This window comes from Pan paniscus, chromosome 11, assembly GCF_029289425.2.
Source record: "Pan paniscus chromosome 11, NHGRI_mPanPan1-v2.0_pri, whole genome shotgun sequence".
NCBI lineage: Eukaryota > Metazoa > Chordata > Mammalia > Primates > Hominidae > Pan > Pan paniscus.
The window spans coordinates 2,624,210-2,691,489 of NC_073260.2; the positions used below are offsets into that span (position 1 = coordinate 2,624,210).

The following is a 67,280-nucleotide window of genomic DNA, read 5'->3' on the forward strand; positions in this document are numbered from 1 at the left end:
TGATATGAAGGAATTCTCCTGGGTGGCTGCTCCTACGCTGCGTTGGGTCTGAGCATCTGCTTGATGTCTATTTTTGTCCTCCATTCTCTCCCTGAGACCCACCCACATTGACATGGTTCATTTTCATTGCTGCGTGATCTCCCATCTCCATTCTCTTCCTGAGACCCACCCACACTGACATGAGTCTTTTTCATTGCTGCACGATCTCCCGCCGTCTGAGGGGAGCATGGGAAATGTCTTCATCTTCCTGTGGACGAGAGTTCAGCCAGGCTGGGGCCCTGAGGACTGTGCTGCTGGGAACGCTCTTGGGCCTTTCTTTTGTACACAGGTGCACATTTCTCCTGGTCAGTAGCTTTCAGTTTTTACAATTTCATCCCAGGTAAGAAATGTAATTTTCCTCATAACCCACAAAACACACCCTTTCATATGCAGGGATACCAAAAACAATTTCACATCATTCTTAGCAGTGGCTGAGGGTTCCTGTTGCTCTCCATTCTTCCCAATCCTTGCATTGATTGGGCTGTGGGATTTTTGCCATCTGGTGGGTGACACGTGATCCTCATCCTGTTAGCTGAGACCCTCTTCATGTTTTTATTGCCCTTTCCTTCACATTTCCTTTTCTGTGAAGGGCTGGTTCAACTCTTTTTTTTTTTTTTTTTTTGAGATGGAGTCTGACTCTGTCACCTAGGCTGGAGTGCAGTGGCACAATCTTGGCTCACTGCAACCTCTACCTCCTGGGTTCAAGCAATTTTTCTTCCTCAGCCTCCTGAGTAGCTGGGACTACAGGCATGCACCACCACGCCCAGCTAATTTTTTGTATTTTTAGTAGAGAGAGGGTTTCACCATATTGGCCAGGCTGGCCTCGAACTCTTAACCTCATGATCCACCCGCCTCGGCCTCCCAAAGTGCTGGGATTACAGGTGTGAGTCACTGTGCCCAGCCAGGGCTGGTTCAACTCTTTTGCCCAGTTTCCGTTTAGTTGTCTGAATTTTTGCCTTTTTATTTTTTCATTTTTTTTTTTTTGAGACGGAGTCTTGCTCTGTCGCCCAGGCTGGAGTGCAGTGGCACGATCTCGGCTCACTGCAAGCTCCGTCTCCCGGGTTCACGCCATTCTCCTGCCTCAGCCTCCAGAGTAGCTGGGACTACAGGCGCCTGCTACCACGCCCGGCTAATTATTATTATTATTATTATTTTGTATTTTTAGTAGAGACGGGGTTTCACCATGTTAGCCAGGATGGTCTTGATCTCCTGACATCGTGATCCGCCCACCTCGGCCACCCAAAGTGCTGGGATTACAGGCGTGAGCCACAGCACCCGGCACCTTTTTCTTTTATTATTATTATTTGAGACGGAGTCTCATTCTGTCATCCAGGCTGGAGAGCAATGGCACAATCTTCGCTCACTGTGGCCTCTGCCTTCCGGGTTCAAGCGATTCTCCTGCCTCAGCCTCCAGAGTAGCTGGGATTACAGGCGTGAGCCACCATGCCCAGCCAATTTTTGTATTTTTAGTAGAGGTGGAGTTTCACCATGTTGGCCAGGCTGGTCTGGAACTCCTGACCTCAGGTGACCTGCCTGCCTCAGCTTCCCAAACTGCTGGGATTACAGATGTGAGCCACTGCACCTGGCCTGCCTTTTTCTTTTTCAAGAGGACTCTTTATAGATTATGCCCATTCATTCTGATGACTATCTGTGTGGCAAAGATGGGTTTGAATCCACCAGGATGAACCTGCAGGATCCCCTTTCTGGGGTGGGAGAGGAGACAGAGAGGGGTAGAGGGGCACGGAGAATCAGAGCCGAGAGGAGGCTGAGTCAGGCGGGGACTGCAGGCTGCTGTGAGGACGTGGCTCCTCCTCTGAGCCAGGTGGGATTAGCAGGGGATTTTACCCAGAGGAGGCATGGGGTCTCCCTTATGTATTTCTGCCATGGTTGGCTCAGTTGAACTCACCTTTTGAACAAGACTTGGCCTTGGCCACCCAGAGGCCCCTGGCCAAGAGCTTGACTCCTGGCACGGCCACTGACACATCCATGTTTGGTGCACACATGGCTGGGCAGCCCCGAGACCGGCTCCACCTGGGCCTCTCATTGGTGGCATTGCTCGCATTTGTCCCCTCCCAAGTCTGGCCTATTTATGAGCCTCATCACACCTCGGCATGAAGAAGGAGGTTTGGCAAATAACCCATAAAGCATCTTTTAAAAGGTTAATGGTCACTGTTGTGGGGAGAAAGGGCCACTGAGCTTGGATGCTCTCTTTGCTGATGTGGTTTTCTCAATTAAGTGAAAATAAAGAGCCATGCCTCTTTGCACGTACCTGGTCTGATTACCAAGCAGCCAAGGAGGCCTCGGGGTGTCTTGGAAGCTGGAACCATCAGCCCTGTGTGAACTACAGGCGCTTCTATATAAGCTGCTCCCAGGTGAGGGGAGCGGGTCAGGTGATCCCAAGCTCTGCTTCCTGCTCGACATGAGTCAGCTGTGTGTGCAGAGTTGGTTGTGGAGGAATCCCACGGTCTGGCCAGTCACCTGCAGGAGGTCAGGGTTGATGCTGTTCTCATATTCATCATCCACAGTGCCTGGCACTTGCTCCAGGCCATGGCAGGCGTACAGGTGTCCAACTGATCTTAGATAATGAGGGACCTGCTCCGCAGCCCTGAGGGTAGGAGGGAAGTCAGCTTGAGAGCTTTCCTGGGTCATGCCTCACCTAACTTACATGGCGTTTCCAGGAGAGAGGGCTACTGGCGGTGTCTGTGTATCAGTCAGGATGAGTAACAGCAGCTGCTACAACAACAGCTCCCAACGCTCAGAGGGATGCACACGAGGATTCTTTCCTGCTCTTGTCACAGTCTCATGACACTAAAGATATGTGTCAGTCCACCTGCATTGCTATAAAGGAATACCTGAGGCTGGGTTAATTAGGGGTGGGGCAGTTCCCCTGAAAGGACTGTTAGGAGACAAGTACCTGTGACTGTGACGTGCATCTTGCAAAGTCCTAAAGGGAAATGGGTCAAATTAGCTTTCTCCAGCAGACAGGGAGGGGCACCCACGGCAAAATCCCTTCACCTGGGAGCAGGTGTGGTCCTTGAGTCCTATGTGGCCTGTTTCTTCCTCCATCTTGACCTGCAGGCCTGATGTGATCTGACCTCTGCCTGCCTCTCTGACTCCATCTCCCCTCCCACTCCTGTTCTTTCTACCAATTAGTTTACAGCCTCGGTGAATGTGACAAGGACCCTGAATCACGGTGGCTTAACTAAGACAGAGGTTCATTCCTTTCACATGAAAGTCCAAGGCAGTCGGGAGATTCTTCTCTATGCAGTTTTTAGGGTCTTAGCCTCCTTCCATCTTGCTGTTCTGACTTCCTTAGGGTGTAGCTTCCCCCTGAGAGTCCATCCTGTCTCCTGCCAGCCAGCAGGGAGAGGAGAAGGGGACAACAGGGCACAAAACTTCCTTCCTCTAAAGGCAGCCGCTGTGCACAGGCCTCGCCTCCCCATTGGCCACAGCCTGGTCACATGGCCACTGCTTGCTGCAAGGGATGCTGGGAAGTGTAGTCTTCATCCTGGATGCCAGTGCCCACATGGGTCCCTCCTGAGGCCGAGGGGAGAGAGGACATGGGAGAGAGTTTCTGGTCTCCCCCGCCCTGGGGTCAGGGTTGACTCCCCGGGTGATGGTTGTTCTTGTGTGTTGACTGCATCTACACATCAGTTCCACTATATTGTGTGTCTGTTCTGGTGAGGTCTGGATGCCTCCAGGCCTGAGCAGGAGAAACCAGCAACAGGATTTGTTTTGTTTTGCTGAATCTAGGATCACATTGTTGCAGGAAGTAGCTGGCAGCTAATGATGGCTGTTGCTGGGGGATCTGCTGGCCTGTAAACCAGGGTGTTCACGTGGCTGCTTGGGCTTCCTTTCAACATGGCTGCCTCTGAGCAGTTGTACTTCTCATGTGCCAGTGGACTTCGAAGACACAGGAAGTAGCAGTCTCCAGGCCAGTTTAGCAGTTTCCAGCAGTTTCCAGGCCACTCCCCGAACTGGCACAGCATCCCTTCCACTGTATTCAATTGGCCAAAGTATAACAGTAAAACAGTAGAACTAACATAACTCACTCCGTTTGTGTTCAAGGGGCCTTTACCCATCCTGCACGTAGGCTAGGATAATTTCGGAGCACTGAGATAATATGGAAAAACAGTAATCATGTAGTTTTAAAAACTAACTCTGAGGTTGACAGTATATAAACAACTAACAATATTTTATTAAATATGTGTAAAAGCATTGCAACCTGACTAAGGACAAAGAAGTTCCCAACCTCCTCAGACTTGCTGGTGCCCAGATGTCTGTGCTCATAGGTCACTTCTTTTTTTTTTTTGACAAGGTCTATCACCCAGGCTGGAGTGCAGTGGTGCCATCTCGGCTCACTGCAACCTCCACCTCCTGGGCTCAAGTCATCCTCCAACCTCAGCCTTCTGAGTAGCTGGGACTACAGGTGCACACCAAAATGCTAGGCAAATTTTTGTATTTTTTGTAGAGACAGGGTTTTACCATGTTGCCCAGGCTGGTCTCGAACTTGTGAGCTCAAGTGGTCCACCTGCCCTGGCCTCCCAAAGTGCTGGGATTACAGGTTTGAGCCACCCCACCCAGATGTAGGTCACCTCTTTTTGAGACGGAGTCTTGCTCTGTCACCCAGGCTGGAGTGCAATGGCACCATCTCAGCTCACTGCAACCTCTGCCTGTGTTCAAGTGATACTCCTGCCTCAGCCTCCAGAGTAGCTGGGAATACAGGCATGCGCCACTATGCCCGGCTAATTTTGTATTTTTAGTAGAGACGGTGTTTCTCCATGTTGGTCAGGCTGGTCTCGAACTCCCGACCTCAGATGATCTGCTCGCCTCAGCCTATCGAAGTGGGAGTGTTGGGATTACAGGCGTGAGCCACCGCACCCGACTGTAGATCACTTCTTAATCCTAACCACCTTATCTTTCTCTGCCCTTAACATAAAAAGAGCCTGAAATTTGTACCCACCTGAGATGGCACATTAGGACTCTAGCCCACCATCTTCTTGGTTTGCTGGCTGTCTGAATAAATTGCTTTCTTCCCACCAACTCCCGTCTCTTGAGTTTTGGCTTTTGAGCAGCTGAATGTGTGTTCAGTTACAAAAGCAGTCACAAGGTGCCCCTTCCGCCAGGATTTAAGGGGTGGAGAATTAAACTGTCACTTTGAAGAAGAGAGTTCAGGACTGCCCCTTCCACCCAAGACAGCAAACGGGCCAGTCCTTGAGCAGGTAGATGGGGAGGGGAGGTGGCAGAGCAGCCTGAGAGCTACAGCAGAGTGCTGGTGGGGAGGACCATGGGAGGGACCACAGACTCAAGATCTGTGTTGAGAAGGATTTCCAGGAGGCTGGGAATGGGCCTGTCTTCCCTGAAATTAGTATTTAGAGAGAATCTGGAAGAAAACCATGCTCTCAGAGTTAGGCTTTGGTGTGGAAATCAAACCTTTGCCTGCTACACTGTTTTCTTTTTTTTTTTTGACACAGAGTCTCGCTCTGTCACCCAGGCTGGAGAGTGCAGTTGGCACTATCTTGGCTCACTGCAACCTCCGCCGCCCGGGTTCAAGTGATTCTCGTGCCTCAGCCTCCCCAGTAGCTGGGATTACAGGCACCCACTACTATGTCCAGCTAATTTTTTTATATGTTTTTAGTAGAGACGAGGTTTCACCATGTTGGTCAGGCTGGTCTCGAACTCCTCATCCCAAAGTGCTGGGATTACAGGCGTGAGCCACCTTGCCTGGCTAATTTTTTTGTATCTTTTTAGTAGAGACGAGGTTTCTCCATGTTGGTCAGGCTGGTCTCGACCTCCTGACCTCAGGTGACCTGCCCACCTTGGCCTCCCAAAGTGCTGGGATTACAGGCGTCAGCCACTGCGCCCTTCCTGTTACATTGTTTTCTGGATGATGGGAGACGGGAATATGCAAATGGACAATGAGCAGACCCTACCAGGACAGAGCTCTGATTCCAGCAGCCAGCGGGAAGCCCACAGCAAGCCCGGAGCAATGGCCCCCGTGGCCAGGATGTGGGTAGTAACTGGCAGCTGTCTTTCATTTTGACCCAGCTTCCGACAGGGCCCACCTGGAGTCAGGCAAACATGCTCCCGGAAAGTCCTGTCGGACGCCCTGCACCTTCCCATTCTCTCATTCTTGGGGTCCTGATCCAGACGCTAGGAGAGGAGTTCTTGGACCTTGTGCAAGAAAGAAGTTGGGGCAAGTCCACAAAGTGAAAGCAAGTTTATTAAGAAAGTAAAGAAATAAGCTGAGCACGGTGACTCACACCTGTCATCTCAGCACTTTGGGAGGCCGAGGCAGGCGGATCACTTAAGGTCAGGAGTTCGAGACCAGCCTGGGCAACATGGTGAAACCCCGTCTCTACTAAAAATACAAAAATTAGCCAGGCGTGGTGGCACGCGCCTGTAATCCCAGCTACTCGGGAGGCTGAGGCAGGAGAATCCCTTGAACCCGGGAGGCGGAGGTTGCAGTGAGCCGAGATCGCACCACTGCACTCCAGCCTGGGTGACAGAGTGAGACTCTGTCTCCAGAAAAATTTAAAAAATAAATAAAGATAAAAAAGTTTATAGATGATGATTCAGGGAGAATTCATGACTTCGTAATGATTTTATTTTGAGGATTATCACCAGAATAAAACGTTGACGATCTCTTTTTCCAATCCTGGCTCAGCGCTGACACACTTTCAGGAGGGACGCTGAGGGGTAGCTCCAACCCAAAGAAACGATGTACCCAGAGGCAGGCGGGGTGCGGGCAGGCGGGGTGCGGGGAGCCCGGGGCTCAGAGAGCAGAGCAGAGCAGACTCCCCCTGGTGGAAGAATGGAGGGACGCCACCAGCACGCGGAGGGGAGCCATGCAGATGAGGCTGCGTGAGTGATGAGGCTGCCCAGGGAAGGGGAGGGGGCTCGGGGCCCCCTGGTGTTGTCCTGCAGGGCAGACCCCCTCAGCAGGGCAAAGAGAGAGAGGAAGGTTTTTCCTCCTCCTCTGAGGGCAGAGGTCTTGGGTTAGGAAGTGCTATTAGAGGCAGGCTGCAGTGGCAGGGGCCTGGGCCACTCGGGGTGGGGGCGAGGCCTGGCGTGGGGGAGACAGATGAGTGGCAGCCCTGGCTAACTGAAGCCATTGGGAATTTATTGGAAGAATATCTGAGCTCAGAGGATTAGCGGAGGCTGGAGAACAAGCAGGTGGGGACTGGAGCAGCTCTCAGGGCAGGAGCCAGGAGCCCAGCAAGAGCTCAAGGGGAAGGGGTGGCGGGGGGGGGGCAGTGCATGGCGGGGGTGGCGGGGTGGCGGGGGGGCCAGTGCATGGGGAGGTGGCGGGGGGCAGTGCATGAAGGGGTGGTGGGGTGGCGGGGGGGGCAGTGCATGGGGGGGTGGCGGGGTGGCGGGAGGGCCAGTGCTTGGGGGGGTGGCGGGGTGGCGGGGGGGCAGTGCATGGGGGGCGGGGGGGCGGGGGGGCAGTGCATGGGGGGGTGGCGGGGTGGCGGGGGGGTCAGTGCATGGGGGGGTGGCGGAGTGGCGGGAGGGCCAGTGCATGGGGGGGTGGCAGAGTGGCGGGAGGGCCAGTGCATGGGGGGGTGGCGGGGTGGCGGGGGGGGGCAGTGCATGGGGGTTGGGGTGGGAGGGGACTGAGCTCTGAGAAAGGACCCCAGTTCACTATGTCAAAAACGAAAAAAAGGCAAGGCGCAGTGGCTCACGGCTGTAATCCCAGCACTTTGGGAGGCCAAGGCGGGCAGATCACCTGAGGTCAGGAGTTTGAGACCAGCCTGACCAACATGGTGAAATCCTGTCTGTACTAAACATGCAAAAAAAATTAGACGGGCATGGTGGCTACTGTTATCCCAGCTACATGGGAGGCTGAGGCAGGAGAATTGCTTGAACCCAGGAGGTGGAGATTGCAGTGAGCTGAGATTGCACCACTGCACTCCAGCCTGAGTGACAGAGTGAGACCCCGTCTTAAAAAACAAAACAAGGCCAGGCACGGTGGCTCACGCCTGTAATCCCAGCACTCTGGGAGGCCGAGGCAGGTGCATCACAAGGTCAGGAGATCGAGACCATCCTGGCTAACACGGTGAAACCCTGTGTCTACTAAAAATACAAAGAATTATCCGAGCGTGGTGGTGGACGCCTGTGGTCCCAGCTACTCCGGAGGCTGAGGTGGGAGAATGGCGTGAACCCAGGAGGTGGAGCTTGCAGTGAGCTGAGATTGCACCACAGCACTCCAGCCTGGGCGACAGAGCGAGACTCCATCTCAAAAAAAGAAAAAAAAGAAAAAGAGAAAAGAAAACGAAGAAAAACCACAAATAAATAAAAGTTGAGGTATGATGTATGCACAGCTGCATTCGCCCCTTTGAGGGCACAGTTGTGTGAGCTTAGACAAATGCAAATGTTCATGGAACCACTGCAAGTGCGACAGAGCAGCTCTGGTGCCCACAAAGCTTCCTCAAGGTCCCTTGCGGTCAATCACTGCCCGTACCTCAGCCCTCAGAGCCACTGGGAAGCCCCCTGCCCTGTGGGCTCACCTGTCCTAGAACGTCGTATAAAAGGAGTCGCAGATCGCAGCCTTTTCCACCTGGCTTCTGTCCCTCTGCAGGGCGCACCTGGGATTCAGCCACCTTCGTTCCTTTTACCCCTGAGTGTCCATCACGTGCTGCTCATGCAGAAGTGCTCAAGTTTGCTGTAAACATAGTTTTCATTTCTCCCGGGTGGAGACCTCCATAAGTAGGTAGGTTGGTGGAATGTTTCACTGCATGAGAGTCTGCCAGAAAGTTTTGCAGTGTGGTCCCGTCTTGTTCTTCCCACAGAGGGTGATAGCTGTGCTGACTCCCGGCCCTCACAGGCTCTAGGGATTGAGCCTGTTTCTGTGGAACGCCTTCCATGGTCTGCGAGGTGCACAGAAGGGTCTCAAAAAGCTTCCAGGTTGCATCTTCCCATGGACTGATGCTGAGCGTGTTCTCATCTCCCATTCGGATGTTTTCTTTGGTGGAGTATCTTTTCAGATCTCTTGCCTTTTTATTTTTATTTGTTTATATATATTTTTTGAGATGGAATTTTGCTCTTTCACCTAGGTTGGCATGCAACGGTGTGATCTTGGCTCACTGCAACCTCCCCCCACCCACCTCACTTCGGGTTCAAGCGATTCTCCTGCCTCAGCCTCCCGAGTAGCTGGGACTACAGGCGCCCGCCACCATGCCCAGCTAATTTTTGTATTTTGAGAAGAGATAGGGTTTCACCATGTTGGCCAGGCTGGTCTCGAACTCCTGACCTCAGGTGATCCACCCGCCTCGGCCTCCCAAAATGCGAGGATCACAGGCGTGAGATGCCACACCTGGCCTCTTTTTATTTTTAATGGAGTGGCTTGTTTTCTTATTACTCAGTCTTGGGAGTTCCTCATGGGTGCTGGATTTCAGTCTCGTCTCAGGTGTATGCGTTTTGTAGATGGCTTCTGTAGGGACCAGCCCCACAGGGTTGGTGAGTTTCTCCCTGTGTGCTGAGATGAGAGAGCATAGAAATAAGGACACAAGAAAAAGACATAAAAGAAAAGACAGCTGGGCCTGGGGACCACTACCACCAAGACGTGGAGACTGGTAGTGGCCCCGAATGTCTGGCTGTGCTGATATTTATTGGATACAAAGCAAAAGGGACAGGGTAAAGAGTGTGAGTCATCTCCAATGATAGGTAAGGTGACGTGAGTCACGTGTCCACCGGATGGGGAGCCCTTCCCTGCCTGGCAGCCAAGGTGGAGAAAGAGAGAGAGAGACAACTTACATCATTATTTCTGCATATCAGAGACTTTTAGTATTTTCACTAATTGACTACTGCTATCCAGAAGGCAGAGCCAGGTGTACAGGATGGAACATGAAGGCGGACTACGAGCGTGACCACTGAAGCACAGCATCACAGGGAGACGGTTAGGCCTCTGGATAACTGTGGGCAGGGCTGACTGATGTCAGGCCCTCCACAGGAGGTGGAGGAGTAGAGTCCTCTCTAAGCTCCCCCGGGGAAAGGGAGACTCCCTTTCTGGGTCTGCTAAGTAGCAGGTGTTTTTCCTTGACACTGATGCTACCGCTAGATCACGGTCCGCTTGGCAACAGGCATCTTCCCAGACGCTGGCGTCACCGCTAGACCAAGGAGCCCTCTGGTGGCCCTGTCCTGGCATAACAGAAGGCTCGCACTCTTGTCTTCTGGTCACTTCTCACTATGTCCCCTCAGCTCCTATCTCTGTATGGCCTGGTTTTTCCTAGGTTATAATCGTACAGCAAGGATTATTATAATATTGGAATAAAGAGTAATTGCTACAAGCTAATGATTAATAATATTCATATATAATCATGTCTATGATCTAGATCTAGTATAACTCTTATTATTTTATATATTTTATTAAACTGGAACAGCTCGTGCCCTCGGTCTCTTGCTTCGGCATCTGGGTGGCTTGCTGCCCACAGTTTTCCTGCTGTATCTAACTGCTGGCTTAGGTGAACTTGTCAGGGGCGTGGCTGGGAACTGGAACCTCCTGAAGACCAGTGGAGGCCACAAGCAGAAGCCCTCGGCTCCTTCCCTTCCCCGATGCTGGGGGCCAAGGGTCTTTCTCTGACCCTGTCCCCCCATCACGTTACCAGTGGAGGGTGTCCAGGTTCTTGGCATTTTGAACAAAGAATTGGACAAAACACACAAACAAAGCAAGGAAAGAATGAAGCAACAAAAGCAGAAATTTATTGAAAATGAAAGCACTCCTTACAGGGTGGGAGCGGGCTGAGCAAGCAGCTCAAGGGCCCCGGTTACAGAATTTTCTGGTGTTTCAATATCCTCTAGCGGTTTACCATTGGTTACTTGGTGTATGCCCTACGTAAACGAAGAGGATGAAGTCAAAGTCATTTTCTCGGCTGAGCATACTGTCACGCCTGTAATCCCAGTACTTTGGGAGGCTGGGGTGGGTGGATCACCTGAGGTCGGGAGTTCAAGACCAGCCTGATGAACACGGAGAAACCCCGTCTCTATTAAAAATACAAAATTAGCTGGGTGTGGTGGCGGGTGCCTGTAATCCCAGATAGTCAGGAGGCTGAGGCAGGAAAATCGCTTAAACCCGGGAGGCAGAGGCTGCAGAGAGCCAAGGAGTGCACCACTGCACTCCAGCCTGGGCAACAAGAGCAAAACTCCATCTCAAAAAACAAACAAACAAACAAACAAAACGAAGTCACGTACTCGGTATGAGCCTTACGTAAACGGAGAGGATGGAGTGAAGGTACAAAGCCACTCACATTCCCGTCATCGTTGGTGTTTCCAGTTGATTTGGTTCTAGGACGCCCTTGGGCTCCCTGCGTCCAGGCCCTCTTCTCCTGCCTCACTCTCACTCCAGAGGACTGGCGGTGCTGGCCTCCCTGGCAGGACTCCCGCCCCTGACCAGAGGGGTCTGGGCGTGCTCCGAGGCCACCTGCTGCTCCTTGCCCAGTGTCCCTGGGTGCTCTGTGGGGACACAGAGAGGTCACTTGGGAGGTTCCTGCCTCTGCCAGACCGCGGCGCCTTCCTGGCGTCATTGCCCCCTGCACGCTTATACAACCAGTGATAAGGCGGTATCCAATGCCGTAATCCTCCCCAGGGCCAGCCCAGCCCTGTCCGGTCCCGTCCGGTCCCTGGCCTGCTTGCTGGGAGCCCAGCTGGGGGCTGCATCGGGGGTGGTGGGGGTCTGGAGTGAGGGGTGCCCAGGCCTCTCTCACAGTGTGGGGGCACAAGCTCTGCCCTGGACACTCTGCCAGTGTGACCCTACCCCCCATGTTGGGGGTGAGAGAAGGGGGCTTTCTGGGTGGCCAGATCCCAGGAGAGGGGGCCTAGCCAGACCAACCCCAGCGCAGCTGTCTGCAGCTGCACCCCAAAGGCCCTGGCCCAGCCCAGCCAGACAGAGTGTGGACAGAGGGGCTTGGGTGCGAGTCCAGGCAAGGCAGGACAAGTCTCTGCTGTGGCTTGGCAGTGGCCCCGTGATTGGTGACATGTCTGGCAGGCCTAGGGGACAAATCCTCAGCCCGGGTGCATCAGGCCAGAGCCTGGCTGTCTGGAGCCCTCCAGGAAATGACCCCCCAGGCTGGGGGACATCCGAGTGATTGTGCCAAACAATGGACAAGGGGGCCGGAGTCTCAGAGCCGAAGTACCTTCCGCTTCCATCTGCTCCGCCCAGGAGCAGGTGCACCCAGGTGGTGGCCTGGGCTATAAAGCTGGCCCCCTGGGGCTTGGGGACTCAGCACCAGGGGCTGGAGGGCAGGGGAGGGGATGATGTCGTTCCTGCTCGGCGCAATCCTGGCCCTGCTCTGGGCGCCCACGGCTCAGGCTGAGGTTCTGCTGCAGCCTGACTTCAATGCTGAAAAGGTACCAGGGGCCTCTGCTGTCCTGTGGTGGGTGGGAGCTGGGCCCCTGCCGGAGACAACATGATAATTGTGACAACTGCCTTTCCTGGGGCGCCTGCTCTGTGCCCGGCCAGGCACGTGCTATAGACCCACTCTGCACTTAATCCTAAACCGACCTGTGAATGGATCATTACTGCACCCACTTCACAGCTGGGAACTGAGGCTCACAGCTGCACTGTGACCTGCCCGAGATGAGTTCCTGTCCACCTGGGCTCAGCTCACACCCAAGAGATGGCCACTCCGAGACCCCTTGCTGTGTGACTTCTGAGTTGTCCCCTGGGTCCCTGGGCAAGGAGGGCCCTGCTGCTGGCTGTCCTGGCCTGCGGGTGACTAAGCCTCCGGCAGTTCTCAGGCCTCTGGTACGTGGTCTCCATGGCATCTGACTGCAGGGTCTTCCTGGGCAAGAAGGACCACCTGTCCATGTCCACCAGGGCCATCAGGCCCACAGAGGAGGGCGGCCTCCACGTCCACATGGAGTTCCCGGGGTGAGTTACTTGGGCTGGGCTGCCTGGGCTGGGCTGGGGAGCCGAGGTAGCTGGGTGCCATGAGTGAGCCGGCTGTGCACCCCCAGGGCGGACGGCTGTAACCAGGTGGATGCCGAGTACCTGAAGGTGGGCTCCGAGGGACACTTCAGAGTCCCGGGTAGGTCCTGCCTCATCTGCCTTCAGGGGTGCTGGATGCCGCTTCTCTGGGGGTGACGTGGGGCTGACTTTCCACCCGGGCCCAAGCTGTCCATCCCAGTCTCCAGCCCCCTGCCCGCCCTCCCCGCCCCTCCTCTGTCCTCGGGGAACAGGCTCACAGCCCAGCAGCAGGGGCAGGCATGGGTGGGGTCGGTGCCCGGGCCCATCCACTTCTCCAGCCTGATCGGCCGCCTGCCTCTCCGCAGCCTTGGGCTACCTGGACGTGCGCATCGTGGACACAGACTACAGCTCCTTCGCCGTCCTTTACATCTACAAGGAGCTGGAGGGGGCCCTCAGCACCATGGTGCAGCTCTACAGTGAGTGCCTGCCCCACCTCCCCGCACGGGCCCCTCCCCAACTTCCCACAGGCCCCGCCCCCCCGTTCTGCCTACCCCCGCCCTGCCCGCCTGCCGCCCCGCACCTCCTCACAGGCCCCGCCCTCACCCCACCGCCCCCCGCCTTTTAGGCCGAGTTTAGGCTCCGCCTCCTCATCCCCGGGCCCGCCCCTTCTGGTGCTGCCCCATGCCCTCTCCTGCTGTGACCTTCTCACACACTCCTGGCCTGGCCAGGACCGGGTGGGGTGGGAGCTGGGCCCGCGGTGCTTTGGATGTGGAGGAGGTTGGCTTGGGGGAGGGTCCTGCGGCGCATGCTCCTCTCTGGCCTCCTGAGCGTGGTGCCCCGTCCTTCCCTGCCTGGCCTCGCTGCCTGAGTTCTGGGGCTGGGGCTGAGGTTCTTTTTTTTTTTTTTTTTTTAATGTGGAGTCTCACTCTGTCGCCCAGGCTGGAGTGCAGTGGCGCGATCTCGGCTCACTGCAACCTCCGACTCCCCAGTTCAAGCAATTCTCCTGCCTCAGCCCCCTGATAAGCTGGGACTACGGGCGCCCATCACCACGCCCGTATTTGTATTTGTAAAAATATAAATAATTTTTTGTATTTTTAGTAGAGACGGGGTTTCACCGCGTTAGCCAGGATGGTCTCGATCTCCTGATCTCGTGATCCGCCCGCCTCGGCCTCCCAAAGTGCTGGGATTCCAGGCGTGAGCCACCGCGCCGGCTGGGGCTCAGGTTCTTTAACTCCTGGGGACTCCCCGGTTGGAGCCGACGGAGTGAGGCTGGAGGCTTCCGGGCTGCAGGGAAAGATGCTCAAGGGGTAGTGGGGCCCAGGAGGACAGCCAGACCACCCCAATCTCCCAGACATCTTGGTGTGAATTGGGGAAGGGGGCCCCAAGTTTCCTTCAGCCAGGCAGGAGCTTTATGCCGCGCACAACCTGCCCAACCCAGGGTGGTGGCCTTGCTGTCAGCCCTCAGGCAGGTGGAGTGACGCCAGGAGACCCCGTGCTGCACTCCCGTGAGCTGCTGAGTTCACAGTGACCTCTGCTCTGCCCAGGCAGGACCCAGGATGTGAGTCCCCAGGCTCTGAAGGCCTTCCAGGACTTCTACCCGACCCTGGGGCTCCCCGAGGACATGATGGTCATGCTGCCCCAGTCAGGTACCCTGGCAAGCCCCGCCCACCCCATGCCCCCCAGCCTCGCCCTCCCTTCCCATGAGCCCACCCTTCCTTCCCCTCACAGCACAGGCAGTGTGCGGGCAGCAGGTGGTCTTCTCTTCCAGGGGTGGGCTGGCAGCCCCTGCAGCCCCTACCCCACCTCCCCCAGAACAGACTACGGGAGAGGCTTTGGGCAGCGCTGGGAGGGAGGCTCTGGGCTCCACTCTCTGGGGATGGTGGAGCTGTCCAGTGGCCCTTGGCACCCAGGGGTTGGGGGCTGCGGGAAGCGAGGGCAGTCCTGGCCGTCAGCATCTCACGGATGTCTTCCTCCCCACAGATGCATGCAACCCTGAGAGCAAGGAGGCGCCCTGACACCTCCGGAGCCCCGCCCCCGCCCTTCCCAGGTGGGTTCTCCAGGCCCTGCAGGGGCTGCCCTGGTTGCCTCTCCCCTCCCTATCGCAGCTTGACATCTGGTTGTGTCTGCCCCATGCCTGCCCCGCTGTTCTGCCTGGCGACCCCATGCTTCAGGCCTCAGCTTAGACATCACCTCTCCCAGGAAGCCTCCCTTGATTTCCTAAGGTACCCATCACAGAGTACCACAAATGGGGCGACTTAAAACAGCAGAAGTTTGGCCGGGTGCAGTGGCTCATGCCTATCATCCCAGCACTTTGGGAGGCCGAGGCAGGTGGATCACCTGAGGTTGGGAGTTCGAGACCAGCCTGACCAACATGGAGAAACCCTGTCTCTACTAAAAATACAAAACTTAGCTGGGCGTGGTGGTGCATACCTGTAATCTCAGCTACTTGTGAGGCTGAGGCAGGAGAATTGCCTGAACCCAGGAGGCGGAGGTTGCGGTGAGCCGAGATTGCACCATTACAGTCCAGCCTGGGTGACAAGAGAGAAACTCCATCTCAAAACAAACAAACAAAACCAGCAGACGTTTATCTCTCCCAGTTCTGGAGGCCAGAAGTCCAAAATCAAGATGTCCACAGGGCTGGTTCCTCTGGAAGCTCTGAAGGAGACTCCCTCCCACACCGCCCCCCCCAGCTCCCACGGCTGCCACTGTCCTGGGCATTTCTTGGCCTGTGGAAGCATCAGCCCTGTCTCCGCCTCCGTCCTCCCACAGCCACCTTCCTTCTGTGCGTCTGTGTCCAAACTTCCCCCTAGTGTCTGTGCTGCCGAAGCGAGCGCCCCACGGCTCTCTTAGGAGGATGCCTGTCCTTGGATTCAGGGCCCGCTGTAAATGCAGGATGATCTAATCTCCAGATTCTAAACTAATGGTATCTGCAAAGACCGTTTCCAAATAAGGCCACGTTCGGAGGTTCCAGGTGGGCCTGAAGTTTTGGGGACACGATTCAATCCACAGCTCTGTGTCCCCGCTGTATCCACACAGCCCCCGGCTCCCTCCCCAGGGCAGGGTCCTGCCTTGGAATTGTGGGAGCCTTGTCTTCTCCCCCAGGGCCCAGGAGGGCAGACCACAGCCTTCGCGCACAGGGCCCCTCACAGGAGCCACGTGCGGGCGGGGTCTTGCGGAGATCCCCCCCCAAACCAGACGCTGGGAGACCGCTGGGTCCCTCGCCGGGGCTCACCGCCAGAATTTGGGCACAGCCACACGTCACGTGTCTGACGTGACAGTCACCGGCGTCTGGAGGGACACTGGCCCTTCCTGGCATGGCGGGAGGAGGTGGGCGGCTCTGAGGCAGGGCTGTTTCTCCTGCGTTTCCGCCGTGCTGCCGCTGCGTTTCCTGCATCTCTGCTCCTCTCCAGGAGCTTCGCCTCCACTCCCAGGGTCCTCTTCCTGGAGACTCGCCGTCCTGCCTGGGGACACTGGGGCTGTTCAGCTTTGCACAAGTCTGCACCTACGTCTCCCTGCACACCCCCGCTGGGTTGGGAAACATGGGGGGCAACACCAAATCGCCCTTGTCCAGAAGGTTCTGTGGGCAGAACATGCAGCCCCATCCCCCCATGATCTTGAAGAAGCAGCTTTCGGGGTAGAGTGCCCCGCCTGGGCCACCACGGGTGACCGTGGAGGCTGTGGGTTCTGTGGTGGCTTCACGGACATTCCGGGGCTTTTCTTGCCACGCAGCCCCCTTCACCGAGGACCAGGCAGAGGCTGTGGCTCACTGCCACTCAGCCAGGGACTGGGGCATGGCGCTGGGTCCTCCCGCGCCAGGGAAGGTGGGGAAGTGCTGGAGCCAGGGATGGCCTCTGGGGCAGCCTCTCGCCTGGGGCCTGTGGGGCAGCAGTGGTAGCTGGTGTGTGTTTCCAGGTTTGCAGGAGTTTTGGGAGCAGAATGAGCTCTCCCTGGCCTGTCAGTGGTGGCTTTGGAAGAGTGATGCCCAGCTTGTGGGGAGCAGGAAGGGCGTTTGTCGCGGGAGTGGGTGATGGAGTAGGCGTGCATTTTCTACGCAGGTGGAGCCAAAGCAGCAGGCGCCTTCGCCCCTGGAGTCGAGACCCACAGCCCTCAGGGACCACCTGGAGTCTCTCCATCCTCCACCCCCGCCTGTGGGATGCCTTGTGGTTCGTCTCTTTCTATTCAATAAACAGATGCTGCAGCCTCATGGCCCTCACCTCTTTGGACGTGCCCTGGGGGAGGGCAAAGCGGGCCCCTGCCTGACCCCAGCACTGCTGGGGAGACTGAGGCAGGGAGGCAAGTGTGAGAAGGCCCTGGCCGAGGGAGCAGGACGCAGGGGTGAGAGGGCAGGAGGCAGGGGTGAGAGGCCCTGGGAAGGGGCAGGGGGCAGGGGTGAGGGGCCCTGGGAAGGGGCAGGGGGCAGGGGTGAGGGGCCCTGGGAAGGGGCAGGGGGCAGGGGTGAAGGGCCCTGGGTGAGGGGGCAGGGGACAGGGGTGAGGGGCCCTGGGTGAAGAGGCAGGGGACAGGTGTGAGGGGCCCTGGGGAGGGGCAGGAGGCAGCAGCCACTCTTGGCCTGTGTGGGGGCTGCACCGACAGGAAGAATGGAGCATCCTGGCCCAGTCCCTATGGGTCTGCAGTGCTGTGGGGAACTGGGCACCCTGTGAAGACGGCCCGGCCACTGGGGCTGTGCTGGGCACACAGGCCCTGGTGCGGGGGGCGGGGAGCTGGGGGAGCTGCAGGAGGCAAAAACCACTTGGGTTTTGCCCCTCACCACTGATATGATCGTGGGCACCTGGTTTACACCCCTGGAAATGGGTCACCGTTGTGGCCAGGGGACTGCCAGCCAGCCTGAGCGCTCCACAGCAGACCCACAGACATAGGTAGCTACCCCATGTACTCCTCGTTTCAAAGATCAGGAAACTGGCCTGGCGCAGTGGCTCACGCCTGTAATCACAGCACTTTGGGAGGCCGAGGCAGGTGGATCACTTGAGGCCAGGAGTTTGAGACCAGCCTGGCCAACATGGCAAAACCCCGTCTCTACTAAAAATACAAGACTTAACCGGGCGTGGTGGCGCACACCTGTAGTCCCAGCTACTCAGGAGGCTGAGGCAGGAGAATCGCTTGAACCCAGGAGGCAGAGGCTGCAGTGAGCTGAGATTGTGCCACTGCACTCCAGCCCGGGCGATGGAGCAAGACTCTGTCTCAAAAAAAAAAAAAAAAAAAAAAAAAAAAAAAAAAAATGAAGAAACCGAGGCACAGAAGGGTTGGGTAACTTATCCAAGGCTGCACAGCCAGGAAGAGGCCGGGCTGGCTGCAAACCTGGGTGATCAGGCTCCAGGGCCGGGCTCCACACTGCCCCCGGGTGGTGATGCTTGGTGCAGCAGAGGCCCTCCCCACTGTCACTGTCACTCTGGTCGCTGGCGCTGTGCCTCCGGCCTCCGGAGCTCTGACTGCCCACTGCGTCTGGCACACATTTCAAAGGGCCAGGCGTGGGGTGGCACAGGAAAGTGCTGGAGGCTCTGGTCCGTTGCCCATCAGTGCCCACAGCCCTCGCAGCGCAGGCCAGAATGAGCCCAAAAAAACAAGTGTCATGTGGGGTGGGGGTCACCGAGCCCCAGGTGGTGTGGATGGAGCTCCTCTTCCTCTCAGGCTCCGAGACGGCCCCAGCAGCGTCCACCGCTGTCCACACGCCAGGAGGGTGGCTGGGCAGGCTGCTGTCTAGGCCAGGCTAACCCCTGCGGTGGGCGTGGGTGTCACCAGGGCCGGATGGCGCTTGTGCAGAAACCCACGTCTCTGAGCTGCCAGCAGCCAAGCTGTCCTGATGACATTCCCGGGTGGGCGCACAAGCCTGCACTGTCCGTATAGAATCGGCCCAGGCTGTGCAGCGGGGGAACCCGGAGCCCGGACCCCGCCACGGAGGCCAGGCTGCCGTGCACCATCCTGGGTGTCCTTGTGGTGCTCCGGGCGCAGGTGGCAGCAGCCATGGAGGAGCTGGACCGGCAGAAGGTGGCTTCTCCTTCTTGGTTGGTGGGGCTCCTCCTACACCCCCAACCCCTCAGGCTTAGGGAAGGAGGCCTCTCCCAGTGTGGGGAGCTCGTGGGGACGCTGGTGCCCGGCTAGACACTTCCTGTTAGCGGCATTTTCTTCTCCGCTGAGTCTGTGCCGGCTGCTGGGCCAGAGGCACATTAGCAGGCCCAGAGAAGGTAGATGCCGGAGACGAAGATTCTTTCCTCCCAAAAATGGTAGGGTTTTTAAAAGTCTCAGCGGAAGTCCTGGCTCTGGGCGGGTTGCTGAGGGCAGGAGGCCCATCCCCTGGCGTGGTTGGCAGGCTGGCGAGCTGCGCTACCCGAGCCACCTGTTCTCTGGCGTTTCTCACTCCGCCGCGCCCTGCGGGCTTTCTTTTCCAGGCCCCTGCTCCTGGGTCCTGCCTCCGAGGTCAGGCAGGGCCTGTGGTTCCTCCCGACATGTCGCAGAAGCCCCAGGGACTGTTCGGCAGCTCTAGATGGCCCAGTGGGGAGGGGCTGCCCTGTGGGCATTGCTGTCTGATTGCCTGAAGGCACCGCTTGGAGGGACACATGCCTGGGGACAGTGGGCTCACAGATGTCTTGCTGCTTTGCCACCGAGCCTCACAGCCATCTGCTGACCTCTCAGAGCCCAGCAGGCCCCTGCCTGGGGGTTCGTGGAATGCCCCTGGGGGTCTCAGACCCACTGCTCAGCTCTTGGCCAGGCTCCGTATCTCTCTAGATTGGAGGATTCTGGAGGGAAGTCGGTGTGGCCTCCGATCAAAACCTGGTGCTGACGGCCCAGAAGCGGGTGGAGGGCTTGTTCCTCACCTTGAGCGGGAGTAACCTGACCGTGAAGGTTGCATATAACAGGTAAGAGGCCTGGGGGCTGCTGGAGAGGAAGAGGCATGCATGGCCGGGGACTGGGCGTGGGTTGCTGCACCCGCTGCAGCGTGGGGTCTGGGCTGAGTGCCGTCCCGCTGGTGGGCCAGCACTCCCTGTGCCCGTCTGCCTGAGCCCTCGACCCCCAGGCTCCTGGATCTGCATTTTATCCCAAATATAAGCATAGTGTTTTAATGAAGCCCCGTGAACTTAAAAGGAAGGAAAAGGGATGTGGGACAGGTGGCTGGCTGGAGGGAACAGAGTCCCCAGGGGAAGGCCCCACCTGGCACATTCCCCGCCTCATCCTGCTCCAGGCCCTGGGATACTCCACAGTGCTGCCTGTGCCCTTCCTAAAGACACAGCCCCACTCCGGGAAGGAGCCCAGCAGGCGGGACACAGGCTAGCATTTTCCCGATGGGCACTTTGCTGCCTTTCAGCTCAGGAAGCTGTGAGATAGAGAAGATCGTGGGCTCAGAAATAGACAGTACGGGAAAATTCGCTTTTCCTGGTAAGTGCAGTTGCCCTGTGATGGCAGGTGGAACCCACCTGTGCACACAGCTAGGCCTTATTGTTCCCCATGCTGTTCCCTGCACTGTTCCCCAGGCTGTTCCCTGCACTGTTCCCCAGGCTGTTCCCTGCACTGTTCCCCATGCTGTTCCCTGCACTGTTCCCCGTGCTGTTCCCTGCACTGTTCTCTGTGCTGTTCCCTGCACTGTTCTCTGTGCTGTTCCCTGCACTGTTCTCTGTGCTGTTCCCTGCACTGTTCCCCGTGCTGTTCCCTGCACTGTTCCCCGTGCTGTTCCCTGAACTATTCCCTGTGCTGTTCCCCATGTTGTTCCCTGCACTGCTCCCTGCACTGTTCCACATGCTGTTTCCTGCACCATTCCCCATGCTGTTCCCTGCACTTTTCTCTGCGCCATTCCCCATGCGTCCCCTGCACTGTTCCCTGCACTGTTCCCCATGCTGTTCCCTGCACTGTTCCCCATGCTGTTCCCTGTACTGTTCCCCATGCTGTTCCCTGCACTGTTCCCCATGCTGTTCCCTGCACTGTTCCCCATGCTGTTCCCTGTACTGTTCCCCATGCTGTTCCCTGCACTGTTCCCCATGCTGTTCCCTGCACTGCTCCCTGCACTGTTCCCCATGCTGTTCCCTGCACTGTTCCCCATGCTGTTCCCTGCACTGTTCTCTGTGCTGTTCCCTGCACTGTTCCCCATGCTGTTCCCTGTACTGTTCCCCATGCTGTTCCCTGCACTGTTCCCCATGCTGTTCCCTGTACTGTTCCCCATGCTGTTCCCTGCACTGTTCTCTGTGCTGTTCCACATGCTGTTCCCTGCACTGTTCCCCATGCTGTTCCCTGTGCTGTTCCCCATGTTGTTCCCTGCACTACTCCCTGCACTGTTCCACATGCTGTTTCCTGCACTATTCCCCATGCTGTTCCCTGCACTTTTCTCTGTGCCATTCCCCATGCGTCCCCTGCACTGTTCCCTGCACTGTTCCCCATGCTGTTCCCTGCACTGTTCTCTGTGCTGTTCCACATGCTGTTTCCTGCACTATTCCCCATGCTGTTCCCTGCACTTTTCTCTGCGCTGTTCCCCATGCATTCCCTGCACTGTTCCCCATGCTGTTCCCTGCACATTTCATGCCCCAGACCTTCCCATTCTCCCACCAACACACTGGATCATCCTTCAAAAGCTTCTGTAGTGTCTCCAACCACTCAAGTGCTGGGACTGGGTGGGGGCAGGATGGAGTTAGACCCTGCAGACCCTGGCCTTTGAGGTCCGTCCCCCTCAGACGTCTCCCCCAACGCCATGGCCGGCTCCTGAAGGCCACAGAGAGATCCACGTGCTGGACACCGACTACGAGGGCTACGCCATCCTGCGGGTGTCCCTGATGTGGCGGGGCAGGAACTTTCGCGTCCTCAAGTACTTTAGTAAGCTTGGCCCTGGGGGGCTCTGCCCAGCTGCTGCTCTCCCAGGGACTGCCCGCCCAGCCCCCCTGTGCCCCACAGCTCGGAGCCTTGAGGACGAGGACTGGCTGGGGTTCTGGAAGTTTCGGGAGCTGACAGCAGACACTGGTCTCTACCTGGCGGCCCGGCCTGGTGAGCCCAGGGGCCTTGGGGTGGAGGCTGGGCTGGGCCCTGTGGGCTGACTCTGCAGCTCCTCATGCTGGCCTATCCTGCAGGGCGGTGTGCCGAGCTCCTGAAGGAGGTGAGCCTGACCCCCGGCCCTGGCCTGTGCTGAAGTTCCCGGGCCCCTGGCCCAGTCCCTGGCCCTGTCAGGAGCCCCTGTGGCTCCGCCTCCCGGCCCTGGGCTGGGGCCCGTTCACCCCTTCCTGTGAACAGGACACCAAACACCACTGGTGGGCAGCTCCAGAGATGAGTCTGTCTCCTGGTTTGGAAAGAGCTGGAACCTCCAGGGTGGTGACCCTAGGCTGCCAGGCAGGGACCCTGGGAGGCTGGGGTCACGGGGTGCAGAGCTGGGTGGGGCAGGGGAGCAGAAATGGCGCCTTTTCTTCGGTGTTCCGTGCAGGACTGCCGGCTGCTTGTGCCCCCGAAGGTCCCGTCGGGGGCGGGGTACAGATCCTGCGGGCGCTGCCTCAGGGCTCCCAGGTTGGGCACTGCGAGAACCCAGTGTCTCCCTCACCTCGCTTTGTCTTGGCCCTAGAGGCTGGGCCTGTTACCCCATTTTGCAGATTGAGAAGGCGCTCAGGGAGCCGGGTGCTCTGTGCAAAACCAGGCGGCGAGGACAGAAGACCCTGCCGTGTGGCCCTCATCGCAGCCCCGTGGGGCCTCCGGAGACCACGCGGGCCTGAGCCCCTGCACTTCTGTGTCTCAGGAGCTGATTTAATGGAGTTCCGTGGGGCCTCCGGAGACCACGCGGGCCTGAGCCCCTGCACTTCTGTGTCGCAGGAGCTGATTTAATGGAGTTCCTGCCTCAGACCACGAGGTTCGGAGCGCCCGCCCACCCCGGCCCCTCCTGGGCACCCTGCCCACCAGGTCACCTGCACCTGCTCTGAATAAACTGTGAAGTCAAGCCACTGCCTGGTGTGTCCTTCCGGAGGGCCGATGGGTGACAGGTGTGGGGGGACTTGCCCGCCCCAGGTCTGGCAACAGGAGGTGTGTTTTCCACGGCTACTGGACAAACAGTGCGGCTCACGTGCAAGGCAGCAACCCCTGCCCTCCCGCCCTGCTGGGGTCGTGGTCAGGCTGCCCCAGGGTATAGACCAGAGACAGAAACAGGGCTCCTGGTGGAGTCTCAGCAGGTCTCTCAAACACATGGAGGCCACACCCCTCCTGCCTGCATCCTCCACGGCTCCCCACTGCCCAGGGCTCCAGGCTCATGGCCCGTGCTGAAGGCCCTACCCGATGGGCCCCACTTCCGGCCTCCCTGGACCCCCAGCTGCCCAGCCCTGCTCAGTGTCCGCTTCCACAGTGGGCTGTCACCCCGTGGCCTCGGCTGCCACCAGCCGACTGCATCGCTTTCTCCTCCCGCCTGGCCTGGGACACGGGAAGGGCAAGGAAAGTGACAGTGTCAGCCCGGAGGTTCTGCGCCCAGGCCCCTGGGGATCAGCTGGTCCCCACATATGCAGGTGAGACAACCCAAGCTTACGAGGGTGGCTGCCTCGTTGGGGCGGCGGAAAATGATACCTGAGGTCGAGTGGTGCCGGGAGCTCTGGGGGAACAGCCCGAGTGGGGGGACCTCGCCAGCCCCCAGCACGGCCGGGACACCGGAAAGGCCCTGCTAGGAACAAGGACTGCACCCCAGATGTGCCTCAAATCCAGAACCGTGCCCCCAAGACCCACAGGAGGGACATGTAGAGGCTGCATTCTGACAAGTTAGGGGCTCCTGGGAAACAGCCGTGACTTTGCGCAGCTGTGCCTGGCCGAAGCCCACGGGTTCAAGGAGCTTAGCCTGGACTTGGATTTCCTGCTGGAGGGGCTGTCACTCTCGCTGTCAGCTCAGGCTCCCGTGACAAAATACCCCAGACTGGGCACCTTAAACAACAGAACTGTATTTCCTCACCGTTCTGGAGGGTGGAAGTCCAAGATTAAGGTGCCGGAAAGTGCAGTTTCTGGTGAGGGCTTCCTGCCCCTTCGCAGAAGGCAGCCCCTTGCTGTGTCCTCACCTGGCAGGGAGCGCTCTCTGGGTGCCTCTTTTTCTCCTAATAAGGACATCAGCCTGTTAAATTAGGGCCACTCCCTTTGACCTCACTTAATCTCGATTGCCTCCTAAGAGTCCCATCTCCTGAAACAGTGACCATGGGATCTGGGGCTTCAACGCAGGAATTTTGGGAGGGCAGAATTCATCCCAGAACAAAAGTCAGTGCTGTTTAGAGGGTGACAGTAGATGCAGGGCTGCCGTCGTCAACAACGTCCTGCCCAAAAGTCACTGGACGTCCAAAGACACAGAAAAATATGACCTATGTTAAAAAAAAAAAAAAGAAAAAAAAAGTTACTAAAAACTGACACCGAGAAGACCCAAAGTTGAATTCAGAAGATAAAGGTCTAAAACAGCCATTATAAGTAGTTAAAGGAAAAGCAAGATATACTCTAAGGAAAGAAATAGTGACAAGATAGCATTAAAGGACAAATTGAGAAAGAAAGAATTAAGGAGTGAACGTAGGAGATCAGATCAGGAAATCAACAGAGAAATGGAAACTATAAAAAAGAAAAAATTATGGAACTGAAAAGTACAATAAATGAAAAATTTACTGGAAGGACTAATAGGAGTTGGCCATGGCAAAAGTAATGTCCATGAATTTGAGCAAAAATCAATGTAAATTATCCAGTCTGAGGAACAGAGAAGAAAATGGTTGATAGCACCTCAAAGATATGTGGGGCAAGATAAAGAATGTAAACTAGCCTGAGAAAGAGAAGAGAGTGAGAATACACGAAGAAACAGTGGCCAAAATAACCCAAACTTGATGGAAACATCAACGTAGCCCAGAGGCTCGGAGAAACCCAGGCAGGATGAAAAAGAAAGCCTCACAGAAATCACACCTGGGGACATTATAGTCAAAGCACTGCCAACCAATGATTTGGATGAAAATTTAAAGGGATCTGTGTGTAAAAGACAGGGCACATCCAGGTTTGGTGGCTCACGTCTGTAATCCTGTAATCCCAGCACTTTGGGAGGCTGAGGCAGGAGGATCACTTGAGGTCAGGAGTTTGAGACCGGCTTGAGCAACATAGTGAGACTTTGTCTCTCTTTAAGAACAAACAAAAAAAGACAGGGCATGATATAGTTTGGCTCTGTGTCCCCACCCAAATCTCATGTGGCATTATTGTAATGCCCAATGTTGGAGGTAGGGCTTGGTTGGAGGTGACTGGATCATGGAGGCAGATTTCCCCTTGCTGGTCTTGTGACAGTGAGTGAGTTCTCAGGAGATCTGGTTGTTTAAAAGTGTGTAGCACTTGCCCTTTCATTCTCTCTCCTGCTGGCCATGTAAAGATGTACCTGCTTCCCCTTCACCTTCAGCTATGATTGAAAGTTTCCTGAGGCCTCCACAGCTGTGATTCCTGTAAAGCCTGTGGAACCATGAGTCAAGTAAACTTCTTTTCTTCATAAATTACCCAGTCTCAGGTAGTTCTTCATAGCAATGTGAGAATGGACTAATACAGGGCATAAACAGGGGGACACAATGGCTGTCTTCTCATGGCAAATGGAAACCAGGAGTTGACAATAGGCCATCTTTAAATTGATGAAAAAAAAATCAACGCAGAGCTCTTTATCTAGGACAAATATCCTTCAAAACTGACGGTCAAATAAACATACTTTTCGACAAATGGAAGTTGAGGGAATTTATCTCTAGCACAGCTTCAGTACAATAAATAAATGCCAGGGATGTTCCTCAGGCAGAGGGAAATGACTCTGGATGGCCACACAGGTCTGCAGGAAGAAGATCCGTGTGACAAGCGGGGACCAAGTGAGCCCATTGGAACCTGCATTCCTTGCCCTCCATTTGGTTACTTAATTATATCAGCATGGACTCAGCAGTTCCTGTTTTCTTCCATAGGTTACAATTTATGACAATCATTTCTACCCAATGGGAGTGCCTTCAAAGTGGCTTCAGAGTGTTGTTGGTACATTCCCTGATTCCTTGGGCACATTTTTGCTTTTTGGCACAAAAAACATTCCAAGTTCCTCTTGCATTTTCTGTACACAGGCTTTGAATAATTCACCAGAGTCCTGGTTCCTTTTCATATAGAATGGTGTGTGGAGAAACCAAGCTCTGAGTGTTGGGTGTGCTTTTACTTTTACTGGGTCCGATTGTATCTAAACCTTCTCAACAGACAGAGCCTGGACTTTCCTTCCTCCTCCTCCTCCCTCCTTCTTCTTCCCCTCCCCTGCCTCCCTCTCTCTCTCTCCTTCTTCCCTTCCCCTCCCATTTCTCCCTCCCTCTCTCCCTCCTTCCTCCGCTCCCTGCCCTCCCTCCCTCCCTTCCCTCCTTCCTTCCCTCCTCCCTCTCTCCTTCCCTCCCTGCCCTCCCTCCCTTCCCTCCTTCCTTCCCTCCTCCCTCTCTCCTTCCCTCCCTGCCCTCCCTCCCTTCCCTCCTTCCTTCCCTCCTCCCTCTCTCCTTCCCTCCCTGCCCTCCCTCCCTTCCCTCCTTCCTTCCCTCCTCCCTCTCTCCTTCCCTCCCTGCCTCTCCCCATCTGTCTACCAAAATCAGAGTTCACATGGATACTTCCAATTCCAATCCGACGCCACAGGGTTCACTTTGATCTCTCCCCTTTCTATATGTCTATATTTATAATTCTCTTTTCCAACACAGAGAAACCCATTATCCTTGATATATTTACTCATTTGGTCCCTTCTAGAGCACATGGAAAGTAGTATCAGAAGTGCTCACCCAAACCACTGTTAGTCATGAGCCTGCCCACTAGAGCTTAGGATGTGTTTACAGCTCTTTCTGCCGTTAGCCCGAGAATACAGAGAAAAACTACTGTGTTCAGAAGTTACCGGGGGCAGTCCTTTCCCCTTCAGTGTGGCTGTCATTTATTTATAATACAACCGTATCCCTTGTTAGGAATTTGTTTATTTTACTTTTGAGTATAATATACCAAATTACCTTGATTCCAAAGTCAAAACTATACAAAAACGTTTACTCAGAAAAAGTCTAACTTCATCCCCCAACTCTGTTCCAGCTCCCCGCCCCGGCAGGGAACTAGTTTCATTAGACTCTGAGGTTTATCCTTCCTGTGTTTCTTTCTTTCTTTTTTTCTTTTTGCGATGGAGTCTCGCTCTGTTGCCCAGGCTGGAGTGCAGTGGCACAATCTCGGCTCACTGCAGCTTTCGCCTCCCGGGTTCAAGTGATTCTCCTGCCTCAGCCTCCCGAGTAGCTCGGATTACAGGCATATGCCACCACACCCGACTAATTTTTGCATTTTTAATAGAGACGGGCTTTCCTAGAGACGGGCTTTCACTATGTTGGCCAGGCAGGTCTCGAACTCCTGACCTCAGGTCATCTGCCCACCTCGGCCTCCCAAGTGCTGGGATTACAGGTGTGAGCCCCCATGCCCAGCCTCATTCTTCTGTTTTGTTTCTTGTTTGTTTTTGTTTTGTTTTGTTTTGTTTTGAGATGGAGTCTCGCTTTGTCACCCAGGCTGGAGTGCAGGGGCACAATCTCAGCTCACAACCTCCATCTTCCGGGTTCAAGCGATTCTCCTGCCTCAGCCTCCTGAGTAGCTGGGATTACAGGCGCCCACCACCACACCTGGCTAATTTTGTATTTTTAGTAGAGACGGGGTTTCACCATGTCGGCCAGGTTGGCCTTGCACTCCTGACCTCAGGTGATCCTCCCGCCTCAGCCTCCCACAGTGCTGGGATTACAGGCGTGAGCCACCGCACCTGGCCCTGTTTTTAATGGTATAAAGGTTTAAGGTATTTTTCCTATGATCCCTGTTTTACATAGTGTTTTTATTATATTTATATTAATGAAATTCTGTAATTTCAGTTTGTATTTTTCTTTTCATCTGAGAGTATTTAAAAATATGTTTAAAATGTTCCAGGCTGGGTGCAGTGGCTCATGCCTATAATCCCAGAACTTTGGGGACTGAGACAGGTGGATCACCTGAGGTCAGGAGTTCGAGACCAGCCTGGCCAACATGGTGAAACCCTGTCTCTACTAAAAACACAAAAATTAGCCAGGTGTGACGAGTAGCTGTAATCCCAACTACTCGGGAGGCTGAGGCAGGAGAATTGCTTGAACCCAGGAGGCAGAGGTTGCAGTGAGCTAAGATCGTGCCACTGCACTCCAATCTGGGCGATAAAGGGAGGCATTGTCTCAAAAAAAAAAAAGAAAAGATAAAATATTCCAATTTTCTTGTACTGTGGGCTGAAAAGGTTGGCATATTTCCACCTTAAGAAGCTTACTTACACTTTCTTCATGGCCTAATAAATGATCAATTTGTGTGCCTGTTTAACTCTCTCTCTCTCTTTTTTTTTTGAGGCAGGGTCTCACCCTATAGCCCATGCTGGAGTGCAGTGGTGCAATCACAGCTCACTGCAGCCTTGAACTCCTAGGCTCAAGAGATCCTCCCACTTCAGCCCGTTGAGTAGCTGGGACCACAGTCACACACCACCAAGCCCAGATAATTTTAAAATTTCTCCTAGAGGTGGGGCCTCATTTTGTTCCCCAGGCTGGTCTGCAACTCCTGGGCTCAAGCGAGACTCCCAAGGTGCTGGGATTCCAGGCGTGAGCCCCCACACCCGGCCCGCTGGCCCCCTCGCCTAACCTGTGTGCCCATCCTCTCGGCTGACACTTTGCTCTTAGAAAGTGATGACCACTCAGGGCTGGGCACAGTGGCTCACGCCTGGAATCTCAGCACTTTGGGAGGCGAGGTGGGCAGATCACTTGATGTCAGGAGTTCAAGACCAGCCTGGACTTCCTTTCCTCCCCTCCCTCCCTCCCTCTTCTTCCCCTCCCCTGCCTCCCTCTCTCCCTCCTTCTTCCCTTCTCCTCCACTTTCTCCCTCCCTCTCTCCCTCCTTCCTCCCCTCCCTCCCTCCCTTCCCTCCTTCCTCCCTCTCTCCATCCCTCCTTCCTCCCTCTCTCCTTCCTTCCCTCCCTCTCTCCATCTGGCTACCAAAATCAGAGTTCACATAGAAACTTCCAATTCCAATTCAACACCACAGGGTTCACTTTGATCTCTCCCCTTTCTATATGTCTATATTTATAATTCTCTTTTCCAACACAGAGAAACCCATTATCCTTGATATATTTACTCATTTGGTCCCTTCTAGAGCACATGGAAAGTAGTATCAGAATTGCTCACCCAGGCCGGGCGCGGTGGCTCACGCATGTAATCCCAGCATTTTGGGAGGCCGAGGCAGAGAGATCACGAGGTCAGCAGTTCGAGACCAGCCTGACCAACATGGTGAAATCCCATCTCTACTAAAAATACAAAAATTAGCTGGGCGTGGTGGCGCGTGCCTGTAATCCCAGCTCTCAGGAGGCTGAGGTAGAAGAATCGCTTGAACCAGGGAGGTGAAGGTTGCGGTGAGCTGAGATCACACGACTGTACTCCAGCCTAGGCGACAGAGCGAGATCCCCATCTCAAAAAAAACAACAACAAAGAAAACAGAATTGCTTACCCAAACCACCGTGAGCCACGAGCCTGCCGATGAGAGCTTAGGATGTGTTTACAGCTCCTTCTGCCGTTAGCCTGAGAATACAGAGAAAAACTACTGTGCTCAGAAGTTACCGGGGGCAGTCCTTTCCCCTTCAGTGTGGCTGTCATTTATCTATAATGCAACTATATCCCATGTTTGGAATTTGTTTATTTTACTTTTGAGTATAACAGTATAACACACCAAATTACTTTGATTCCAAAGTCAAAACTATACAAAAACGTTTACTCAAAAAAGTCTAACTTCATCCCCCCACCCTGTTCCAGCTCCCCACCCCAGCAGGGAACTAGTCTCATTAGACTCTGAGGTTTATCCTTTGTTTTGTTTGTTTGTTTGTTTGTGTGTTTGTTTTTTGAGACGGAGTCTTACTCACTCTGTCACCCAGGCTGGAGTGCAGTGGCGCAATCTCGGCTCACTGCAACCTCCGCCTCCCGGGTTCAAGCGATTCTCCTGCCTCCGCCTCCCGAGTAGCTGGGATTACAGGCTTGCGCCACCACGCCCGGCTAATTTTTGTACTTTTAGTAGAGATGGGGTGTCACTAAGTTGGCCAGGTTGGTCTCGAACTCCTGACCTCAGGTGATCTGCCCGCCTCGGCCTCCCAAAGTGCTAGGATTATAGGCGTGAGCCACCACACCCGGCTGATGTAGCATGCTGTTTTGTGGCTACCTCGAGAACCAGGCTCCCCGCAGCCCTTAGCGACACTAGTGGGGCTGGCAGGTGTTTCCTTCTCAGAGGCCTGGCCCAGCTGCTCGGCTTCCTAGTGAGCCATGGCGTCCGGCCTGCCCTCACCATTTTTAAGTGCACACTCCAGTGGCATTAAGTACATTTACACTGTTGTGCGACCATCACCACCATCATCTTCTCCAGAATTTTTTTTTTTTTTTTTTTTTGAGACGGAGTCTCGCTCTGTCACCCAGGCTGGAGTGCAGAGGCTCGGTCTCGGCTCACTGCAAACTCCGCCTCCCGGGTTCACGCCATTCTCCCACCTCAGCCTCCCAAGTAGCGTGGATTACAAGGGTGCGCCACTATGCCCGGCTAATTTTTGTATTTTTAGTAGAGACCGGGTTTCACCATGTTGGCCAGGATGGTCGTGAACTCCTGACCTCAGGTGATCCGTCCGCCTCAGCCTCCCAAAGTGTTGGCCTTACAGGCGTGAGCCACCGCACGTAGCCCGGGCTGACCTGCACAGAAGTGCCATCTACCTACCCTCTGACCTCTGTCATGTGACCCAGGGCAGGGGATGTGACATCTCTACCTTCTAAGTACCCCACTGTCATGGGGCAGCTCCTCTCTCAGGTGCTGGGGCTCAGGTCCTCTCCTGGGTCTCAGCAGGTCATGGTCTGCTCCGGGGCTATGCATACTGGTTTCAGTAAGCGCTTGGTAGATCTACCCCCCAGCATGGAGCAAGTGCTGGGTCGGGTGCAGTGGACTCAGTATCTCTGAAGGAGGAGATGTCTCTTGCCCTCTCTCCACAGCTAGAGCTTTCACTAGCTACAGAGCTACAGCCAACTCCTGCACCAGCTCAGAAGGTAGAGCCAGCTCCGGCTACAACTCGGGTGCTAGTTCCAGGATCAGAGCCAGCTCCAGCAACAGCTCCAGCAGCACACCCAGAGACAGGGGCAGCTCTGGTCACTTCTGTGCCGGCTCCACTATAGCTCCAGCATCCGCCCTCTAGCCAGGACCAGCTCCAAAACCATTTGCGTGGTTAGGGCCAAATATCAGCATCAGGTTCAGAAAAAGAGCCAGGGCCAGCATCAGCTACAGGCCCAGCTTCAGCACCGCGGCTCACACCAGTGCGGGTTCCTGTACCAGCTCAAGAACCACGGCCACAGCCAGCACAACTCCAGATCTCACTCCCGCTGCCGCACCAGCTCTACCACCTACTCCAGAAACAGAGGCAGCTCTATCACCAAATCTGCTGCCACCTCCGGTGACTGCTCGGGCACCGGCTCCAAAACCACTTCCAGAGTTTAAGCCAGTTCCAGGTGTAGACCTCAAGCCAGTGCCAGGTTCAGAGGAAGGGCCAGCTGCAGCACCACCTCCAGAGCCAGAGCTGGCACCAGATATAAAGCGATGGCTGATTCCACAACCAGAACCAGAATTAGAGGCAGCTCCAGAGCTACAGCCATCTCAGACCTGCACCAGCTTCAGAACGAGAGCCAGAGTTCCTGCCAGCTCTAGAGCGAAATCCAATCAAGAACCAGATCTAGCACCATATCCAGAGCTAGGACCAGCTCTGACACTTTTCCCAGGGTAAAGACTAGCAACAGCAACACAGCTAGAGGCAGCTCCAGAACATCAGTCCCCGGGGCAGAGCCAGCTTGTCTCCAACAACCGTGTCAGTGCTAGGACAGAGCCTGCACCATCTCTGGAGGTGGAGCCTGCTGTGGTGCCAGCTCCAGCCCCAACACCAGAGCTAGAACCCAGCCTGCTGGTGGGGCCACACAGGGAGGAGCCTCAGACCACGCAGTTGCAGCCCAGTTGCAAAGTGTCCTGGGGTCCTGCGCTGGGGCTTTTCTTAGGAGCCCTGGGGTGTTTTCTGGCTTTGCAAAGGCAATGAAAATTTGAGTTGAATTTATCACCAGCTCCTGCTCCCTCTAAGCCAGTACCTGAGCTGCAGCCAGCTCCTATGCCAGCTCCCGCACCCCGGCCTTCCTGGCCTTTGCCTGTGGCTGCAGAGAGCAGGCTGAGCCAGAAGCCTCATCTCCTGGTGTCCCCTCCAGGCCTAAGGCTAGAGCGGTCTGCGCTGTGAATGCGGAGGCTGCCCAGCCCCAGGACAGCAGCGCGGCCTTCCTCCCGGCCCCTGCAGCTCAGGCCTGTCATCCCCTGCTCTGGAGCTCGCGTCCTGGTCCGAGTCCCGGCGGCTCCACCGTTCGCAGCCCGGCGACCGCGGCGAGTCGCTTGGCCGCGAGGCCTCGGTGTCCCGCCCTGCCCGGTGACCGGGGTCCCAGGACACAGCGCAGACAGGGCGCCAGTCAGGCCTGGCCGGGGTAACCCCGCCTGCCGGGACCCTCGTCCGCCTCAGCACTCATTAGGCGCCAGGTGTGTACCCGCGCCCATGGCCGACACCGGCAGAGCCCCTGGTGGGGAAGGGACGGAGCGCGTCGCGGGAGCCCCATGCTGCCCGGGGTGGGCGCTGCTCGACAGTCACGGGAGCCGCCCCAATGGCTGGGACCACCGGGACCCACGGGCTCGTGGAGCGTCCTCCTGACCCGGCCTGGGAATCCTCCGCGAAAACGGGGAGCCGCGCGTGTCCGTGGCGTGCCCGGCACCCGGCGGGTCGGAAACGGCGCGGCCCCGGCTGCTGGCCCCGTGGGGCGGTCGCGGTGCAGGACACGGGTCACGGCGCTGCCGCTGCTCTGCGTGGCGAACCCACACGCCCGCCCGCCAGCCACTGAGCAGCGCCCACGTGCGGGCGCGGGGAGCTGAACGGCCGGGGACCGCTGGGGGGCGCTGCTTGGGCGGGGCGGATTGACTCTTGCGGGCCGCCGTACGCGCTATAAAAGGCGCGGCGCTTCCCTTCGCGTCCTCTGCGTGCGCCGGAGGCTGCCATGGTGGGTGGGCAGCTTGACTTCTCCTCCCGGCCAGTTCTCGAGCGCCTCGCCGGGCCTCGCCCTGCAGCCTCGCTCTCGCTGGCGCTGCGCGGCCTAGGGGACTGGGCTGCTGGCCTCCGGGTGCGGGGTGGGGGCAGGCTCTGACCTGGGGCGTCCTGGCCGCGCGAGCCGCGGGATGGGGGCCCGGGCCGCGGAGGAGGCGCCGCTGCTGTGTCTCTTGGTGGAGAGGGCGCTGCCGGCCCTGCGCGGTTTCCAGCCAGGAAGCTTCGGGAAGCCTGGTGAGAGCTGAGTGCGCGAATTCGGATCTTAGAGAAAGGCACCCCGTTCACCCACGACCCTTCCGCTCCTGCTGCTGCTTCCCTGAGTCGCTCAGGCTGTGGGAAGATGTTTGTCGGCATCTTTGAAAAATTGATTTCTTATGCTGCGTCAGGTGGTTTCCTTGTCACTGTGGCTGCTCAGCGGGAGGCTGTGCTGGCGGGAGGAGGACTGCTCGGTTGTCTGGTGGGCATTCCGCCTCGTGGTCCTGGTCCCTTGATACCTGCAGGGGATCAGCAGCCCGCGTTTCGTGGCCACTGTGTTGTAACTCCAACTTCCCCCCTCCCGCAAATTAAGCGTAGAGTAAGGGGAGAGAGTAACATGGGTCGGATTTTTCTAGAACGGCCCTTGTGACAGTGAGCTTTTTGGTGGCAGGGACCTTCTTTGGTCCGCCTTCCTGGAGACCAGATGCAGCAAAACGCAGTCTTTTTTTTTTTTTTCGAGACAGAGTCTCTCTCAGTCGCCCAGGCTGGAGTGCAATGGCGCGATCTCAGCTCACTACCACCTCTGCCTCCTGGGTTCAAGCGATTTTCCTGCTTCAGCCTCCAGAGTAGCTGGGATTACAGGCGCCAGCCACTAGGCCAGCTAACTTTTTTTTTTTTTTCAGACGGGTTTCACCGTGTTGGCCAGGCTGGTTTTGAACTCCTGACCTCAAGTGATCTGCCCGCCTCGGCCTCCCAAAAAATGCAGTGTTTATGTGATGCTCCTCTGTGGTGTTTGCAAGATTTATACAAAATTGCGGTTTCTTTTTTCTCTAGGACGTCTGCTCACTGGAGATGACACGTGCGTGGGGTGTTGGGTAAGTTGGTGCATTGGAGCTGGAACAGGGTCAATCCTCCAGTGTAACTAAGCCCTGCTGTGCAACATCTTAAGTGACTGGAGGGACCAGTCGGTCTTGTGTTTACATTGAGGCTAGAAGTTGTCTCTCCAGGGGAATAAAAACGGATTATTTCGTCTTCAACAGGACACTGCCCCTAGAGGCGTTGCAGCTGTGGCTGCCGTGTCACATCTGTGTCATTAGGTGGCAGAGATTAGAGAGGCTATGTCTACGCTCAGCGTTCTGCCCCGTGAACGTTTGAATGTTTGATAGTCTGACATTCCTGTTTTGTGGACAGGCATCTGTTTTCCTTCACTGGTATCTGGGAGAGAGGGTGGGCCCTGTGAGTGGGCTTTCTAACCCTCGCGCTGGCCTAGGCTGGCCTCTAGGGGTCTGAAGGGATAGTGGGAAAGTGGAGGGTGCCTTCACCAGGAGCAGCCTTCATGAGTGAGTTTTAAGAACCTTTGAGGATCGGTCAGGTCTGGTGTACGCTGGGTCATGCCGTACACCGTGTCAGGATCACGCAGGACAGGACTGGGGAAGGGTTTGCTGGCGTCTCAGTTAATAGCAGTAACGGCAGCCGCTTGTGTTCTTGATTCTTTGCCAAGCATTCTTATTCAACACAGGAAGGAGGTGACTTCGCCTGTGATGGACTTCCAGTGTGAGCTGTGATGGACTTCCAGTGTGAGCACTGGCCAGAGTGACCAGGCCGACCAGCACCAGCCCTGATCCAGGTAAGAGGTGAGGTGGAGGCTTGCCCTCCCTCCCTGCCTGCCCTGGTTGCTGGGTGCGTGTGAGTGGCTGCCCTGCAGATGCTGTCCTGGACCTGTTGGCACCACAGACAGTTGCTCTGCTGTGCCTGTGGCCTCGGGGCAAAGAGAAAGTGGCGATTTCTACACTCAGTGCTCGGGAACCAGTGGGCACTGAGAATGGTTTATGGCCTGACATTACTTGCAACCAAAGCCAGGCAGCATTTGGGTTTTCGCTTTTGGAAACCACCTTACCTGGTTGGCTCCATGAGGGAGGGGCAGCAACATCGCTGGGAACCCTGAGGTGTAGATATGTATAAATGAGCTGTGTGTGTATCTGAAGCTCGGGCACTTGGGGGGTTACCAGGAGTGTGCGTCTCACTCCCAGGCCTCGTTCTGGAAACGATTCTGTAGGTCTGTCTGGGAGGCCTTAGGCAAGTTTGACTAAGAACAGTCGAGCTGGATAAACAGGCTGTTCCTTGTCCAGCATTATTCATCCCAGGGGGGCGGGGGTGGGGCTGCAACTCCTGTGCACAAAGGAAGGGCCCTGGGTAGGGGTCAGGAGCTGCCTTGCCCAGAGATGTGTCTGGGTCACTTTGGAAACAAGAATCCTCTCCCCAAAATGGGTAGCAATGGGGGTACAGAGGCCAAAGACGCAGCTGCATGTCCTGCAGTGCCTGGGATGCCCCACAGTGAAGAGTGATGTGGCCCAAATGTCAGCAGTGCCAGTGTCAGACTCCTGCTAAGAGATAGTATCAAGAAAGACAACTTCAAAATACACTTTCTGGAGGCCTGGCGCGGTGGCTCAGGCCTGTAATCCCAGCACTCTGGGAGGCCAATGCGTGTGGATCACCTGAGGTCAGGAGTTCGAGACCAGCCTGGCCAACTGCCTGAAACCCCATCTCTACTGAAAATACAAAAATTAGCCAGGTGTGGTGGCACAAGCCTGTAATCCCAGCTATTTGGGAGGCTGAGGCAGGAGAATCGCTTGAACCCGGGAGGCAGAGGTTGCAGTGAGCCGAGATTGCACCACTGCACTCCAGCCTGGACAAGAGTGGGACTCTGTCTCAAAAAAAAAAAAAAATACAGTTTCAGGATTTCATAAATTGGGTTCCCTGAGGGTCATTTGGTGAATCCGGGTTAAAGAACCCTGGTCTGCATCACTGTCCTTGTTTGTTTTTCAGATGCAGAGGCCAGGATGTGGGCCCAGCCCTGTGCCAGGAGGCTGGCTGGAATAAAGGTACAGATAGAGGCCTCACCCCCTCTGGGACCACTGGCACTCAGGGTGTTTGCAGCCTCAGAGCCCACCTGCCCCCAGGGCCACAGCTGCAGCTCCTGCCCTGCTGTCATTACAGGGATGGGCAGGCTGGCATGGGGGCACCCGCTGCCCCTGCCTGGGTGTTGCTGTGTATTCCTGCCGGCCAGGGGCCACTGCCAGGACCACGCCTCCCTTTTCATATCCCGATTCTTAAGTTCTGCTATTGTGGTATTCTGGTGGGAAAAAAAGAACCGCTTGGCTGTTTTTGAACTGCCTGGAACCTAAGATCCTGAATTTTTTCCCCCCCAAGGGGGAAAATCTATATGGAAAACATTTATTTTAAAATACAGGATGAAGTGAACTAAAAGATTTAAATGCACATTTCTTTAAGGATAATATTTCTGTGTTGGCAAAATTTGAGAGTAAGTTGGTCTTGAATGGAATGGATTGTCTTGACTCACACATTGCGGAGCAGAGCCTGCCCTGAAGAAAGGTGTTGCTGTGGTGGGATCTTCCCACCAGGGTCCTCGCCTGTTCTCCTAGGGGATGGTTGCTGGGTGCCCTGGGCTACTGGGGAGAGCGTACGGGGCTGGAGAAGACGGCCATTCCTGGGCTGTTTCCTAGGGAATGAGTTGTACATCTCATGGCTGGATTTTGTAAAATCAGTTTTTAAAATACCGCATATATCTGTTTTCTTACTGGAACACCTTTTTCTTGGTCTGTTGTGCCACAGCCCAGGTTTGGGGGGTACTGGTCATTGACCGTTTCAGAAGCCGCTGTGTTTGGGGAACTGCCCTGGCGGCTTCGGAGGTGTGTGTGGGTTGAAGGGCAGGCAGCTCTGGAATAGACCTCAGCTTGGACTAACACCTGAGCGCTGCCTCGCCAGGATTCAGGGGCTCAACCCCAGCCCGAGTGCCTGGGCTGGGTGGATCCACAGCGGGGCGAAGGGTCCCACACACAGCATCGATGGGGGCTCAGGGTGCTCAGCCCCGGGCATTACATAAAAGCTGTTTATTGACATTACGTTCTTCAGAGTAACAAACCCCCTTGGAGGACTCTCCTGCCGGGATGTCCATGTCCGCCTTTGCTCTGAGCTGGGGTCTCATGTCTGTGGTGTTGGAATCCAGAGCCCTGACGGTAGGGGAGTGATTTTGCAACAGAGTTGCATTTCACATCTTCTGACAGGATCCCTTGAGGGAGGGCTGGACCCTGGCACCTGGCCAGCTCCAGGAAGGGTGGCCAGGCCCCTCACTGCCCCATCAAGAGTACTTGGTGTTGGAGATCTTCTTCCAGAGCAGAGTCTTGAGGTGGCTGAGCACCAGTGAGTGATGGGCCTCCACCTGGCTGGCCAGCCCGCTCAGCGTGGTACAGGTGCGCAGCTGTGTGCCCAGCTCCTCGCGGAGGTCGGCGGGCGCGCCAGGCAGCAGGTAGCCCCGTAGCAGTGCGCACACCTTGGCCAGGTTGGGCTGGATGAGGTCGCCCTTGCACTGCCTCATGAGCCTGTCACACGGGGCCCTGCAGTCGCGCCCGTAGGTGCAGTCGGCGCTGTGCTCGCAGCGGCGGCCCTGCAGGAAGCGGCGCACGGTGGCCTCGGGTGCCACCTGCTGCAGGTCGGCCATCTTGAAGTCGTAGGTGGCTGTGTAGCCCACGTTGGCCAGCGTGGTCTCACACATGTAGAAAGTCCCGTAAGAGCCGTGGAAGAGCTCCTCCACGAACTCCAGCAGGCCGATGGCGATCTTGGCCCGCCAAGGCCACGCAGGCCCCAGCCACTGCTGGAGAGCACCCTGCAGGGCAGGCGGCAGCAGTGGGCGCAACAGGGGTGGAAGGGCGGCCGCGTGCCAGGCGCCATGCGGCACGCCCTCGGTGAGGTAGAGGTCCCCACAGTAGCCCAGCAGTCTGGAGGCGTGCTCCTTCTCCTGCAGGGACAGCAGCAGCAGGAACTCGTTACGCTGCAGCAGGGCCCACACGGACTTGGCTTCCGCCAAGGACACCCGGTTGTCCTTGTTGAAGTCAGCCATGAGCAGGACCTGGCCAACCAGCGCCGGCAGGGAAGGCAGGTCTCCCAGGTTCGCCTGGCATTTGGGACCAAAAGAAAGGAAAAGCCAGTTGATTTGATGTCTGGGAGCACGACCTGGCCTTTACCTGGTCCTCCTGGCGGGGTGGTCTGCCGGCCAGACCAGCACATCTGCCAGGTTAGGGGTCCCAGCCCACAGCTACACGGGTGGAGGACGCAGCCAGCAATGTGTCAGCTCACTCTGCTGGCCTGTGTGGCTGCTGCCAGACAGACCTCCCGCCTCCTGGCAGCCTTGGGTGCGCCTGCGGAGCTCGGGGGTGGGCACCTGGGCAGAGCAGCCTCAGAGCTTCCCTGAGGATGAGAATCGGCACAGGGCGGAGGGCACGCACTGGCTGAAGCCCTGGGAAGCGGCCCCTCTCCACAAGCCCTGGTCTCCATTCGGGGCACCTGCCCTGCTGGACCCACGGCCCTTGACTGCAGGAGCCTCCTCTCGACCTCAGCTGCCAGCCCACCGGCGCCCCCAACCCTTGCCCCCAGCCCTGGAGAGGCTCCTTCCCTGGCAGGGCTCATGCCCAGGGGCTGGGGGATGGGGGATCTGCCCAGGGTCCACTTGGGCCCATCTGTGCCTTTGCACTGGGCATGTTGGTGCCAGGGCCACCTGCTGGGCATATGACCATGGTGTGGACTCCTGCCCTGCCCCCTAGGAGAGCTGCCTGACCTTGAGGAAGCTGAGGGTCATCTCCCGGAATTCCTTGATGGAGGTGCCCCGGGTGGGCTTGTCAAACAGTACCAGCTCCCGCCGGGGGGCCGCATCCGACCGGGCCTTGGAGTCGAGGGTCTCCTCAATGCCACACTTGATGGTGACATCCTTGTCCCGCCAGAGCCCGCTGTACACCTGGACAGGGCCACAGAGGTCCTCGGTGCAGATGTCCCCCTCCCCCTGCATGGGCAGTATCAGCCCCAGGCCCACCCGCCCTGCCAGTGGCTATACCTGCTGGCCCGGGGCCACCGAGAGGCAGGTCCTCCACTCCACCATATGCAGCTCACACAGGTCCTGGCAGACGGAGCCCGAGATGATCCCCTTGCGGTACTGGTCACACTGAGGAGACAGGTGCAGGCGTGCCGGGCGGGGCAGCCACACCCCTGCCCCACTGAGCCCCTGCCCACAGGCCCAAAGCTGGCAGGGGCCTCCACTTGCTGCAGTTGGAAAGCTGCCAGCCCCTCATACAGGCAGTGCCGGGGGCCCTGGGTCATGCCATTGGTGGCTGCAGGATGGGGCTGTCGGCTGCAGGGGCAGCCCCGCCAACCCTCCGGTCCGGTCCCGTCCCCACCATCCTGGCTCCTGTAACAGGACGGCACAGCAAAGGCCACTGCCTGGACATGAGACACACACCACACCCAGTGTCGACCCCAGGCCAGGGCCAGAGGCAGGAACCTGGAGGCAGCTCTCCCGCCCAGCCGACCCAGCTCTGGACCATCCAGGCATTGGCCGGTGAACTAGAATTCACACTAGTCCCTAATATCTACACCACCAGCTGCCACACGCGCACTCTCTGCCTGACTCTTCATTCCTGCCTCGGGTGACGCCAGGAGGGAGGATGCATCCCCTGACTCATGGCGCCCTCCCTGCCCAGATTAGTAAGTGAGACATCTCTGAACTTGTTTTCTATGGTGGTGCTGACTGGACTGCGTCTTCCATCTGAAGGGCCAGGAGCTGCCCCACCCAGGCAGGGCTTTCCCTGGGACGCCAGGAAGAACAAAAGGGTGGGCTCTTGGTGCCAGAGCGATGGATGGTCAGGCTGGCAGAACCTGGACAGGAGTCAGACACGAGCCATAGGGCCTCTGTCAGAGAAGCAACCCCCTGGTCACAGGGCAAACAGCTGGGTGTCATCCCGTGAAGGGCGCCGCGTCCAGCCCCTCTGCTCCCCGTCAGGGCCGGCTGCCAGCCATTCTGCACTGGGCACTCATGGGGGCTCTCACGACAGATCCTGATGCCCAGAGCCACACCTGCATGGCAGCTTCTGGGTGGGTTTCCACTAATCTCAGGTGTGGGTCTCCTCCTGTCCCAAGGACTTGGCCTCCATCTTCGGCCCGGCCCAGCCTTCCCCAGGCTGAGGCAGGAGGACAGGCCGCGGCCTCACTGTTTGCCTCAAGTGCAGCCAGGACAGGGCTCACCGCCAGAGCTGACAGTCTCAAGGGTACCCCTGGGGTGGAGTGGGCAACGGAGCCCCAGCCTCTACCTCCTCTCCCGGCCCTTCGAGGCCAGTGCCCAGGCTCAAGCGCTCCGTTGTCAGAGCTGTTTGTCAAGGCTTAGAAAACGGACCCCTGGGGCCCCACAATGACTCCGGGCCTGTCCTTCCCCGTCCCACAGGCCCCCTCCTTAGCCAGACCCCCAGGGAGACATTGTTAGCAGTAATTACATCAGGCCTGGGGCTGGCTGCCGCCCCTCCTCAGCCCCCACCCTAGCTCCAGGAGCCTGGCAGCCCCTCAATCCCAGCGCCCCGCGGGAGGTGATGGAGGGATGGAGCTGGCCCGCCCCTCTAGGGGTGGGGGGAGAATTCCTGGATGTACAGCCTCAGTTGCCATGGAGCCTGGCCAAGCAGGCTTGGAGGGAGCTGGGGAAGGGAGCTGCGGAACACCCCGCCCTCCAGGGTTGGGGAGGAGGGAGGGTCCCCACCCCCCACCCCCCACACACCAAGGATGGGGACAGAAGTGAGATGGGCCAACTGGAGGCCGAGGACCCCGCCACGTGAGTCATGAAGGCAGCGTCTGTCCCGGCAGCAAGAAAACACTGGCTCTTCGTCAAGACAAAAGGAAAATGAAGGAAAACCGCACACTTGTCCAACCCTCCACCTTGCAGGCAGGCCCTTTGCCACCGGAGTCCACTCCCGTCCCCAGACCAGCCAGCTCCCTGCACCCGGAGCCCCAGACCACACAGCCCCTGCGCCCGGAGCCCCAGACCACACAGCCCCCTGCACCCGGAGCCCCAGACCACACAGCCCCTGCGCCCGGAGCCCCAGACCACACAGCCCCCTGCACCTGGAGCCCCAGACCACACAGCCCCTGCGCCCGGAGCCCCAGACCACACAGCCCCTGCGCCCGGAGCCCCAGACCAGCCCCCTGCACCCGGAGCCCCAGACCAGCCCCTGCTCCCGGAACCCCAGACCACACAGCCCCCTGCACCCGGAGCCCCGGACCACACAGCCCCCTGCACCCGGAGCCCCAGACCACACAGCCCCTGTGCCCGGAGCCCCAGACCAGCCCCTGCTCCCGGAACCCCAGACCACACAGCCCCCTGCACCCGGAGCCCCGGACCACACAGCCCCCTGCACCCGGAGCCCCAGACCACACAGCCCCTGCGCCCGGAGCCCCAGACCACACAGCCCCCTGCACCCGGAGCCCCAGACCACACAGCCCCTGCGCCCGGAGCCCCAGACCACACAGCCCCTGCGCCCGGAGCCCCAGACCAGCCCCCTGCACCCGGAGCCCCAGACCACACAGCCCCCTGCACCCGGAGCCCCAGACCACACAGCCCCTGCGCCCGGAGCCCCAGACCACACAGCCCCTGCGCCCGGAGCCCCAGACCACACAGCCCCCTGCACCCGGAGCCCCAGACCACACAGCCCCTGCGCCCGGAGCCCCAGACCACACAGCCCCTGCGCCCGGAGCCCCAGACCACACAGCCCCTGCGCCCGGAGCCCCAGACCACACAGCCCCCTGCACCCGGAGCCCCAGACCACACAGCCCCTGCGCCCGGAGCCCCAGACCACACAGCCCCTGCGCCCGGAGCCCCAGACCACACAGCCCCCTGCACCCGGAGCCCCAGACCAGCCCCTGCTCCCGGAACCCCAGACCACAGCCCCCTGCACCCGGAGCCCCGGACCACACAGCCCCTGTGCCCGGAGCCCCAGGACCGCAGGAGGCTGCCCTGCTCCTGGCACACAGTGGTGGCTGGGGAAGGAGCCTGTGGGCCACACTGCTGTCTGGCAGGCTGGGGCTGGGGCCGGGGCTCCGGGGTCCCCCAGGGGTGGGGAGATGGAGCTGCCCCCATGGTCCTGGGCACCTCCCAGCACCTAGCAGAGTGCGGAGAGGCTTCCTCAGAGGCTGAGGCGGGCGTGTGCTTGGCCTCCTCAGGGCCCTTGCCGCACATCGGTCCCCTCACCGCCCTGCCTGTTCCCCGCCTGCAGCAGGGCTCAGTGGGGACTCACGGTCTAGTTCTTGGCCTCGCGAGGGCCCTGGTGGAAGCTGGGACCGGCCCTGCACTGCTGCTGCCTCGCTGTGTGCGCTGGGCCAGCCTCTGGGAAGGAGGGGCGTCTCCATGGCCCCTGGGGTGGCTTCGGGAGAGCTGGGCTTGGCCTGACCTCTGGGAAGGCTCTGAGCAGCCAGGGAAACCCCCACTGGGCAAAGGGCCAGGGCACCCTGGGAAACCGACGCTGCAGCTTCCTCTTGTTTGTGGGGGCACCTCCTCCTGCCTTGCGGCCCGGCACCCAGTAGGTGCTCAGAGCCTGCCTGGCCACGTGAATCCTCTGCTCACCCCCACCCGCCCCCACCCACAACATCCCGGCCCGGAGGTCCGGCCCCTCCACCTCCTTGGTCCTTCTAGGAGCTCCAGGGGTGCATCTGATCGGGGCACAGCCCTCCCCACCCATGGCCCCAGGACGAGCCCGATGTGCCACCCTCCAGCCCTGCTGGGCTCAGAGGCCCCCTGGACTTCAAGGGTGAGCAAGGCCTGGTGCCAGGGGCCCGGAGGCCTCCCCTGGGCTGGCATGGGCTCCAAACAAGTCCTGGGCACAGAAGCTCTCCTAGCTCCGGACCCCACACCCCACTCCTCCACTGCCACATCTGGGCCTTTCCACATGTGGCCCCCGTCAGACGTGGCTCTGTGGGACACAGGCCTGCCCACGCCCACCCGGGTAGCTTCATCCACCACCCAGTTGCCAGGAGAGGCGCTCTCCCCATCTGACGGAGGAGACACCGAACCTGGGGTCTCCCTGCACCCAATCCCCCTATGACAACCCACAGTGGCCGCTGCTACAGGCCAGATCCTTCTATGCCCAGGCCTGACCCCAAGGGGAGTGGAGGCATCGGAACCCTGGTCATCGGGCAGCCTGGGGTCAAAATTCAGTGGGGGACCTGCCCAGTTCTGGGCGAGTCTAGGGTTTGCCAGGAAGACAGAGCTGGGATGACCTCCCGTCTGAGCTAGTCACAGGGTGTGGAGAGGGGCAGGGGGTCACCTTGGTGTGCACTCATGTGGACACGTTTGCTCCCAGACACACACATGCTCACATACGCCAGGGGACTTAGCCCTATCTCCCTGCGGTGGAGGCTGTGGAGGACCTTGCCCTGCCACCTGCCTCGGGGGACCCCTGGTCCCAGGGGAGCTAGCGAGGCCACTAAGGCCAGCACACGGGGGTCTCTATCCCGGACCAGTGAGGCCAGCACACGGGGGTCGCTATCCCGTCCAGTGAGGACACCACACGGGGGTCTCTATCCTGGAGCAGTGAGGCCAGCTGCCCACCCCAGGCTTCCTGCTAAACATCCTCCCTCCCAAAGATTTCTGGAGTCTGCCCTGCCTTCTGCCCCCAGCCCCCAGCCCCAAGCCTCTCCCTCTCTCCTGGGCCCCTGCAGCCGCCCCCACGTCTCCCCCATCCTCCTCTGGACCCCCATCCTCCACACCCAGCCTGAGGCAGCTTTGCAGATTCCACCTAGAAACCCACGTGCCTCGTGGGCCCTGGGTCTGGGGAGGAAGGTGTCTCCAGGGCCTGGTGCCCCAGCATCTTGGGCAGCAGGGGGCACGGCCCAGTCCCCAGCCCGCACAAGCAACACTTACGATGACCACCTGGCAGACATGGCCACGACAGCGCTCCGAGTAGGACGAGTAGTGCACGTACACCAGCCAGCTGCCTGCAAAGACGCCCAGCCAGGCCAGGAAGATGCAGCGGACCCTGAGGCCTGGGAGCCGGCCCTGTGGGGGAAGGGGCTGCGTGAGGAGGTGACCTCGGGGCACCCAGGCTCAGGGTGCTCTCAACCCCACTTCCCACAGGAAGGGCCTCCGGATCCACCCCAGCCTTCCCCTGCCATCCCCTTGGCCCGCTGGCACCCCCGTCTTCTAGAATCACCCCCAGCTCAGCGACACCCGCTCCTGGCTCTGCCTCTCCAGGGTCACATACGAGGGGCTGCAGGGGCCGGAGGTGAGGGCAGGCGCTGCCCAGACTTTTCAGTGTTATGGGCAGGTACAAATAAATGTCAAAACCAGGGGACTACAGGGTGGCCGATTCTTTCCTCTGCTGAATGAAATTTTTTTTTTTTTTTTTTGAGAGGGAGTCTTACTCTGTACCCCAGGCTGGAGTGCAGTGGCGCAATCTCGGCTCACTGCAACCTCTGCCTCCCGGGTTCAAGCGATTCTCCTGCGTCAGCCTCCCGAGTAACTGGGACTACAGGCATGCACCACCACGACCAGCTAATTTTTGTATTTTTAGTAGAGACGGGGTTTCACCATGTTGACTAGGCTGGTCTTGAACTCCAGACCTCAGGTGATCTACCTGCCTTGGCCTCCCAAAGGGCTGGGATTGCAAGTGTGAGCCACTGTGCCTGGCCGAATGAAGATATTTTTACAAACCCTTCCTATCCTGATCTCATTTCGTAACATCGTCACCTCCGCACAAGGCCAGGTGAGCGCGCCCACCGCGAGAGACACTGCCCCTATTTTTCCCACCGTCCACCGTAATGCGGATTGGTGGGAAGTTCCGGCCGGACCAGGCCCACAAGGAGAACCAGGTTTGGAGAACGGGGCCCCAGGAGCCCAACGCAGCCACATTCTGGAAGCCTTTAAGAGACGCAGGCGGGCCGGGCACGGTGGCTCACCCTGTAAACCCAGCACTCTGGGAGGCTGAGGCGGGCAGATTGCTTGAGCCCAGGAGTTTGAGACCACCCTGGGCAACATAGGGAAACCCCACCTCTACAAAAATACAAAAATTAGCTGGGTGCGGTGGCTCACCCTGTGATCCCAGCTCTTTGGGAGGCTGAGGTGGGTGGCTTGCTTGAGCTCAGGAGTTCGAGACCAGCCTGGGCAACATGGCAAAACCCCATCTCTACTAAAAATACAAAAATTAGCTGGACATGGTGACTCACGCCTGTAGTCCCAGCTACTTGGGAGGCTGAGGCTGGAGGATTGATTGAACCCGGGAGGTTGAAGCTGCAGTGAGCTGTGACCCCACGCTACACTCCAGCCTGGGTGAGAAAGCGAGACCCTGTCTCAAAAAAAAAAAAAAAAAAAAAAAAAAGACACAGACTCAGACACCGATGTTCACAACAGCCCAGGGGTGGGCAGTCCTTAAGTTCACAGCCGGGGGATGGAAGAGCAGCTGCGTCTATCCTATCCACACTGCGGAGTGACTGCGTCCTGAGAAGGAAGGAGATCTGATGTCCACCCAGAAGGGAGGAGCCCCAGGACAAGAGGCTCAGTGAAACGAGCCCGTCACCAAAGCACAAATCCTGCAGGACCCACTTACACGAGGTCCCCAGAGTCGCCAAAACCATAGAGACAGGAAGGAGAGTAGAGGGAGCCGCGGGCTGGGAAGGGACTGGGAGTGTGCGTTTGATGCAGACAGAGCTTCGGTTTGGGAAGGTGGAGAGCTCTGCGGACAGAGGGAGGTGACCACTAAACTGTGCCCTTAAACAGGGTTAAGATGATACACTTTATGCCATGTGTATCTTACCACAGTTAAAAATTAAGGCCGGGCGTGGTGGCTCACCCCTGTAATCCCAGCACTTTGGGAGGCCGAGGCAGGCAGATCACCTGAGGTTGGGAGTTGGAGACCAGCCTGACCAACATGGAGGAAAGCCATCCCTACTAAAAATACAAAATTAGCCAGGCGTGGTGGCGCATGCCTGTAATCCCAGCTACTTAGGAGACTGAGGCAGGAGAATCGCTTGAACCCCGGAGGCAGAGGTTGTGGTGAGCTGAGATGGCGCCATTGCACTCCAGCCTGGGCGACAGAGTGAGGCTCCGTCTCAAAAAAAAAAAAAAAAAGTAAGCATGCAGCCCCTGGCCCCTGCCTAAAGCTCTGACCCAGATGTCTGGGAGCCGGCTTTTAGGTAGGGCTCCAGGTCACTCTGCCATCCTCAGGCCCTCTGCCTTGGTTTCCCTACCGGCCTGAGGAGGCTCAGGCACCGGCTCTAGAGTGCAGGCCTCCAAGCTGGGCTTCCAAGGGTGACAGCCAGGGACAGCTGCATGCCACCTTCCCTCTCCCCAGCCCCCTAGCAAATTTCAGGCCTCTCAGGCACTGGCCAGCAGAGGGGACTTGCCCTACACGGGGGCTCAGACATCCCTGACCTGCAGCTGAAGGGTGAAGGGCCCAGGCTTGGGGGCCAGCTTCCCCTCAGAGAGGCCCCACTGCTGGCTCCAAGCACTCCCTGTGGCCTCCTGTCCACCTGCGGCCAGGGAGAGGCTGCCATGGGCACATCCTCCTCCCGGCAGCGCCTGGCCACGCCCCCACCTGCCCAAGCCAGAGCCCCCATCAGAGGTCGTGGGCTGCAGCCCGGCTTAGGCCGTGAGCAGGGGACTCCTCCCTAAAATGGGGCCACCAGCTCCTCAACGAGGACAAGGCACAGCCCAGGCAGCTGAGGTCGTTTTTTCTGGTTCTTTCAGGATGGGTGGGCCCTGGTCTCCTGCTTCCCCGGCATCCACTCACTGATGGCCGCCCCAGGCAGGGCTACAGAGGGAGGACCCCCAGCAGCTGGGGAAGGGCCCAGACCTCCAGTAGCAGTGGGGTCCTGGAGTCCTGGAGCAGAGGGCATGGCTCCGGTGTGGGGAGCCCTCCAGGCCCAGGTTGGTCTCCGCCCCCTCAGACCACTTGTCCTGGGCACTGAATCTGTTTCCGGCAGACTTGCTCAAGATGAAAAACAGGAAAGCAGAGAAACAATGGGGGGTGGGTGTTGTTCTGGCAGGATAAGGTCGGATGGCTCCGTCTGGGGTGAACGTGCCCGAGGCAGGGCCATGCAGGGAGGCCCAGCATGGGCGGGGCCTCGGAGGACAGCCAGGAGGAGGGAGGCTGCAGCTGGCCTCGGGCCTAGGGCTGACCCCAGCTGGGGACAGTGACACCAAGCTAGGGACTTACCCAGTTCTGCTCCCCAGAGCCCCGACTGGGCTTGGGCCAGGGCCTATTTCCGCCTGGCCAGCTCTGGTTCATCCCCTAGCTCTTTCGTTGTTGTTATTCTTTTGAGACAGGGTCTTGCTGTGTTGCCCAGGCTGGAGTGCAGTGGTCCAGTCACAGCTCACTGCAGCCTCGAACTCCCAGCTTCAAGTGACCCTCCCATAAAGGCTCCCAAGGTCCTGGCATTACAGGCAGGAGCCACCTTGCCCAGCTCTCCCCTAGGTCTTGATCTTCCCCAGCTGCCATCCCTGACCCTGCTGTGGATCCTGGGGTCCCAAGCAGCTGCTCTGCAAGGCCCCCACAGTGCTCCCTGGCCCACCCTGGCTCCCAGGCCTGGCACAGATGGACGGGAAAAGCTTGAGTGTGGAGGTGGCCCCACCATCCAGGACCTGGGCTGGGGCTTTGCAGGGGCAGGTGGGGATCAGCTCCCGGTGTAGCCACTTGGAGGATAGGGAAGGTCACCCAGGGGATAAGAACAGCACAGTGGTCCTCAGCCCAGCAGGCTCAGACCGTGGGCCAGGAGCCCCACAGCACTAACCCAGAAAAGCAGTTCACAAGGCCAGGAAACTGAGGCCCTCGCCACTAGAGGGGCAGACTGGGCTCCCACCAGGGCTCTGGCCCCGAGCCAGCCACCCTGGGAACAGCCAACACCCCTCTGCTGCCATTCCTGGGCGGAGCTCCAAGCATCAGCATCTCTTCTGCAGCTGCTGGTCGAGGCCTTTCCTCGGGGGAGGGGACCACTGTGCACCCCACCTCCCAGCGACTGGGGTGGTCCTCAGACCCCTTAGCTCTCACCCTGCCCCAAGGCTGAGCCGGGACCACCACAACCTGAAGCCCAAAGTGGGCACAGAGGGTCTCGCTGCAATCTGTGAGTTGCTAGGTTCCATACACTCTTCCCAGAAGGGGAGCTGAGGCCAGCCAGGCCCTGAGCTCAGGCAGGACCCAGGCAGGGTTCCTCCTGCTGACCCAGGACCACCCTGCGGGGGCCAGGGAGATACAGGCAAATCTGACCAGGACTGGCGCCTCCGGCAGATGGCTGGGGTCCTGGAGGGTCTGGGAGGGCATCCCATCAGAGGCCGGGCCCCGGATGATTGGAGCCTGATGGGCCCGGCCTGCATCTCCCCAAAGCAGAAGGTGAAAGGGCTCCTGGCAGCTGGAACCCAAGGCGGCCCGGGCCTCTCCTGCGGACCCGGCTAGGCCCCTGGAGGGGACGGTGACTTGTTCAAGGTCATCCCGGGGTCAGGGCAGGGTCCCCGCGCTATGGCTGGCTGATGGGATGAAGGGGCAGGGGGCGGGGAGGTCATGTCCTTGCCAGGGCGTTTCTGTGTATCCCAAGTTTTCTACCGCAGAATAACACACCTTATTTTTTAAGTGGAGAAAAGAAGAAAGGACTTCTGTGTGGTTTCTGGGCCTGGGGGGCAGGGACCGCCTGCAGGTCGGGGCGAGGGCCTCCAGGCCGCAGCATCCCCGCGCCCGGACCCTCCTGTCGCCGCCACCGCCCCTCCCCCAGCGTCCCGTCCTTCCGGAGCCACTCGCCCCCTCCCCGCCGCCCACCCCGGGCTCATGAACCCTTCGTATCCGAACCCGGGGCCCCGCTCCGTACTCAGCCCACTCCGAGGCTGGAGCTCGGCCTCCCCAAGCAGAGGCGGCCGGGGGCGGCGGGCGCGCACCGCGCTTACCTGCAGGCCCTTGGAGAAGGGGCAGAAGAGCACCAGGTGCGCCAGGCGCCGCAGCCGCCGCATGGTGGGCTCCGGCCGGGGCTGCGCGGGCCCCGCGGCTCGCTCGGCCTCAGCCCCGGCCCGGCCCGGCCCGCAGCGGCCGCCGCTCCCTCGCCATGCGGGCCGCGCGCCCCCGGGCCCGCGTTAAAGGCGAGGGCGCGCGCCTTTCTGACGGCCGACGGCGGCGCGGCGGGGGCGCGCGGGGGAGGGTCGCGGCGGAGGCGCGCGGGGGCGGGGCTTGGCGCGCGGCCCGCCTTCGACCCCCGGCTCGGCTGAGGAGGGGGCGGGCACCGAGGCCCCGCCCACCCGCAGACCCCGCCCCTCGTGCAACGGTGCTGCGGGAGGGGCTGGGGGCGCGCGGGATGGGCCGGGAGGCGGAGCCGGGGCCGGGGGCGCGCCTGTCGGGCTCCTGGGCGTCTCGGGGGCTTTTCCCACGCTGCAGAGAGGCCCCGTGCGCTGTGCAGGCTGCGGGGTTCAGGGCTCCCCACGCGCGCCCCCGGTTCGAGGCCGCAGAGCCAGGGCTGGGCCTTCCCCTGGGTCCTCAGGATGGGGTCAGACGCGCGGAGCCCTGGGCTGGCCGAGCCTGCAGCCCGCCCCGGGGTCCGACCCTTCCCTCCTGGCTGAGACCCCGCGCCTTTGCCACTCGCCGGGAGGACACTTCCTTCGCCTCCGCGTGGGGTGCTCGGGGATGAGCCGTTGCCGCCTCCATAGGCAGGTTCCGTGTGAACAGAAGCTTTCATTGCACTTCGGTAAACACCTGGGGGGGCTGAGTTGGACGGTGAGGGATGTGGGGCGCAGCCAGCAGCTGCCAAGACTCGCTCCCTCCCCGCGGCCGCCGGCGCTTCCAGCTGCTCCGCATCCCGGGCGGCTCTTGCTATCGGCAGGTTTTTAAATTTTAGCCATTTCCCTGGTGGTGGCGTCTCGCTGGGGCTGTGGTTCGCGTGTTTAACACACTTTCTGCGTGTTCAGTTACCACCTGTGTATCTTCTCCAAAGTCTATTCAAGTTTTTGACCATTAATAAAAATCACGTTGTTTCCTTATTATTAAGTTTTGAGACTTATTTACATTTTGGTTTTAATTTTTAATATCTAGAATGAGACTGGGTCTCAGTGTTTTGCCCAGGCTGGTCTCGAACTCCTGGGCTCAAGGGATCATCCCGCCTTGGCCTCCCAAAGTGCTGGGATTACAGGCATGAGTCACCTGGTACCCAGCCAAGACTTTTTTTTTTTTTTTTTTTTTGAGAGGGAGTCTTGCTATGTTGCCCAGGCCGGAGTGGTCTCAAACTCCTGGCCTCAAGTGATCCACCTGCCTCAGCCTCCTAAAGTGCTGGGATTACAGGCGTGAGTCACCATGCCTGGTCCCAGACTTCTTTATATCTTCTGGATATCTGCCCATTATTACACATGTGATTTGCAAAGATTTTTCTCCCAGTCTGTGGCTTTCTTTTCATTCTCTTAACAGTTTCTTTCTTTTCTTTTCCTTTTTTTTTTTTTTTTTTTTTTTTTTGACGGAGTTTCACTCTTGTAGCCCAGGCTGGAGTTCAGTGGCGCGATCTCAGCTCACTGCAACCTCCACCACCCAGGTTCAAGAGATTCTCCTGCCTCAGCCTCCCAAGTAGCTGGAACTATAGGTGCAAGCCACCATGCCCGGCTAATTTTTGTATTTTTAGTAGAGACGGAGTTTCACAATGTTGGCAAGGCTGATCTCGAACCCCTAACCTCAGGTGATCTGCCCACCTCGGCCTCCCAAAGTGCTGGGATTACAGGTATGAGCCACCGTGCTCGGCCAACGGTATCTTTCAAGGAGCAGAAGTTCTTGATTTTGATAAGGGCCAATTTAACTATTTTTTCTTTTATAGATTGTGCTTTTGCTTATTTGTTTTGAGACAGGTTCTCACTCTGTCACCCAGGTGGGAGTCCAGTGGCCCAATCGTGGCTCACTGAAGCTTCCGGCTCCTGGGTCAAGCGATCCTCTTGCCTCAGCCTCCTGAGTAGCTGGGACTACAGGTGTGTGCTACCACACCAGCCTAATTTTTTTTTTTTTTTTTTTTTTTGAGGCGGAGTCTTGCTCTGTCACCAGGCTGGAGTGCTGTGGTGCAATCTCGGCTCACTGCAATCTCTGATTCCCTGGTTCAAGCGATTCTCCTGCCTCAGCCTCCCGAGTAGCTGGGATTACAGGCACGTGCCACCACGCCCAGATAATTTTTGTATTTTTAGTAGAGACGGGGTTTCACTATGTTGACCAGGATCACTCCTGACCTCATGATCCGCCTGGCTTGGCCTCCCAAAGTGCTGGCATTACAGGCATGAGCCACCGCGCCTGGCCACACCAGGCTAATTTTTTAATGTTTTGTAGAGATGGGGTTTTGCCATGTTGCCCAGGCTGGTCTTGAACTTTTGGGCTCAAGCAATCCTCCCACCTTGGCTTCCCAAAGCTCTGGGATTCTGGGCGTGAGTGAGCCACTGCCACCAGCCCGGATCGTGCTCTGAGTGTGTCATCTCTAAGAAATTTTTGCCTAACCGAAGGTCACAAAGGTTTTCTGTGCTTTCTTCTAGAAGTTGTATAGTATTCGGCTTCATATTTAAGTCAACGACCCAATTCCAGTTAACTTTTGTGTATTGTGCGGGGTGTGGATCAGAGGGTTTTCAGTTTGGGGCTTGGGGGTTTTGTTAGCATTTTTTGCACATGGACATCCAATCCTTCTGGCATCATCTGTTGAAAGGATGAGCCCCTCCCCACAGAATTGCATGGCAGGGAGTTAAACAGAGAGGGACAAGGCCAGGGGGCAATGGGGTGAGGGTTCTATGCCAGGTATAGAAAGGAGGGGTGGGCCTGGGGGTGTGGCAGTGGCCTAGGCCAGAGACCTGGATGGACAGGGCTGGAGGCAACGTGAGGAAGGGGAGAGGGGCCAGTGGGAGAAAGTAGCGGGTAGACCCTCCCAGTCTCAGTGACCCCCAAGGTAGCTGTAGCCCAGGCTGGGAAGAGGGACTGCCATGTCCCCAAGTGACCTTTCCTCTCTCCCTCGATCCAAGCACTGTCTCTCTCCCAGCGAGGGTCCCAGAGCCCAAGAAAGGGAAGAGCAGTACGAGAGGGTGGGACACAGAGCACAAGCACCAAGAGGCCAACACACAGGCTTCTCCCGGCCTGGAGGGAGGCCTTGCCATGTCTACAGCTGGGAGAGCATGTGCTTCCCTGCATGGCCTGTCCTCCTCCTACAGGAGGGCTGTCCCAGGGCCAGGGGGAGTGGGTGCAGGGCAGTGGTGGTCGGTCCGGCCTGCAGGGAGCTCAGCTGGAGGTTGCAGGAGCCCACACCTTCCGTCAATGTGAGCCAGGCCAAGACCACGGCCAAGAAAGTTCTGGAGGGTCTCCCGAGGAGGGCTTCCTGGGGGAGGGGCGCAGGAGAGAGTGATCCGTGGGTCAGGATCTGGGGAAGGTGTGGGCCGTGAGAAGGATGAGCGCAGCCTCAGTGCCACTCCCAGGCTGCCAGGAGGGAGATGGCGCGCCCTGGGAGGAGTGCCTGGTGAGCGCATAGCCGGCCCTGGGTGACCCTGTCCCCGAGATCTTCCAAAAAGGCATTTCCCAGCAGGGCCCGCGGGACGGGGTGCTCCCTCCAGGCAGGGACCAGTGAGCACGTTCTCCTTTGCATCTGCAGGCCTGGCCCAGAACCTGCACGCTGTCCGTGGCCACTAGCCCATTAAGTGTTTGTGGAATGGGCACTGGCCGGGTTCCAGTTCAGTTTGAATGGGTCTAGTTCTCGTTTTGGGGCCCTTGTTTCTCCGCCACCAATGGGTGACATCCACCTGCCTGGAACATGAATGGGGCAGAGGACCCGGGAGGTGCTGACTGGTATCTCAGGTGTGGGGGCGGGAACTGGGCCGTGCCTTGCTGTTTCTAGGGCCTTTCGTGGCCTGAGGCCCTGAGCTCAAACCCTGGCCAGGGCAAACGACAGGTAAACGAAAGGTCCACTGCACAGACACAGACGCAGAGACACAGGCTCACACACACCTTTAGGGCAGGCTCCGGGGACAATTCTGAAAGTGGAGGACCTTCCTGCCCTCTCTTTCCTTCCCATTCATCCTGAGGCCTGGGAGTTTCCTCCCCAGGCAGGGGGCCCATTGCTCTCCCTGTCCTGCTGCAAAACTGGCATGTCCCATTCCAACTGCTATAACTGCGTCTCTTCCCCAGGCATCCCCTACTCACACCCAGACCTTCTTTTTTTTTTTTTTTTTTTTTTTTTGAGATAGAGTCTCGCTCTGTTGCCCAGGTTGGAGAGCAGTGGCGCAATCTCAGCTCACTGCAAGCTCCGCCTCCTGGGTTCACGCCTTTCTCCTGCCTCAGCCTCCCGAGTAGCTGGGACTACAGGCGCCTGCCACCATGCCCGGCTAATTTTTTGTATTTTTAGTAGAGACAGAGTTTCACTGTGTTAGCCAGGATGGTCTCGATCTCCTGACCTCGTGATCCGCCTGCCTCGGCCTCCCAAACTGCTGGGATTACAGGCGTGAGCCACCGCGCCTGGCCTTTTTTTGTATTTTTTTGTATTTTTAGTAGAGACGTGCTGAGACTAGCTCGGTCGGGGAGACCCTAACCGAGCGGCGTTAGAGGAATTAAAGACACACACAGAGAAATATAGAGGTGTGAAGTAGGAAATCGGGTCTCACAGCCTTCAGAGCTGAGAGCCTCGAACAGAGATTTACCCACGTATTTATTGACAGCAAGCCGGTGAGCACACCAGGTGAGCAGCTGTTTGGGGGGCCCTGGTGGATCGAGGGCCCTGGAGAGCCACGAGCTTTTCCTCAGACGGTGGAGTGCGGCGCGTCAAGTTTCCCCCAAAGGGAGAGCTGCCACTTCCGATGTGAAGCTGACATATCACTGGGGACCCGCCCGCCGCTGTTGAATACAGAGTCTTCCGTTTGCAAAGAGAAGCTCTCGGGCCCTCCTTCCTTGTGGTGGTTGTGTCTGAGTTGAAAACCCTCCGAACGGGACTGTCAGGCTCCAGTCACAAGGCCTCCGAGGTCAGGTGGTTCCCTGGGACAAGAGCTCGTTGTAAGCTAATTTTGCTTTTTGAAAACAAGGGGTGAACCTACTAGTCGTGTCAGAGAGTCAGTGAATCCACCACCCCAAGGGGCACATCTGGGCAGAGGCTGTTTTCTTTCTCTGGAGTTTCCAGATAACGGGATCGTCAGCCACAGGGACTTGTCGTTCAAAGGGATCACAGGGCTGTGAGGCCCCAGCGGGAGAGAGAGTGGCCTGTGGCTCACGGGGCGGCAGCTGGAATAGCCTGTTGGTTCAGGCCCTGACGTAAGCAGGCTGATTTGTGGGTTCACTAATTTATTTTATTTTTATTATTTTTTTTTGATACCAAGTCTTACTCTGTTGCCCAGGCTGGAATGTCATGGTGTGATCTCGGCTCACTGCAACCTCCACCTCCCAGGTGCAAGCGATTCTCCTGCCTCGGCCTCCCGAGTAGCTGGGATTACAGGCACACACCACCACGTCTGGCTTATTTTTATATTTTTAGTAGAGACAGGGTTTTGCTATGTTGGCCAGGCTGGTCTCAAATTCCTCACCTCAGGTGGTCCACCCCCCTCGGCCTCCCAAAGTTCTGGGATTACCGGCGTGAGCCACCTCGCCCGGCCTGTGTTCACTAATTTAAGAAGCCAAGTCGAATGCCCAAATGAAGCACATCCTGTCTCCAACACCCACACAGTCCAGTCAAGTGCTGGGTTGTCCTTTTGGGTGAGATGAGGGAGCAAAGAGACAACAGGTTTTCCTTGACTGGCTGAGGCAGTGAGTGCTGTGGACCCACCTACCTCAGCCCAAGAAACTCCACCTGGTGAGGCAGCCACTGGACGCTGTTGATGTTTTGCCTGCCTCTGTGGACAGGGAGGTATGAGAGTACCCCCGTCTAGTTGTCTAGTTCTAGAGACCCAAGGCTTCTGAGCTGCCAACCTGCAGGACATCATCTGTATCATGGCACCTGTGGACATCAGAAGTCCTAACCTGCCCACAGGTGGCCAGTGGCGGGGCGTGTACGGGGAACACACCTAAGTGTACTGGAGACCTGGCCATGTGAATGCAAGCTGGTCTTGCTCCTCCCCTGCCAGTGGTGTGGCAAAAAGGCATTGGCAGGATCCAAGACAGCGTACCAAGTACCCGGAGCCCACGTGATGGGCTCAGTATGGTCACAGTGTGTAGGACAGCTAGGGCTCTGGGAGCAATGGCTGACTTCTGTTGGTGGTAATCCACTGTCAGCCACCAGCAGCTCTTACCTGCTCCACTGGCCACTCAGGGATGTTGTGTTGCCATATTTCATTTCTTTTTTTTTTTTTGACACGGAGTGTCACCCAGTGACTGTCACCCAGGCTGGAGTGCAGTGGCGTGATCTCGGCTCACTGCAGCCTCTGCCTCCTGGGTTCACATGATTCTCCTGCCTCAGCCTCCCGAGTAGCTGGAACTACAGGGGCCCGCCACTATGCCCAGCTAATTTTTGTAGTTTTAGTAGAGACGGGGTTTCTCCATGTTGGCCAGGCTGGTCTTGAACTCCTGACCTCAGATGATTCACCCGCCTCGGCTTCCCAAAGTGCTGGGATTAGAGGCTTGAGCCACCACGACCAGCCTTTATTTTTTTGAGGCAGACTCTCACTCTGTTGTCCAGGCTGGAGTGCAGTGGCACGATCTCAGCTCACTGCAACCTCCACCTCCCGGGTTCAAGTGAAGGGTTCAAGGGATTCTTATGCCTCAGCCTCCCGAATAGCTGGGACTATAGGCGCCCGCCACCACACCTGGCTAATTTTTTTGTATTTTTAGTAGAGACGGGGTTTCACCATGTTGACCAGGCTGGTCTCTAACTCCTGGTGTCAAGTGATCTACCGGCCTCAGTCTCTCAAAGTGCTGGGATTACAGGCGTGAGCCACCACGCCCAGCTCCATATTTCATCTCTTAGTCCCCCTACTGCCCTTAATCCCTCAATCAAACCTCTGATGCGCCTTTTTCCCTCTGGGATTCTGTACCGCTTCTGGGATTCTGTACCCGCCCTGAAAGCGGGTTGCAGAGAGATTCACACATCCCACTGGCCCTTCTCTGCATTCAGCGCTTGCCAATAGGGAGAGTCCCCTCTGGCACGTACAGGATGGAAGTATGGGGATGAAGCACAGCTCCTACGCGGCAACACACACACAGAAGCATCAAAAACAGGGCATCGAATTGGCCCAAAACGCCACACCCACAAGATCACATCAGCCTTCACTCCCCATTTCAAACCATGCACAAACCCGGTGAGCGGAATCCAGAGAACTTTTCCTTCCACTGGTCCAAACAGGAGAGTGATGTGGGCTACTCATATCCGACAGAGCCATAAAGTTTGAGTTCTTCTTCTCCTCCAAGTTCTCCAGCACACTTGGATGGTGCCCACGGCCTTGGGAACCTCTAATCATCTTTCTTCCTAACGTAAGTGAAGGGGGGTGAGAGGTGGAAGGAGGAAGTCCATGAACAAAGTTCTGCCTTTATTTTCAGGCAGCGTGGCAATGGCTCATGACTCAACCAGGGACTGTTCAATGATTTTCAATCCATCCAGTGCTCCATACCAGGCAGTGAGCTTCTCACAGCTGACCCATCTACTTCAGTTTTGGGAGCCCCATGGCTTAGTAGCCATTGCCATGTTGTTTTCAGCTGGATCTGTGGAGTTTGCACCATTTGGCCAACTCGAGCTTGGTGTCCCAGTGGCAATCTTATTTGAGGATTCTTCCTACTTTAGACAAAATAGATGTAACAGAGTTGATTTGAGCATTAAAGGAGGCATGAATCAGGCAGCACTCAAAGCTGGAAGAGGCTCTGGGAGCTCTGTCTTAGCAGTGTGAGCAGCAGGCTTTTATAGGCTGAATGTGGAAGTGAAGTACGGAAATAACTCAAGGCCAGGCTAGGCACCGTGGCTCACGCCTGTAATCCCAGCACTTTGGGAGGCCGAGGCAGGCAGATCACATGAGGTCAGGAGTTCGAGACCAGCCTGGCCAACATGGTGAAACCCCGTCTTTACTAAAAATACAAAAATTAGCCGGGCATGGTGGTGTGCACCTGTAATCCCAGCTAATCGGGAGGCTGAGGCAGGAGAATCGCTTGAACCCAGGAGGCGGAGGTTGCAGTGAGCCGAGATCACACCACTGCACTCCAGCCTGGGCAACAGAGCATGACTGTCTCAAAAAAAAAAAAAAAAAAAGAAAAAGAAAAAAGAAAAGAAATAACTCAAGACCTTTGCCTTATTTGGGTGTGGTCTGATTGGTTGGCTGCCCGTGATTGATTGGTTGAAACCTGGCTATCTGTTAACAAACTACTGAATAAAGTTGTTGTTGGTTAGTGGGAACTCCCAGTACAGAGACGGCCTCAGGCAATGACTGCTCCTTATTTTGCTTTAAACAACTTTAATCCAGCCGGTCAGGGCATGGTGGCTCACGCCTGTAATCCCAGCCCTTTGGGAGGCCGAGGCGGGCAGATCACCTGAGGTCAGGAGTTCCAGACCAGCCTGGCCACCACGGTGAAAGTCCTTCTCTACCAAAAATACAGAAATTAGCCGCGCATGGTGGCAGGTGCCTGTAGTCCCAGCTACTCAGGAGGCTGAGGCAGAAGAATCGCTTGAACCTGGGAGGCAGGGGTTGCAGAGTCAAGATCGTGTCATTGCACTCCAGCCTGGGTGACAAGAGCAAAACTCATCTCAAAATAAATAAATAGATAAATATAAATAAATAAAATTCAGTGGTGCCTCTTCCTCCTGCTCCAGCCACGTAGGACATGCCTGTGTCCCCTTCACCTTCTGCCACGATGATGTTTCCTGAGGCCTCCCCAAAAGCAGAAGCCGCTATGCTTTCTGTACAGTCTGAGGAACTGTGGGCCAATTCAACCTCTTTTCTTTCTAAATTACCCAGTCTCAGGTATTTCTTTGTACCCATGTGAGAATGGACTAATATAGATGGTTTTGGGAGGTGGCGCCTTTGGGAGGTGACAAGGTCATAAGGGTGGAGTTCTCATGAATGAGATCAGGGCCTTTATAAAGGAGACCCCTGGCCGGGCACGGGGCCTCAAGCCTGTAATCCCAGCACTTTGGGAGGCCGAGGCAGGTGAATCACCTCAGGTCAGGATTTTGAGATTGGCCTGGCCAACATGGTGAAACTCCGTCTCTACTAAAAATACAAAAATCAGCCTGCGGTGGTGGCAGGCACCTGTAATGCCAGCTACTCGGGAGGCTGGGGCAGGAGAGTCACTCGAACCTGGGAGGCGGAGGTTGCAGTGAGCCAAGATCGCGCCATTACACTCCAGCCTGGGCAACAAGAGCGAAACTCCATCTCAAAAAAAAAAAAAGAAGAGACCCCCCCCCACCTCCGGCCGCCAGGAGACCCCTGACTGCATTCACCACGTGACGTCTATCAGGAGGCGGGCGCTCACCAGACGCGGAATCTGCCTGCACCTCAATATTGGACTTTCTGGCCTCCATCACTGTGAGAAATGCATTTCCATTGTTTGTAAGCCACCTGGCTTGTGGCGTTTTGTCAAAGCTGACTAGGACAGTCACTTTCCCTTCACCAGGACTGCAAACCCCGTGTCTCAACTGTGGCTTCCTGCGAGTTTGTCTGTCAGCAAAACCTCCTGAAATGGGCCAGAGCCCCCCTTGGAGCAGCAGGACATGCCACAGACTTCAGAGACCTTTCACTGTGCCCCCAGGACAGATCTAGGGTTGGCTGGAAAGGTGCAGGAGCAGCTGGGCCATGCCTCCCTAATAACACTGGGGGCTCCACCCCCATCTGTCAAGGGAACCAAAGCTCCAAGGACTTCCTGGTTTCTGCCCTCGGTGGGAGTGCAGCTGCGGTCAGGAGACCCACATCTCTGTGACTGTCAGAGCGGCAAGACCTTCTGCTCGCAGAGACACATCTTTTCTTTCTCTCTTTCTTTCTTTTGAGACAGAGTCTTGCTCTTGTCGCCCAGGTTGGAGTGCTGTGGTGTGATCTCGGCTCACCGCAACCTCCGCCTCCCTGGTTCAAGCAATTCTCCTGCCTCAGCCTCCCGAGTAGCTGGGATTACAGGCACCTGCCAGCACACCTGGCTGATTTTTTTTTTTTTTTGGAGACACAGTCTTGCTGTGTCCTCCAGGCTGGAGCGCAGTGGTGCGATCTCGGCTCACTGCAACCTCCATCTCCCGGGTTCAAGCAATTCTCGTGCCACAGCCTCCTGAGTAGCTGGGATGACAGGCATGTACCACCACGCCCAGCTAACGTTTTATTTTTAGTAGAGATGGGATCTCACTATGCTGTCCAGGCTGGTCTCAAACTCCCGGCCTCAAGCGATCCTCCCCCATCTCGCCTCCCAAAGTGCCGGGATTCCAGGCGTGAGGCCCTGTGCCCGGCCAGAGGAATGAAGTTCTGGCCCAGGCTACGTGGGTGAGTCGTGAAGCTGTCATGCTGAGTGAAAGAATCCAGGCGCAAAGGTCCACATGGTCCTGATTCCACTTCTATGAAATTCCCAGAACGGGCAAATCCACAGACACACGAAGATGAGTGGTTGCCATGGGCTGGGGGAGGGAGCAGTGGGGAGCGAGTGCCTATGGGGAAGGCGTTTCCCTTTGGGGGGATGAAAATGTTCTGGAGGTGATGGAGGCGTTGCAAAAAACTGAAAGTGCTAAATTATACACTTTTTTTTTTTTTGAGATGGAGTCTCACTCTGTTGCCCAGGCTGGAGTGCGATGGTACCATCTCGGCTCACTGCAACTTCCGCCTCCTGGGTTCAAGTGATTCTCCCGCCTCGGCCTCCCAAGTAGCTGGGATTACAGGCATGCGCCACCACACCCAGCTAATTTTTGTATTTTTAGTAGAGACAGTGTTTTACCATGTTGGCCAGGCTGGTCTCGAACTCCTGATCTCAGGTGATCTGCCCACCTCAGCCTCTCAAGGTGTCAGGATTACAGGCATGAGCCACTGCGCCCGGCCAAATTGTACACTTTAGAATAATTTTATGTTACATGAATTTCACTTCAATAAAAAAATACAGGTAAGGGCTGGGTGTGGTGGCTCACGCCTGTAATCACAGCACTTTGGGAGGCTGAAGCGGGCTGATCACTTGAGGTCAGGAGTTCGCGAATAGCCTGGCAAACATGGTGAAACCCCGTCTCTACTAAAAATACAAAAATTAGCTGGGCATGGTGATGGGCATCTGTAATTCCAGCTACTCGGGAAGCTGAGGCAGGAGAATCGCTTGAACCCAGAGGCGGAGGCTGCAGTGAGCCGAGATCACACCATTGCACTCCAGCCTGGGCAACACAGGGAGACTCCATCTCAAAAAAAAAAATACAGGTAAGCAAAAATAAGTAAAGTCAGCTGTGACCTGGCCATCCGACAGATGGAATCACTGTGGAACCCAAATGTGTATCCTTCCAGATTGAGACCTTTTTTTTTTTGAGACGGAGTTTCGCTCTTGTTTCCCAGGCTGGAGTGGAGTGCAGTGGCACCATCTCGGCTCACTGCAACTTCTGCCTCCCAGGTACAAGCGATTCTCCTGCCTCCGCCTCCTGAGTAGCTGGGATTACAGGTGCCTGCCACCACGCACAGCTAATTTTTTGTATTTTTGGTAGAGATGGGGTTTCTCCATGTTAGTCAGGCTGGTCTGGAACTCCCAACCTCAGGTGATCTGTTGGCCTCGGCCTCCCAAAGAGCTGGGATTACAGGCATGACAGATTGGGAACTTTTGACTATATGTACACACACACAGTCACACAGCCATAAAAACATACACAGGCACAGACATATGCATTTTGCATAAAGGGGCTACTTTACCTTGTTGCTTTTTTCAAAAGAACTGAGAGTCTCAGCCATATTATTGGGAATCACATGTTCTAAGCAAAGTTTTAAACATGATGTTTTCCTGCTGATGATATGTAAAAGAAATTGCCTAACCACTAAAAGCAAAGCTTCCCTTGGGCATCAGAAAGACTGTTTTTTCCCCAACATCATGGACTCCGTGAGGGTGACCAGGCAGCACCGTGAGCTCCCTGTGGGTCTTCAGGCCGATCTCCAGGATCCTGGGGAATGTGCACCATCTTTAAAGGGATATGAATTCAAGTTCAGGACATTCTGGACCTCAGCTCCACCGTAAAAGTTGCTGCCAGGCATGGTGGCTCACGCCTGTAATCCCAGCACTTTGGGAGGCCAAGGTGGGTGAATCACCTGAAGTCAGGAGTTTGAGGTGAGCCTGGCCAACGTGGTGAAACCCCTCTCTACTAAAAATACAAAAATTAGCCGGGCATGGTGGCGTGTGCTTGTAGTCCCAACTACTGGGGAGCTGAGGCAGGAGAATCACTTGAACCCAAGAGGAGGAGCTTGCAGTGAGCCAAGGTCACGCCACTGCACTCCAGCCTGGGTGACAGAGCAAGGCTCCGTCTCAAAAAAAAAAAAAAAAAGTTGCATAATGTTCTGTTTCCTGGATCGACCGTAATTTATGCAACCAAGTGTCTCTTGGTGGGTACTTAGGATGTCTAAACTGTCTCTTTTTCTGAAACACACTGTTTGCACAACTGGCTATGTCTGTGTCCCGTTCCTTAATTATTAACTGGGGACAGATTCCTGCAGGTGACATTTCTGGGTCAGAGACTTTGAACAGGTGGCTTTCTATCATAACCTGCTCCACAGAGCAGGGTACCCCTGGGGGTAGCTGAGGCAGAGACGCAGCCCACCCCAGTCTCGTGGGACTCCCTGGTGGCAGCGCTGACTGGACTCTGGGGCAGCGGCCCTTCGGGGGGCTGCTTCCCTCTCTCCCCAGGCACAACCTCGGGGGAACAGACTGCCCTTCCCTGGGACCCCAGCCTCACTGGCCCCCTACCCACCCTCCTCTGGTCCCGTCTTCTTTTGGTCCCAGAATTCATCTGGTCCTGCCTTGCCTTGGAGCCAATGCTATTCCCTATGCCAGGAATTCCAACCACCCGCCTGATGGCCCCGTGAGCAACCCACCCTGGGGGACCAGCTCCTGTGACCTCCCTTTTGTGGAGGCCCTCCTGATCCAACAGGTCACGCAGACACCCGTTCCTGCCGGGCTCCCCACTAGCCCCCAGGCCCCATCTGGTAGGACCCCCCTTGCCTGTCTCTGTCCCCGTGCTGACCACCGCTGATTCCATACCTCAGCACAGGGGTGGAGGCATGTACATGCACGCACGCACTCGCTCTCACACGCAGGCGCACGCCAGGGCTAGCTCCCTCACGCCCACTCATGCACACACACTCCTTCCGGAGAGCTCACTGACACGCACAGGCACACACACACGCGCACACACACGTGCACACACACCACCCTGGGGCTTGCTCAGCTCTGCTACGAAGGGCCCCTTGGGCTCAGGCCACTGACCCTGCGGCTCCTGACACTCCCAGTCCAGGGTCCCCTTGGCCTCCCCCTGAGCCTGGCTGGACTTCGGCCTGATCAGGGTCCCTCAGTGGAGCTGTGACCTTCTTTTCCTCCCTCTAGAAGCTCCTGAGAGACCAGCAAGGGTGTTGAGATAAGGATGGAGGAAGGAGGGGAAGAGAGAGGGAAGAGGGGAAAAGAGAGGGATGATAGGAGGGGGAAGGAGGAGGGGGAGGGGGAAGGAGGAGGGGGGGAGGAGGAGGGGGAAGGAGGAGGAGAGGGAAGGAGGAGGAGGAGGGGGAAGGAGGAGGAGGAGGGGGGAAGGAGGGGAGGGAGGAGGGGGAGGGGAAGGAGGAGGGGGAGGGGAAGGAGGAGGGGGAGGGGGAAGGAGGAGGGGGAGGGGGAGGAGGAGGGAGAAGGAGGAGGAGAGGGAAGGAGGAGGAGGGGGAAGGAGGAGGAGGGGGGAAGGAGGGGAGGGAGGAGGGGGAGGGGAAGGAGGAGGGGGAAGGAGGGCAGGGAGGAGGGGGAGGGGAAGGAGGAGGGGGAGGGGAGGGAGGAGGGGAGGGGGGGAGGAGGGGGAGGGGGGAGGAGGGGGAGGGGAAGGAGGAGGGGGAGGGGAAGGAGGAGGGGGAGGGGAAGGAGGAGGGGGAGGGGAAGGAGGAGGGGGAGGGGAAGGAGGAGGGGGAGGGGAAGGAGGAGGGGGAGGGGAAGGAGAAGGGGGAGAGGAAGGAGGAGGGGGAGGAATCTTGCAATCTGAATAAAAACATCTTTGGGCCTCATTTGCGCCCCAGGCCCCCCAGGCTCCGCCAGGCTGTGGGGGTGGAGGTGCAGGCAGTGGTGGAGAGCTGAGTCCTGGACTGGCCTAGCAGACCCCAGTCCTGGCTGCACGGCCTCAACCACGTGACTTTGAGGGGCAGCTCCTCCTCTTGACACCCCAGCTGTTCACCCGCACAGCCTGGAGCCCACCCTGCTGTCGGGGCTGCGGTGAGAATCTGCTGAGGGCCTGTGTTGCAGGGTCTGGTGTCGCCCAGGGAAGTTCTGCACCAGGTCGAATCTCTGGGCCTCCTATTGTGTTTTAATCACAGCCTACCTGTCTAGACCTAGTGTGTCCTACAGGGTGTGCGGTGGCCAGGCCCCAGGGACCCTCACCTCCCAGCATCTGTCACCTCCTGCCCTCCCGTGGTCTTCTGGGCTTGGTCTGTGCAACCCACAGCCCTTGGTGGGAGTGTTGGTGTGTGGCTTCCTGGGCGCCCAGGGCCCCTCGGCGGGGCTGGTTAGAACCGGTACTGTGGCACAGACAGCAGCTGGTGCCAGGTGGCCCTGGCCGGAGACACTCAGGGCACATGGACGTGCAAAGACAGCAGGCGGCCGAACACCTGTCACCGTCCCATGTCACGTAAGGGGAGCAGTGCACATCGGCACTGGCCGTGTGAGCCTGTGGTGTGTAAATTCCTCCAGGGAACGGGTTCACCAGCCCTGCAGAGAGCCGTGCGTGCAGCTGGCACGGGGGGTCCCTGAGAAGATCCTGGCCCGGCTGTGCTTGACTCCGCGGGGGACGCTCAGCCCTCCTCGACAGAAGGTGAGCCTAGGAGATGGAGCAGGATGCACAGAGGGAAGGGGGGTTTCACCTAAAGCTCAGACGGATCAGGACCCGGGTGCCTGCCTGGGGGGACGTGTGGGGCTCCCCCACAAGGCCGAGCTCCCTGAAGGCAGGCTTTCCCCAGGGGGTGCAGCCTACCATGACCCTGGGCCTGTGGGGACGGGCTCCTGGGCCTGTGGGGGCGGGCTCCTGACCGGCTGTGGTCTCACCAGGCAGACACTGGGCTCCTGCCAGGCCTCTTGACCATCTGCCTTGCCAGCTAGGACACATTCTCCTGGCCCGCCTGGCTTCTGCCTGCTTATTAAGAAGGTGGAGTGAAAACAGAGCCACCTGACGTCGCCCCAGGGCCGCAGCCAGGTGCTCTCAGCAGGGTTCTCTGGGAGGCTGGGGAGGAGGAAGGCCCAGGGCCCGGGCACTGTGCCCAGCCAGGCCCCACAGTGCTGGGCAGTGCAGTGCGCTGGCAAGAGAATGTGTCTGCCTTTATTTATACAGGTGACTGAGCAACAGCAGGGCGAGGTTAATGTCATTTAGAGAAAGTGTTTTTGTTTTTGTTTTTTTGAGACAGAGTCTTACTCTGTTGCCCAGGCTGGAGTGCAATGGCACGATCTCAGCTCACTGCAACCTCCACTTCCCAGGCTCAAGCGGTTCTCCTGCCCCAGCCTCCCAAGTAGCTGGGATTACAGGCACCTGCCAGCACGCCTGGCTAATTTTTGTATTTTTGGTAGAGACGGGGTTTCACATGTTGGCCAGGCAGGTCTCGAGCTGCTGACCTCATGATCTGCCCGCCTTGGCCTCCCAAAGTGCTGGGATTACAGGTGTAAGCCACCGTGCCTGGCTGGAAATGAATGTTTAGAGTGGAAGACTGTATCTGTCTTTACACCAACACACTCATAAAATATAATTTTCAATGTATTTTTATCAAGGAAGGAGCCCCTGAAGGCAAAGGGCCCGGGGCCCCCAGGCATCGCGCCCTGTGCGGAGGGTCCTGGCCATTGAGCAACAGCAAACGGGGGGGCGCCGGGGATGCAGATGAAGGACACCTGGAAACTGGAAGGAATGGGGAAGGAGAAAGGAAGAGAAGGGAGGGAGGGAGGGAGGGAAAACTAATTCCCCAAGCCCAGAAACTACGATGGGTGGACTTGCAGAGGGGAGGAACTTCAGTGCACCTCAAACGCTCGGAGGTGCCTGTGCAGCTCCAGTCACGCAGGCAGAGCCGCAGTCTCACGGCCACTCCATGCTGGTTCCCACTGCTCGGAGGACGCACCCCGTGGCTGGGGCTGGGAGGCTCCTGGCTGGCGCTGCTGAGTATTGGAGGGGCCGCGGATTCCTGGGGTGGTACCTGCCCAGCCCAGCGCTCATCAGAGGACTCTGGGATTGTGGGGAAGGTTGGAGCACGGCAAGTGGCAAGTGCCCCTGGGGACGCTTTAAGGATGAAGGATGGTAGATCCAAAGGCATGACCTCCTGTGGGCTCCCGCATCTGGGGCCACATGTCCCCCGTCCTCCCTCTGTCCCTCTGCCCTGTGGCCTGGCACTGCCTCCACCCCACCCCACCCCACCCCATCCCGGGGCCTGTCCACCAGAGGGCAGTGCTGCCCAGCCCTTTGCAGAGGCCTTGGGGAGAATCCAGGGGCGGCCTTACCGGACTTGGCCCTAGGCTGGGGAAGGGGTCGCCAGCTGAAATACAGGACACCCAGTTAGATCTGATTTTCAGATAAACAACAAATAACATTTTTTAGTATAAGTATGTCCCCATATTACACGGGACACGTTTATGCCAAAATATTCTTCCTTGCCAATCTGAAGTGCAGATCTAACCTGAGCCCTGGGTTTTTGTTTTGTTTGATAAATCTGGCAACCCTGCCAGGGGCAGCACAGGTGACTTGCAGGCTCTTGGAAGGCGGCTCCCAGGAGCAGGCAGGGCTGCAGCTAGCTCGGCAGGGATGGCCACCGTCTGCCACACCTGCCCGAGGCTGTGACTCAGACGGGGCTGTGACTCAGGCAGGGTGCGGCAGGGCGGGGAGGGTGGGAGCTGGGTGGCTGAGCTGCTGGACCTTAACCCTCACCTCTTACCCAGAGGCAAGAGGACCTGACCTACTCACCTGCACTCAGGGCTCTTGTGCTGAGGCCTTGGGGTGGTAAGGGGCGTGGTACAGGTCAAAGGCCAGAGCCCTGTGTCCTCTGCTCCGGAAGGCACGGCTGCAGGTGTAGTTAGTGTTGCTGACACCCTCTAGGCTTGTGCAGTGCACAACCTGCACAGCTGGGCTAGGCGCCCGGGGCAGCTCCCCTGGTTCCCTCCTCACCCAGGTCCTGCCCTCCTCACCCAGGTCCTGCCCTCCTCTCTCTCTCCCTGCCTGCCGTGCGCCCGCCCTCACTGTGGCCTCTGGACTCCTGCTCGAGTCTCCTTGATGACATTTAAGTCACAGCTCCACCTGGAATTCAACTTGGGCTCAGACACCCCAACCCTCTGGGATGGAAAAGAAGAAAATGGAGAGTGTGGGGCAGACGCGGCCGAGCCGAGGGCAGGTCAGCACAGCCTCATGTCCGGCAGAGGGTGTCCAGGTTCTTGGCACCATGAACAAAGAATTGGACAAAATGCACAAAGCAACGGAAGAAGGACGCAGCAAAGGCAGAGATGTGTGGAACATGAACGCGCACTCCACAGTGGGAGCCGGGCTGAGCACAGGGGCTCGGGAGCCCTGTTACAGAACTGCCTGGGGTCTAAATATGCTCCAGAGGTTTCCACTGGTTACTTGGTATATGCCCTATGTAAACGGAGAGGTTATTTCCTGTCGTAGCTGATGTGTTTCCATTTGATTTTGTTCTACGGAGTCAGCGTGAAATAGCCTTAGGTTCCCAGGCTCCAGATCCTCTTCTCCCTCACTGGGTCCCAGTCATTGCCCCATTGTCTGGATCTCGGAGGCTGCCCCTGGTGCTGGCTGAAGCCCAACCACCATCCCCGAAGGCCGCTCCTTCCCAGGATGTCCAGAGGCTCTCGGTGCGTCGTTTCCCAGGTGGCCCCTGACGACTGAGGGCTCCAGGCTCTGCACAGTCCACGCTGCCACTGGGATCGGAAGGGCGGATTCCTCCCTCCTTCCGTCACTCATTCACTCACCAATGGGGCACCTGCCATGGGCCAGGAGCAGAGTAGAGGGTGTTGGAAGCGAACCCATGGGTGGGCGGTCGGGTGGGGAGGGAAGCCCGCCTGCCTCTGCCCACAGGAGCCCAGGCCTGACACGGCCCCAGGACACAGGCCCCTGCCCCACACGGCAGCACGGATT

At 57.6% G+C, this 67,280-nt stretch overlaps 3 protein-coding genes, 2 long non-coding RNA genes and 2 other non-coding genes across 35 annotated transcripts; 5 read left to right on the top strand and 2 right to left on the bottom strand.

Moving 5' to 3' along the window:
* Positions 1–6,749: 6,749 nt before the first annotated feature.
* On the top strand, positions 6,750–17,147 carry LCN15 (lipocalin 15). Of its 14 annotated transcripts, none has more exons than XM_063593853.1 (10): positions 6,797–6,903; positions 8,133–8,349; positions 8,624–8,755; positions 8,835–9,012; positions 12,576–12,910; positions 12,997–13,067; positions 13,312–13,422; positions 14,491–14,592; positions 14,927–14,993; positions 17,002–17,147. In XM_063593853.1, the coding sequence occupies exons 5-9, from the start codon at positions 12,798–12,800 to the stop codon at positions 14,959–14,961; spliced, it is 432 nt and encodes a 143-aa protein (XP_063449923.1). In that variant the 5' UTR covers positions 6,797–6,903; positions 8,133–8,349; positions 8,624–8,755; positions 8,835–9,012; positions 12,576–12,797; the 3' UTR covers positions 14,962–14,993; positions 17,002–17,147. The 14 variants fall into 14 exon arrangements, with proteins under 14 accessions (XP_063449918.1, XP_063449919.1, XP_034785445.1 ...); XM_063593852.1 differs by lacking the exon at positions 6,797–6,903 and adding an exon at positions 6,910–7,215; XM_063593848.1 differs by lacking the exon at positions 8,133–8,349 and having other exon boundaries at positions 6,750–6,903; positions 8,796–9,012.
* Positions 10,722–32,862, bottom strand: LOC106635147 (uncharacterized). 2 transcript variants are annotated; one of them, XR_001338507.4, is made up of 6 exons: positions 30,711–32,837; positions 29,420–29,490; positions 23,850–24,246; positions 15,377–15,474; positions 14,062–14,230; positions 10,722–11,493 (listed from the first exon to the last, which is right to left on the bottom strand). It is a non-coding gene; the product is annotated as an uncharacterized LOC106635147 (long non-coding RNA). The 2 variants fall into 2 exon arrangements; XR_008626618.2 differs by lacking the exon at positions 14,062–14,230 and having other exon boundaries at positions 30,711–32,862.
* LCN8 (lipocalin 8) lies at positions 17,352–25,395 on the top strand. Of its 15 annotated transcripts, none has more exons than XM_034929553.3 (7): positions 17,352–18,949; positions 19,688–19,818; positions 20,265–20,335; positions 21,653–21,757; positions 21,836–21,925; positions 22,009–22,034; positions 22,519–25,395. In XM_034929553.3, the coding sequence occupies exons 1-7, from the start codon at positions 18,926–18,928 to the stop codon at positions 22,636–22,638; spliced, it is 567 nt and encodes a 188-aa protein (XP_034785444.1). In that variant the 5' UTR covers positions 17,352–18,925; the 3' UTR covers positions 22,639–25,395. The 15 variants fall into 15 exon arrangements, 12 of the variants coding, with proteins under 12 accessions (XP_034785444.1, XP_008968334.1, XP_008968335.1 ...); XM_008970086.5 differs by having other exon boundaries at positions 22,662–25,395; XM_008970087.4 differs by having other exon boundaries at positions 22,491–22,655.
* Positions 32,863–32,982: 120 nt separating the features above from the next.
* Positions 32,983–36,830, top strand: LOC117974401 (uncharacterized). The gene is made up of 4 exons (XR_004664431.4): positions 32,983–33,287; positions 34,083–34,123; positions 34,768–34,875; positions 36,075–36,830. It is a non-coding gene; the product is annotated as an uncharacterized LOC117974401 (long non-coding RNA).
* On the top strand, positions 34,292–34,423 carry LOC112440904 (small nucleolar RNA SNORA17). The gene has a single exon (XR_003028894.1). It is a non-coding gene; the product is annotated as a small nucleolar RNA SNORA17 (small nucleolar RNA).
* LOC112440903 (small nucleolar RNA SNORA43) lies at positions 34,956–35,091 on the top strand. Its single transcript, XR_003028893.1, has one exon. It is a non-coding gene; the product is annotated as a small nucleolar RNA SNORA43 (small nucleolar RNA).
* A 314-nt stretch (positions 36,831–37,144) lies between the features above and the next one.
* Positions 37,145–49,155, bottom strand: DIPK1B (divergent protein kinase domain 1B). The gene is made up of 5 exons (XM_034929545.3): positions 48,997–49,155; positions 43,993–44,127; positions 39,154–39,261; positions 38,881–39,057; positions 37,145–38,220 (listed from the first exon to the last, which is right to left on the bottom strand). The coding sequence occupies exons 1-5, from the start codon at positions 49,057–49,059 to the stop codon at positions 37,408–37,410; spliced, it is 1,296 nt and encodes a 431-aa protein (XP_034785436.1). The 5' UTR covers positions 49,060–49,155; the 3' UTR covers positions 37,145–37,407.
* Positions 49,156–67,280: the final 18,125 nt, after the last annotated feature.

Excerpts from the sequence above, each read along its gene's own strand:
- LCN15 (XM_003816970.5), top strand. The coding sequence starts at position 12,292 with ATGATGTCGTTCCTGCTCGGCGCAATCCTGGCCCTGCTCTGGGCGCCC. Across the intron at positions 12,388-12,770 it reads CTGACTTCAATGCTGAAAAG|TTCTCAGGCCTCTGGTACGT; the intron begins GTACCAGGGGCC and ends AGCCTCCGGCAG. Across the intron at positions 13,068-13,311 it reads GGGACACTTCAGAGTCCCGG|CCTTGGGCTACCTGGACGTG; the intron begins GTAGGTCCTGCC and ends GCCTCTCCGCAG.
- LCN8 (XM_063593845.1), top strand. The coding sequence starts at position 20,657 with ATGTTGTTCCCTGCACTGCTCCCTGCACTGTTCCACATGCTGTTTCCT.
- DIPK1B (XM_034929545.3), bottom strand. The coding sequence starts at position 49,059 with ATGCGGCGGCTGCGGCGCCTGGCGCACCTGGTGCTCTTCTGCCCCTTC. Across the intron at positions 39,262-43,992 it reads ATGTCTGCCAGGTGGTCATC|TGTGACCAGTACCGCAAGGG; the intron begins GTAAGTGTTGCT and ends CTGTCTCCTCAG. Across the intron at positions 39,058-39,153 it reads CGGTGGCCCCGGGCCAGCAG|GTGTACAGCGGGCTCTGGCG; the intron begins GTATAGCCACTG and ends GGCCCTGTCCAG.